The 72,089-nt window shown below is 35.0% G+C and overlaps 1 protein-coding gene and 3 long non-coding RNA genes across 20 annotated transcripts; all 4 read left to right on the top strand.

Annotated features, from left to right (window-relative positions):
* Window positions 1–23,909: 23,909 nt before the first annotated feature.
* LOC110794931 (uncharacterized) lies at window positions 23,910–31,058 on the top strand. Of its 15 annotated transcripts, none has more exons than XR_008918450.1 (10): window positions 23,910–24,187; window positions 24,672–24,847; window positions 25,058–25,202; window positions 25,729–25,851; window positions 26,944–27,016; window positions 27,135–27,218; window positions 27,816–27,951; window positions 28,046–28,142; window positions 29,467–29,592; window positions 30,851–31,058. It is a non-coding gene; the product is annotated as an uncharacterized lncRNA (long non-coding RNA). The 15 variants fall into 15 exon arrangements; XR_002535157.2 differs by lacking the exon at window positions 30,851–31,058 and adding an exon at window positions 30,240–30,453; XR_008918449.1 differs by adding an exon at window positions 30,240–30,290 and having other exon boundaries at window positions 23,912–24,187; window positions 28,046–29,592.
* A 2,706-nt stretch (window positions 31,059–33,764) lies between these two features.
* LOC110794932 (aspartic proteinase A1) lies at window positions 33,765–41,973 on the top strand. The gene is made up of 14 exons (XM_021999896.2): window positions 33,765–34,058; window positions 36,145–36,517; window positions 36,621–36,681; window positions 37,369–37,463; window positions 37,549–37,661; window positions 37,780–37,948; window positions 38,041–38,080; window positions 38,168–38,232; window positions 39,674–39,787; window positions 39,901–39,965; window positions 40,159–40,315; window positions 40,389–40,508; window positions 40,894–40,982; window positions 41,636–41,973. The coding sequence occupies exons 2-14, from the start codon at window positions 36,146–36,148 to the stop codon at window positions 41,718–41,720; spliced, it is 1,545 nt and encodes a 514-aa protein (XP_021855588.1). The 5' UTR covers window positions 33,765–34,058; window position 36,145; the 3' UTR covers window positions 41,721–41,973.
* An 11,463-nt stretch (window positions 41,974–53,436) lies between these two features.
* Window positions 53,437–55,871, top strand: LOC130459761 (uncharacterized). Of its 2 annotated transcripts, XR_008919356.1 has the most exons (4): window positions 53,437–53,581; window positions 53,709–53,932; window positions 54,588–54,651; window positions 55,648–55,871. It is a non-coding gene; the product is annotated as an uncharacterized lncRNA (long non-coding RNA). The 2 variants fall into 2 exon arrangements; XR_008919355.1 differs by having other exon boundaries at window positions 53,451–53,932.
* Window positions 55,872–60,934: 5,063 nt separating this feature from the next.
* Window positions 60,935–63,369, top strand: LOC130459762 (uncharacterized). Of its 2 annotated transcripts, XR_008919358.1 has the most exons (4): window positions 60,935–61,079; window positions 61,207–61,430; window positions 62,086–62,149; window positions 63,146–63,369. It is a non-coding gene; the product is annotated as an uncharacterized lncRNA (long non-coding RNA). The 2 variants fall into 2 exon arrangements; XR_008919357.1 differs by having other exon boundaries at window positions 60,949–61,430.
* Window positions 63,370–72,089: the final 8,720 nt, after the last annotated feature.

Raw genomic sequence — 72,089 nt, 5'->3', positions numbered from 1 at the left:
CATGTATGCTATAATTTGTACAAGGTCGGATGTCTCGTTTGCACTCAGTGCAACGAGAAGGTACCAGTCAGACCCAGACGAGGCGCATTGGACTGCTACGAAGAATATCCTAAAGTACCTGAAAAGGACTAAGGATCATTTTCTGGTCTATGGTGGTACAGATGAGTTGATTGTTAAAGGATATACGGACGCAAGCTTTTAAACCGACAGAGATGATTTCAAATCACAGTCTGGTTTTGTGTTCTGCCTCAATGGCGGAGCAGTAAGTTGGAAAAGTGCTAAGCAAAGCACTATTGTGGATTCTACAACTGAAGCCGAGTACATTTCTGCCTCAGAAGCAGCAAAGGAAGCTGTTTGGATTCGGAAGTTCATCGAAGAACTTGGGGTTGTCCCCTCCGTTAAAGGACCAATGGCTTTGTATTGCGACAATAGCGGAGCCATTTCCCAGGCAAAGGAGCCTAGGAGCCACCAAAAGTCCAAGCACATATTTCGGAGATTTCACATACTTCGAGAAATCGTTGAAAGGATAGAAATAAAGATTTTCAAGGTTGGAACTGACGACAACGTCATTGACTAAACCGTTGCCACAAGTGAAGCACACCGCACATGTAGCAACCATGGGAATCAAGCATGTTTGAGAATGGCTTTGATTTTTCTAAGTTTTGTTTTAGAACATCTGTTAGATCTGTGTGTTTAAAACAATTGGTTTAACCATTTCATATTTATGAAATTTCTTATTTCATATTCATTTAGTTTGGTTAAGTATTAAATGAAAAGTCCATGTGATTCAAAGCATTCAAATGGGATGTCAAGATGGATTCTTCGACAAAGAAACACCTATAAATGAACTTGAATATTGAAGTCACAAAGTGAAGGAAATAATGCCCTTGGTCCAAGTATGCATTCAATGTTAAGTCTAATAAATGCGGTTCAGTATTAATTAACAAGTTAATAATTCAGTGAGATCAAGTGAGCTGAATGCCTAGCCAGAGGCCGCTTCAGTTCAAGTGGAATTAATGATATTAATCCACAGCTTACTCTTGACTGAACCCGTAGGGTCACACAAATAGTACGTAAACGGATCAAGTATTTAATGGCATTAAATACTCTATCTATGGATATTCGGAATCGACGGATCTTGGTTTCAGTGGGAGCTGAGATCGTCACAAGCAAGTAAATACTCCGGAAACGATGATATTGCCGGAAACGGAAATATGGATTGTATCGGAAATATAAATATTATCCAAGTCGTAGATGTTGCCGGAAACGGAAACATGGTACGTATCGGAAAATATTATTGGAAATGGATATATTGCCGGAATCGGAAATATTGCCGGAAACGGAAATATTGTCAGAATCGGAAATATTATCAGAATCGGAAAATAGTTCCGGAAACGGAAATATTAAATATTTGTTCGAAATGGAAATTAATTCCGGAATCGGAAATATTAAATATTGTTCGTATCGGAAATGAATTCCGGAACCGGGAATTTAATCGGAAGCGTATGGTACGAATAAGCATCGGACGAGGCCTGCCGGACGAAGGCCCAGCACGAAGCCAGGCCATCGCCCAGCAAGCAAGACGCGCGCCAGCGCCCAGCCCAAGGCAGCGCCAGGCCCACCGCAAGGCAGGCCCAACGCGCCAAGGCAAGGCTGCGCAGCGTGGGCTGCGTGGGTCGAGCGAACGCGTGCGAGCGCCCTCATGGCTCCGTGCGTGTGTGTGTTTGTGTCCATGCACAATTCCTAAATCTATTAGGATTTGGTGTATGATTAAATTCCTATTCCTAAAAGGATTATTTAATTAATTAGAGTCCTTGTAGGATTCTAAGTTTAATTAAATCGTATCCTACTAGGATTCCAGTTCCCTTTCCAAACCTCTATAAATAAGGGCCTAGGGTCACAATTTATGCACATGGGATTGAAGTATTCTAAGGGTAAGTTTTGAAAGAAAAATAAGCCAAACACTTGCAAACACTTAACCGAATTTCCTAGTAACCTTAAGGGCGATTCTAGTTGGTCTAACTTGAGGCGGATCCGGACGTACTGTGGACTTTCTACGGAGGGACAACATTTGGAGTCCTAAAGACTTGTTCTTGTTCGGTTCGGGCGCAGCTAGGGAGGGCACGCTACAAAGTGTATGCTCCTAAATTATTCTAAATGATTATGTGTAAATAATACGTTTCCTGGCATTAAGGTTTTTCCGCATGATTTATGTTTTGTCATATGTATCATAACCTATCAGTGGTATCAGAGCCTCTTATTATTTTCATAATCTAAATTGCATAAACATGGTTAAATTATACAAATTTGCAAGAAATTAAAAGGGGTGATTAATTTTCGTAATTGTTAATTAATTGCAAATTGCGTTTATTTAATTATATATACGCAGTTTTTCGGCAGAATATTCGTTACTCAACCAAATTGAGTGATTTTTGAGTCAATTCCGCATGTAAAAGACATTCTAAAATTTTGACAAAGATAGTTATTTTTCGCCGAAACCCAGAATTTCCAAATTCGAAGCCTAACTATGACTTTTCGGAGGTTTTAGTTTTTCGAACGCAAAAGTTTGTAAATTTAAGATGTTAAATTAAATATTTGCGATTCTTGTTGATAAATCTTGAATTTTTGATTGACCTACTGTATATGTTTAACAAGTTTGAATGCCTAGCCTTGTTCATTATGCAATCTAATTTGTAATTATAATTAATTTGTTGAAAATTCGAATAATTTAGAATTGATTTGATTTTCATAATTAATTAATAATTTAATTAGATACCTATGATTGAAAACCACCATAAAAATTGTTAATTTGTGTTAAATTTTAAATTTTTATGACCTAGACTTGAATCCATGTTAATGGGAAATTAATTAATTAATAAAGTTTCGATTTTTCGCCCTAAAATTATGAAATTAATATGATTTATTAATTTGTCATTAATTTTGAAAATAATTTTTTTTTAATTTTTATGCGATTCGCTCATATAACTTGCACGCACAAAGCAATGGACGCTACGTGTTACCCTTAAGGGGTGTTGTATAGTGCGGGCATGCGAAGACGAGCAAGGGAGCTCGTCGCCCATTCTGTACGAATGCAGCGAGCAAGGCTATGGTGCACGAGCACAAGGCAGCAGCCCTGCCTTGTGTCGTGTGCTATGTGCGATGGGCGAGTGGGCAAGGGCGAGAGCAAGGCAGTGACAGTCGCGTGTGGGCAGCAGGCGAGCTGCGCCACGACGCAACTGCCACACACAACGTGCGAAGCCTCGCGCGCAGCGAGCGCAAGCTCGCGTGCGACGAGCGCTACGCCCAGCGACGAACGCTCGCGCGCAGCGAGCGCAAGCTCGCGTGCGTCGAGCGCTGGCGCGCGCAGCGAGCATGCTAGCGTGCTTCGATGATGCCTTGCGATGGTGTGCAGCGATGGATGCGACGCAGCACATAGGCTGCGCGCACATGGCCAGCGATGGTTGCGTGCGTGTGGCCTATGGCTATGCGTTGTATGGTAATGTTGCGTACCTTATGTTACGATTAGATCGTTTTAAAATTTTAATTTGAAATTTTCAGTTTATGTAATTTTAATTAATTTTAAAATTAATAATTTAAATTGTTTTCTTGGATTTTAATTTTGAATATTATAATCATAATAAATTTCATTTATTCTAATTATTTTACTAAAATTAAAATCATGAATTAATTTAAATACGACTGAAAATAAATTAAATATGTGGATTCAATTATAAATTTATATGAGCTTTAAATTTTAATTAAATTTGTATGTTTCCGGTTAGACTAGAAATACATTTTTTATATTTAAAATTAGTAAAGCATATGAATTTATTGGTTTAAGTGGGAGCCCTTTTTAGTCATAAACTCTTTATTAGGTCTACAAATCCTTTAAGGTTAAACAACTTGATTAGAATTAATAAGGACTGAATAATTGGTAGATTATTGGTGCCCTTGATTAATTGCTGCAAATATTTATGTGATGCATAACGTGTTTTACTAACCAGCTATGTGGGCCATTCATGATAATGAATGGGTGAATGGTATATATTGTATATGTACTGTTTTGCAGGTTATGAAGTGACTAGTATGGCCCAAATAGGATAGAAAATATGGTCTGCGTACCATTAATTTGAATGTAATTGGTCTACAGTACCAAAATTGTCTTTCAATTCAAATATGGTCTGCGTACCATCAAATAGTTGTAATTAGTTTAATTATAAGTTATCCTATTTGGAGAAAATGGCGCCTCCCACGGTGAAATTCAAGACGAAGTTTCCATCCATTTTCAAGACGGACTTTGAAGTTGAAGTTTCAAGATGAAGTCGATCCATACTAGATCACAATTATCTTATTCATGCTTTAAGTTATTTATTGCTTTTAAATATGTCTTAAATATGCATGAGATTGTGGCTTGATTATGTTGCATGATTAAGGATTTTAGTTCACTTAAAATCTAACCAACATAGTAAGAGCCTTAAGTTCCAAACTTAAAAATTGAGTTAAAAGGTGCCATGCCAAAATAACACTTACTTGGATATCCTTTACATCGATCTTAGTAATAGTTTTCCGCCATAGCGAGGTGTTACTTGTCGATACTAAAGGGGTAAGGTACACAAATAATTGTGAGTACATGTTAGTTTTTGTGAAACTCAACGATATAAGTAAGGAGTCCTTTTATGTCGTGGCAAAATCGATAGGTTTACCTAATAAGCTCTTAGACGTACCTATCAACCAAGAGTAGTTTCTAGACTATTAGCAAAAGGGTTTTTGCTTACCTAAAGTATTTTAGAATTGAGTCAAACATAATGTGCTTAATTCTTCAATGATTTTAGGGTCTTGGAATCATTTTATTCACACCTGCCGGAACAATAAATTTGAATAAAATGCTAATGACTTGTTTAAATTGCATGATTGCTTTAATTTTCAAGTTATTACTCATGATAAATGTTTAGACTTTGCATGCTTCAATGTATGTTTTAATTATTATTTATAATTAAATATCTTGCACTGCAGTAAATCCTTTTAGAAAGGTAACAGTAAATTTCCTCGATTGGTAATGAATCCAAGAACGATTCATGGAAATGAGAGAACATGAGCAATTCAAAATGTACGTTTCTTATAGCGACTTTTATGGTTGTTTTCGAGTATCAAAATCGAATGGCGAACCAATTGGTGCTTGTGGATTCAAAATACAATGTAGTTTTGAGATCATAAAGCATTGAGTTTAAACGCTCAACTTTACCAATGGTTAGCAACCTAAAATCTTTGTCCATTTAATTCTCGAATGAGTCTAGTCCCTAGACATTCGAATAAATCGATGCTTAGAGAACTTTAGAAGCTTCTGGTAAGATCATCTAGTTGAAACAAAATATTCAACATAAATTAAATGGTAAAAACCTTGTTGGAGTGACACTGGACATGTCTAACAAAGTATAAAAGTCAACACTAAAGAATTCAATTCTTAAGACTATAAGAAAGGGTACAAGAAATAGGAAAACAAGGAACAAATGAAAGGAATTTACGATTCCGTTTCTACCTATAAGTTTATGTTTAAAAAGAAGTGACCTAGCAATCAAACTTCCTTGGTATCATACACCGCTTGAGGTTTTTACTTCGGTAATAACTCAAACAATGGAAGCTAGGCTACACTATTGACCTACAAGTGGGAAATAAAGCATGGCAATGCTACATTAGTTGTAGGGTCATCTAGTTTGTTTTAAGTCCTTTCAAGGCTGGAACTTAATGGATATTTTGTTCCATAATCAGCATACCTAAATTTCTGTTTTCAAACACAGAAAGACTCACATTCAGGAGAACAAAAACAATGTTCGTTTGTTTTATTTGAATGAAATGGTCATTTACGGGTTGAGTCAATATGCTTGATTAAAACAAACAACTCTTTAACAATAAAAACTTTACTGGGTTCAAATCAATCTCTTGATTTGAGTTCCACAAATCTTTGGCATTGTTACTTAGACCATATCAACAAGTTAACATTCAAAAGCTCTATTTTAATGGACTTTTGAAAGTTGGTTGATTTCTAGATCAATTTAAGACAAGCTAGTCTTACTTGTTGAAATTAACAAAGAATATGAACTATTGTTAGAACGCCTAGACAATAGAGTTCAAAGCTAAAAGAACGATTTTATGACTTTATTATTTCACATGGATTTGAGTAATTATAGGTTTATTTACTCAAATGTGACATAAGCTTGAATCTGTTTGGCTAGTTCAAAGATTCAGAAGTATAAATCCCACTTGGAAAGAAATCATAAAGATCTAGGTTAGATCATGTTGATGATTACTTAAGTCAAGAATGATCATCAATAATTGTGTGTAGTAAAATTCACAATCTACTCCATAAGATATGGCATATCTAAGTTGGAATGATCGAAATCGATTAGTACTTGATTCGATCAATGATGGATCATAAAGACTTTTCCTATAATTTCTAAAACAAAATGCTCAACTACCACCAAACTAAACCAAATTCGTCAAAGCTATTGAAAAGTAATTTCAAGATATCTTTTCGATAATATATATCTAAAGAGTTGCCAAACTCAGTGGGAGCTTAGTGTTTGTTTTTCGACAAACTAAGGCCCAGGTATAGATATATGTTTCATTGTGATTTATTCAAATGAGACACAAGGGTATTGTTTCTACCACGAATTTTTGAGAACATAATGTTTGTTTGCTCGAAATAATGTCCTTTTGGAGATTCGTTTCCAAAATGACAAGTGGGAGAAAATGTTAGGTTATGATACATATGACATTACATAGATCATGCGGAAACAACCATTAACCCAGGACAACATATTATTTACACATAATCATATAGCATAATTTAGATGCATACTCTTTGTTGCGTGCCCTCCCTAGCTGCGCCCGAACCGAACAAGAACAAGTCTTTTTAGGACTCCAAGTGTCGTCCCTCCGTAGATAGTCCACAGCACGTCCGGATCCGCCTTAAGATTGACCAACTAGGATCGCCCTTAAGGTACTAGAAAATTTCGGCACTTTATGAGCAAGATGTGTGTTTTAATTTTCTCTCAAAAACTCACTTTTTGAATACTTTGAAACTTGTATGTAAATTATGACCCCTAGGCCTTTATTTATAGAGTTATGGAAAAGGAATCGTAATCCTAGTAGGATGCGAATTAATTGGAATTAGAATCCTACATGAATTCTATTTAATTAATTTATCCAATTAGGAATAGACATTTAATCATACACTGACTCTTGCAGATTCAGGAATCACGCATGAGCACAAACTCACACACACACGGCACCCACAAGGACTGCCCATGCGTGCGAGCTGCAGCCCACGCAGCAAGGCCCACGCATCCGTGGCCTTGGCGCGCGCTGGGCTTGTGGCGTGCGTGCTTGCTGGGCGACGGCCTGGCTTCGTGCTGGGCCTTCGTCCGGCAGGCCTCGTCCGATGCTAATTCGTACGATACGCTTCCGATTAAATTTCCATTTCCGGAATCTATTTCCGATACGAACAATATTTAATATTTCCGATTCCGGAATTAATTTCCGTTTCGAACAAATATTTAATATTTCCGTTTCCGGAATTATTTTCCGATTCCGGCAATATTTCCGATTCTGACAATATTTCCGTTTCCGGCAATATTTCCGATTCTGGTAATATTTCCATTTCCAATAATATTTTCCGATACGTACCATGTTTCCGTTTCCGGCAACATCTACGACTTGGATAATATTCATATTTCCGATACGATCCATATTTCCGTTTCCGGCAATATCATCGTTTCCGGAGTATTCATTTCTTGCCTGTGACGATCTTAGCTCCCACTGAAACCAAGATCCGTCGGTTCCGAATATTCATAGATGGAGTATTTAATGCCATTAAATACTTGATCCGTTTACGTACTATTTGTGTGACCCTACGGGTTCAGTCAAGAGTAAGCTGTGGATTAATATCATTAATTCCACTTGAACTGAAGCGGCCTCTAGCTAGGCATTCAGCTCACTTGATCTCACTGAATTATTAACTTGTTAATTAATACTGAACCGCATTTATTAGACTTAACATAGAATGCATACTTGGACCAAGGGCATTATTTCCTTCAGTCTCCCACTTGTCCTTAGGGACAAGTGTGCATTTCCTAATTCCTTTGTCGCTCGATGCTTGCTCTTGAACATAAGGTAAGAGTTGTCATCCTTATTATGTCCAGAGGTGTTCCTCGGTTTCAGAGTTCAACTGATCAAATAAACAGATAATCATAGCCTATGATTCATCCGAGCACGGCCATGCATTTCACAGTTTCTAGCTCTCCGAGTGGCCTTGTACAACTTTTAAGCATCTCATCCCGATTTATGGGAGGACAATCCCAATCTTGCGATCTTGAGATTAGACTTCGTTTGATAGGTGATTACCTGAGCGTTGCCTTTATAGCCTCCTTTTACGGTGCGACGGTTGGTCAACGTCAAAGCAACCAGTTCTCAAACAAGTAATCTCAAATCACTCAGGTATTGAGGATTTAGTGTCTAATAATTTAATGAAATTTACTTATGACAGACTTTCATCTCTTACAGTAAAGTTTCATAGGTCTTGTCCGATACTAGTCTTCCCAAAGTAAGTATCTATGCAAATGATTATGACATTGCCATGTCCACATAGTTCAAGAAACAGAACTACTAGTCATCTTGCATTCTAATCGTCTAACGTTTTCTATGCGTCCAATTTTATAGAAAACTCCGATTAGGGACCATTTTCAACCTTTGACATTCAAGTTCACTTGATAGACATTTCTTAGTCACAGGACTGGTCCTGACAGTCTATCTTGAATATATCGTCAAGTTGAAGGGACTCATCATTTAATAAACCACGAATTAAATGGAAAAATGAATTCCTTTCATTTATTGTGAATGATTAACCAATAATGTTTTACAAAGATTTAAACTCTAAAACTTTAAAACATTAAACAGAGACATCAAAGCCATTCTCCAATATGCTTGATTCCCATAGCTGCAGTGTGCGAGTTGTGCTTCGCTTGCGGCAGAGGTTTAGTTAATGGATCTGATATGTTGTCATCAGTTCCAATTTTGCTTATCTCGACTTCTTTTCTTTCAACGAACTCTCGTAGAAGGTGAAATCTACGAAGTACATGCTTGACTCTCTGGTGGTGTCTAGGCTCTTTTGCCTGTGCAATAGCTCCGTTATTATCACAATACAGGGCTATTGGTCCTTTAATGGAGGGGACTACACCAAGTTCTCCTATGAACTTCCTTAGCCATATAGCTTCCTTTGCTGCTTCATGTGCAGCAATGTACTCCGCTTCAGTTGTAGAATCCGCAATGGTGCTTTGCTTAGCACTTTTCCAGCTTACTGCTCCTCCGTTGAGGCAGAAGACAAACCCAGACTGTGATCTGAAATCATCTTTGTCGGTTTGGAAACTTGCGTCCGTATAGCCTTTAACAATTAATTCATCATCTCCACCATAGACCAGGAAGTCATCTTTGTGCCTTTTCAGGTACTTCAGAATGTTCTTGGCAGCAGTCCAATGCGCCTCTCCTGGGTCTGACTGGTATCTGCTCGTAGCACTGAGTGCGTACGCAACATCCGGGCGTGTACATATCATAGCATACATTATTGAACCAATCAATGATGCATATGGAATCCCATTCATTCGTCTACGCTCATCAAGTGTTTTTGGGCACTGAGTCTTGCTTAGAGTCATTCCATGAGACATGGGTAGGTAGCCTCGCTTGGAGTCCGCCATCTTGAACCTATCAAGCACCTTATTGATATAAGTGCTTTGACTAAGTCCAATCATCCTTTTAGATCTATCTCTGTAAATCTTGATGCCCAATATGTACTGTGCTTCTCCTAGATCCTTCATCGAAAAACATTTCCCAAGCCAAATCTTGACAGAGTTCAACATAGGAATGTCATTTCCGATAAGCAATATGTCGTCGACATATAATACTAGGAAAGCAATTTTGCTCCCACTGACCTTCTTGTATACACAAGATTCGTCTGCGTTCTTGATGAAACCAAAGTCACTGACCGCTTCATCAAAACGTATATTCCAGCTCCTGGATGCCTGCTTCAATCCGTAGATTGATTTCTTTAGCTTGCATACCTTTTTAGCATTCTTTGGATCCTCAAAACCTTCAGGCTGTGTCATAAACACAGTTTCTGTTAAAACGCCGTTTAAGAAAGCAGTTTTGACATCCATCTGCCATATTTCGTAATCGTAATATGCAGCGATTGCTAACATTATTCGAATAGACTTTAGCATTGCAACTGGTGAAAAGGTTTCATCGTAATCCACACCGTGGACTTGCCTGTAACCTTTTGCAACCAATCTAGCTTTGAAAACTTCAAGTTTCCCATCCTTGTCCTTTTTCAGTTTGAAAACCCATTTGCTTCCAATGGCTTGGTAGCCATCTGGCAAATCGACCAAATCCCATACTTGGTTTTCAGACATGGAGTCTAATTCAGATTGCATGGCTTCTTGCCATTGCTTGGAGCTAGGGCTCGTCATAGCTTGCTTGTAAGTCGCAGGTTCATCACTTTCAAGTAATAGAACGTCATAGCTCTCGTTCGTCAAAATACCTAAGTACCTTTCCGGTTGAGATCTATATCTTTGCGATCTACGCGGGGTAACATTTCTAGATTGACCATGATTCTCACCAGATTCTTCTAAAGATCTCTGAGTTTCATCCTGAATGTCATCTTGAGCATTCTCTAGAGTTTGTTGTTCGACTCGAATTTCTTCGAGGTCTACTTTTCTCCCACTTGTCATTTTGGAAATGTGATCCTTCTCCAAAAAGACACCATCTCGAGCAACAAACACTTTGTTCTCAGATGTATTGTAGAAGTAATACCCCTTTGTTTCCTTTGGATAGCCCACAAGGATACATTTGTCAGATTTTGGATGAAGTTTGTCTGAAATTAATCGTTTGACGTATACTTCACATCCCCAAATCTTAAGAAAAGACACATTTGGAGGCTTTCCAAACCATAATTCGTATGGAGTCTTTTCGACAGCTTTAGACGGAGCTCTATTTATAGTGAGTGCAGCTGTATTTAGTGCATGTCCCCAAAATTCTAATGGAAGTTCGGCCTGACCCATCATTGACCTGACCATGTCTAGCAAGGTTCTGTTCCTCCGTTCTGACACACCGTTCCATTGTGGTGTTCCAGGAGGAGTCAATTCTGATAGAATTCCACATTCTTTCAGATGGTCATCAAATTCATAGCTCAGATATTCACCGCCTCTATCAGACCGCAGTGCCTTAATCTTCTTGCCTAATTGATTCTCTACTTCACTCTGAAATTCCTTGAATTTGTCAAAGGATTCAGACTTATGCTTCATTAGGTAGACATAACCATACCTACTGAAGTCATCAGTGAAAGTGATAAAGTAGCTGAAACCACCTCTAGCATTTGTACTCATTGGTCCACATACATCTGTATGGATTAAACCCAATAGTTCATTTGCTCTTTCTCCAACTTTAGAGAAAGGTTGCTTTGTCATTTTGCCAAGTAAACATGATTCGCATTTACCATAATCCTCTAAGTCAAATGGTTCTAGAATTCCTTCCCTTTGAAGTCTTTCTAAGCGTTTCAAGTTTATATGGCCTAATCGACAATGCCACAGATAGGTGAGATCTGAATCATCCTTTTTGGCCTTTTTGGTATTTATGTTATATACTTGTTTGTCGTGATCTAATAAATAAAGTCCATTGACTAATCTAGCAGATCCATAAAACATCTCTTTAAAATAAAACGAACAACTATTGTCTTTTATTATAAAGGAAAATCCCTTAGCATCTAAGCAAGAAACTGAAATGATGTTTTTGGTAAGACTTGGAACATGGAAACATTCTTCCAGTTCCAAAACTAGCCCGGAGGGCAACGACAAATAGTAAGTTCCTACAGCTAATGCAGCAATCCGTGCTCCATTTCCCACTCGTAGGTCGACTTCTCCCTTGCTTAACTTTCTACTTCTTCTTAGTCCCTGTGGATTGGAACATAAGTGTGAGCCACAACCTGTATCTAATACCCAAGAAGTTGAATTAGCAAGTATACAGTCTATAACGAAAATACCTGAAGATGGAACGACTGTTCCGTTCTTCTGATCTTCCTTTAGCTTTGGACATTCTCTTTTGTAATGGCCTATTCCATCACAATAAAGACAGCTTGATGTGGACTTGTCCTGCTTTGATTTAGCATTGCCCTTGGACTTTCCACCTTTCTTGAATGGTCTCTTTCTAGCCTTGAGTAAATCTTTGGCTTCACAGTCCAGTACTATTTCAGCCTTTCTGACAAGGTGAATAAATTCTGCAACTGTTTCTTCTCTTGGTTCACTTAGGTATTGTTGCTTGAAGCGACCAAACCCACTGTGTAGTGAATTGAGCAAGACAGAGACTGCCATCCTTTCGCTTATTGGTGTTCCTAGTAGACTTAGGCGATCAAAATATGAACACATAAGATCCACATGGAACCTCAGTGGGACGCCTACCCTCTGTTTAGTGCCAAGGAGCTGAACATGTGTTTCTTGGACCTCCATCCTATAACACCTGTTGGGAGAACTAACCTTTAGCCCAGACATTGATTCAATCAACTCATGGACGTTCAGGTCCCTGTCCTCCGTGCTTCCACGACAGATATCCCTCAGATTTTTGATGAGCGTAAAAGGTTCATAGGCTACAAACCTTCTAGCCCAATCATCAGGGATATTGTTCAGCATGAGACTCATAACCTTTTTGAGATCCGCATCCCAGGCGTAAAATCTCTCAGGGGTCATGTCTCTGGCATAGTAGCTTGGCATGGGATGTGATAGTACATACTCAAGTCCATTGAGTTTGACTATTTCAACTAGCTTAGCTTCCCATTCAAGAAAATTTGTCAGGTTCAGCTTGACCATAAGCTCAGAACCCATGATGATGTTTTGATTGTTGTTTGCCATATTAAAACTACAATTGAAAAGAATAAACAAATAAATAACCATTCACAGTTTCTCTTAATAAACTTAAATTCTAGCATACATGCATAATTCAATGTTTATTAAGCATTTTATTCAAGTTATGTGTTCCGGCAGGTGTGAATAAAATGATTCCAAGATCCTAAAATCATTGAAGAACTAAGCACAGTTTGTCGACTTAATCCTAGAACATCTTAGGTAAGCAAAAGCCTTTTGCTAATAGTCTAGAAACTATTCTTGGTTGATAGGTACGTCTAAGAACTTATTAGGTAAACCTATCGAATTTGCCACGACATAAAAGGACTCCTTACTTATATCGTTGAGTTTCACCAAAACTAACATGTACTCACAATTATTTGTGTACCTTGCCCCTTTAGGACCAATAAGTAACACCTCGCTGAGCGAAAACTATTACTAGATTGATGTAAAGGATATCCAAGCAAGTGTATATTTTGGCATGGCACCTTTTAACTCAATTTTTAAGTTTGGAACTTAAGGCTCTTACTATGTTGGTTAGATTTTAAGTGAACTAAAATCCTTAATCATGCAACATAATCAAGCTTTTGATCTCATGCATTTTAAGGCATATTTAAAGCAATAAATAACTTAAAACATGCATAAGATATTTGTGATCTAGTATGGCCCGACTTCATCTTGAAGCTTTGACTTCAAAGTCCGTCTTGAAAATCTCCGTGGGAGGCACCATTTTCTTCAAATAGGATAAGCTATAACTAATTACAACTATTTGATGGTTCGCAGACCATATTTGAATTGAAAAATAACTTTGGTACTTTAGACCAATTACATTCAAATTAATGGTACGCAGACCATATTTTCTATCCTATTTGGGCCATACTAGTCACTTCATAACCTGCAAAACAGTACATATACAATATATACCATTCACCCATTCATTATCATGAATGGCCCACATAGCTGGTTAGTAAAACACATTATGCATCACGTAAACATTTGCAGCAATTAATCAAGGTCACCAATAATCTACCAATTATTCAGTCCTTATTAATTCTAATCGAGTTGTTTTAACCTTAAGGATTTGTAGACCTAATCAAGAGTTTATGACTAAAAACGCTCCCACTCAAACCAATAAATTCATATGCTTTACTAATTTTAAACATAAAATTGTATTTCTAGTCTAACCGGAAACATACAAATTTAATTAAAATTTAAAGCTCATATAAATTTATAATTGAATCCAAAAATTTAATTTAATTTCAGTCGCATTTAAATTAATTCATGATTTTAATTTTAGTAAAATAATTAGAATAAATTCCATTTATTATAATTATAATATTCAAAATTAAAATCCAAGAAATTAATTCAAATTATTAATTTTAAAATTAATTAAAATTACGTGAACTGAAATTTTCAAATTAAACATTCAAAACGATCTAATCGTAACGCAAACACCCTACGCGTTGCACGCCCATGGGCCGTACGCACACAGCCATTGCTGGCCATGTGCGCGCAGCCCATGCGCTCGTAGCATAGCTGCTGCTGTCCCAACGCAAGCCTCCGCATAGCGCCCATCGCACGCGAGCTATCGCTCGCAGCGCGCGCGCGCGACATCGCTCGCTGGCGCGCGAGATCGCTCGCTGGGCGCGCAAGCTCGCTCGCTGCGCGCGCGAACCATCGCTCGCTGGGGCGCGAGATCGCTCGCTGGCGCGCGAGATCGCTCGCTGCGCGCGCGAACCATCGCTCGCTGGGGCGCGAGATCGCTCGCTGGCGCGCGAGATCGCTCGCTGCGCGCGCGCGAGCCATCGCTCGCTGGTGCGCGACATCGCTCGCTGGGCGGGCGACATCGCGCGCTGTGCGCGCGAGTGATGCTGTGCGCAGCGCTCGTGGCACGCGAGCTTGCGCTCGCTGCGCGCGAGGCTGCGCGCACTTGTGCGAGGCAGCGCGCGTTGTGGCGCAGCTCGCTTGCTGCCCACACGCGACTGCCTTGGCTCGCCCCTCGCCCATGCCCATACGTTCATTGCTCGTGGCACACGACACAAGGCAGGGCTGCTGCCTTGCGCTCGTGCACTACGCCCTTGCTCATTGCATTCGTGCCGCACGGGCGACGAGCTCCCTTGCTCGTCGTCGCATGCCCGCATTATACAACACCCCTTAAGGGTAACACGAAGCGTCCATTGCTTCGTGCGTGCAAGTTATTTGAACGAATCGCAAGAAAATTTAAAATTTATATTTAAAATTAATGACAAATTAATAAATATTATTAATTTCATAATTTTAGGGCGAAAAAATCGAAAATTTATTATCCAATTGATTTCCGATTGTTATGGATTCAAGTCTAGGTCATAAAAATTTAAAATTTATCGTAAATTTACAATTTTTTATGGTGGTTTTTAATCATAGGTTTCTAATTAAATTACAATTAATTATGAAAATCAAATTAATTCTAAATTATTCTAATTTTCAACAAATTAATCATAATTACAAATTAGATTGCATAATTAACAAGACTAGGCATTCAAACTTGTTAAACATATGCAGTAGGTCAATCAAAAATTCAAGATTTATCAACAGGAATCGCAAATATTTAATTTAACATCTTAAATTTACGAAATTTTGCATCCGAAAAACTAAAACCTTCAAAAAGTCATAGTTAGGCTTCGAATTTGAGAATTCTGGGTTCGGCAGAAAAATACTATTTTTGTCAAAATTTTAGAATGCCTTTTACATGCGGAATTGACACAAAAATCACTCAATTCGGATGAGTAATGAGGAAACTGCCGAAAAACTGCGTACATATAATTAAATAAACGCAATTTGCAATTAATTAACAATTACGAAAATTAATCACCCCTTTTAATTCTTGCAAATTTGTAATATTTAACCATGTTCATGCAATTTAGATTATGAAAATAATAAGGGGCTCGTGATACCACTGTTAGGTTATGATACATATGACATTACATAGATCATGCGGAAACAACCATTAACCCAGGACAACATATTATTTACACATAATCATATAGCATAATTTAGATGCATACTCTTTGTTGCGTGCCCTCCCTAGCTGCGCCCGAACCGAACAAGAACAAGTCTTTTTAGGACTCCAAGTGTCGTCCCTCCGTAGATAGTCCACAGCACGTCCGGATCCGCCTTAAGATTGACCAACTAGGATCGCCCTTAAGGTACTAGAAAATTTCGGCACTTTATGAGCAAGATGTGTGTTTTAATTTTCTCTCAAAAACTCACTTTTTGAATACTTTGAAACTTGTATGTAAATTATGACCCCTAGGCCTTTATTTATAGAGTTATGGAAAAGGAATCGTAATCCTAGTAGGATGCGAATTAATTGGAATTAGAATCCTACATGAATTCTATTTAATTAATTTATCCAATTAGGAATAGACATTTAATCATACACTGACTCTTGCAGATTCAGGAATCACGCATGAGCACAAACTCACACACACACGGCACCCACAAGGACTGCCCATGCGTGCGAGCTGCAGCCCACGCAGCAAGGCCCACGCATCCGTGGCCTTGGCGCGCGCTGGGCTTGTGGCGTGCGTGCTTGCTGGGCGACGGCCTGGCTTCGTGCTGGGCCTTCGTCCGGCAGGCCTCGTCCGATGCTAATTCGTACGATACGCTTCCGATTAAATTTCCATTTCCGGAATCTATTTCCGATACGAACAATATTTAATATTTCCGATTCCGGAATTAATTTCCGTTTCGAACAAATATTTAATATTTCCGTTTCCGGAATTATTTTCCGATTCCGGCAATATTTCCGATTCTGACAATATTTCCGTTTCCGGCAATATTTCCGATTCTGGTAATATTTCCATTTCCAATAATATTTTCCGATACGTACCATGTTTCCGTTTCCGGCAACATCTACGACTTGGATAATATTCATATTTCCGATACGATCCATATTTCCGTTTCCGGCAATATCATCGTTTCCGGAGTATTCATTTCTTGCCTGTGACGATCTTAGCTCCCACTGAAACCAAGATCCGTCGGTTCCGAATATTCATAGATGGAGTATTTAATGCCATTAAATACTTGATCCGTTTACGTACTATTTGTGTGACCCTACGGGTTCAGTCAAGAGTAAGCTGTGGATTAATATCATTAATTCCACTTGAACTGAAGCGGCCTCTAGCTAGGCATTCAGCTCACTTGATCTCACTGAATTATTAACTTGTTAATTAATACTGAACCGCATTTATTAGACTTAACATAGAATGCATACTTGGACCAAGGGCATTATTTCCTTCAGAAAATAGACCTCGAAAGTATTCGAGGCGAACAACAAACATAAACGGACATTCCGGAGGCTTTTCGAAGTTCTTCAGAAAAACCGAACACGTATTCTTTAAGGACTTTAGAAGTGGCTTTAAAGAATAGACATCTCTTAGAAGACTTTACAAGTGCTTCAAGGAGAACAGAATATTCAAAGGACTTTCAAGTGGTTGTTGATATTCTATTGTTTGTTGATATTCTATACCCAAGTAGGCATAGAGTTCAAGTCACTGAAACTATGAGATTCTTCTATTAGATAGTGAAGAAACATGGAGTTCAGGTCACTGAAGCTATGCGATTCTTCTATTAGATAGTGAAGAAACCTACAACTTGCAGTCAAACTATTATCATATAGATTAATGAGTTTGTGACCTGTAAGAAAGCTATGACGAAACCCAGATTCCCTAAAATGGTTAGAGGCCATATATAGACTCAAATGTTTTAAATGGTTAGAGGCCATAAAACATACTCAATGTTTTGATGACAAAATTGAAATTTTGTTAATTTGCAAGAATAGTTTCACACCTATTGGTTGCAAATTGGTTTTAATCTTGGTTTAGTATTAAATGATGAGTCCCTTCAATTTGACGATATATTCAAGATAGACTGTCAGGACCAGTCCTGTGACTAAGAAATGTCTATCAAGTGAACTTGAATGTCAAAGGTTGAGAATGGTCCCTGGTCGGAGTTTTCTATAAAATTGGACGCATAGAAAACGTTAGACGACTAGAATGCAAGATGGCTAGTAGTTCTGTTTCTTGAACTATGTGGACATGGCAATGTCATAATCATTTTCATAGATACTTACTTTGAGAAGACTAGTATCAGACAGAACTATGAAACTTTACTGTAAGAGATGAAAATCTGTCATAAGTAAATTTCATTAAAATTATTAGACACTAAATCCTCAATACCTGAGTGATTTGAGATTACTTGTTTGAGAACTGATTACTTTGACGTTGACCAACCGTCGCACCGTAAAAGGAGGCTATAAAGGCAACGCTCAGGTAATCACCTATCAAACGAAGTCTAATCTCAAGATCGCAAGATTGGGATTGTCCTCCCATAAATCGGGATGAGATGCTTAAAAGTTGTACAAGGCGACTCGGAGAGCTAGAAATTGTGAAATGCATGGCCGTGCTCGGATGAATCATAGGCTATGATTATCTGTTTATTAGATCAGTTGAACTCTGAAACCGAGAAACACCTCTGGACATAATAAGGATGACAACTCTTACCTTATGTTCAAGAGCAAGCATCAAGCGACAAAGGAATTAGGAAATGCACACTTGTACCTAAGGACAAGTGGGAGACTGAAGGAAATAATGCCCTTGGTCCAAGTATGCATTCAATGTTAAGTCTAATAAATGCGGTTCAGTATTAATTAACAAGTTAATCATTCAGTGAGATCAAGTGGGCTGAATGCCTAGCTAGAGGCCGCTTCAGTTCAAGTGGAATTAATGATATTAATCCACAGCTTACTTTTGACTGAACCCGTAGGGTCACAAAAATAGTACGTAAACGGATCAAGTATTTAATGGCATTAAATACTCTATCTATGGATATTCGGAATCGACGGATCTTGATTTCAGTGGGAGCTGAAATCGTCACAAGCAAGTGAATACTCCGGAAACGATGATATTGCCGGAAACGGAAATATGGATCGTATCGGAAATATAAATATTATCCAAGTCGTAGATGTTGCCGGAAACGGAAACATTGTACGTATCGGAAAATATTATTGGAAATGGATATATTGCCGGAATCGGAAATATTGCCGGAAACGGAAATATTGTCAGAATCAGAAATATTATCGGAATCGGAAAATAGTTCCGGAAACGGAAATTAATTCCGGAATCGGAAATATTAAATATTGTTCGTATCGGAAATGAATTCCGGAACCGGGAATTTAATCGGAAGCGTATCGTACGAATAAGCATCGGAGGAGGCCTGCCGGACGAAGGCTCAGCACGAAGCCAGGCCATCGCCCAGCAAGCAAGACGCGCGCCAGCGCCCAGCCCAAGGCAGCGCCAGGCCCACCGCAAGGCAGGCCCAGCGCGCCAAGGCAAGGCTGCGCAGCGTGGGCTGCGTGGGTCGAGCGAACGCGTGCGAGCGCCCTCGTGGCTCCGTGCGTGTGTGTGTTTGTGTCCATGCACAATTCCTAAATCTATTAGGATTTGGTGTATGATTAAATTCCTATTCCTAAAAGGATTATTTAATTAATTAGAGTCCTTGTAGGATTCTAAGTTTAATTAAATCGTATCCTACTAGGATTCCAGTTCCCTTTCCAAACCTCTATAAATAAGGGCCTAGGGTCATAATTTATGCACATGGGATTGAAGTATTCTAAGGGTAAGTTTTGAAAGAAAAATAAGCCAAACACTTGCAAACACTTAACCGAATTTCCTAGTAACCTTAAGGGCGATTCTAGTTGGTCTAACTTGAGGCGGATCTGGACGTACTGTGGACTTTCTACGGAGGGACAACATTTGGAGTCCTAAAGACTTGTTCTTGTTCGGTTCGGGCGCAGCTAGGGAGGACACGCTACAAAGTGTATGCTCCTAAATTATGCTAAATGATTATGTGTAAATAATATGTTTCCTGGCATTAAGGTTTTTCCGCATGATTTATGTTTTGTCATATGTATCATAACCTATCACAAAGGATCCTTAATCTAGCTAGGTCATTGAAAGGTGGAAGACCAATGACTAATGAAGATTAGATTGCAAGTAGATTTGTAGTTCGGTTTCTTGAACTAGATTGACTGGATGTCAGAATCTTTTGCATAGATACTTATTGGATCTTGTATCGGATTGACCATGAGAACACTTTAAGAGATTAAAGTCATGTCATAAGTAGTTCTCATTAATGGTGATTAGAACCATTCCTCAGAACATGCGTAATTATGATTGCTCGTTTGAGAATTAGTTCGCTATAATGCTCGCAAAACGTCGCACCGTAAAAGGATGCTATAAAAGCAGTTATTGGGCGTACTATGAATCAAAGTGAGTGTTCATAGATTGCAATAATGGATTGTCCTCCTATCTTTGATAGGATATGGTGTTATTGTGTAACAAGGCCTCTCGGAGAGTTAGATACTGTGAAAATGCATGGCCGTGGTCAGAATGATTAAGGCTTAACCTTCTGTAAAAGTTTAACAGTTGAACTCAATAATCCGAGAAACACTTCTGGTCCTAATAAGAATGGCTTGGATCTGACCTTATGTTCAGCAAGTAACACTAAGCGACAAAGGAATGTGAATGCACACTTGAAAAATTGCTAAAAAAATACTTTGAATACATGAAGCTCATGATACCACTGATGGGATTTACAGCAATCAAATTAACATATAATCGGAATAATCCCGAATCAGGATCCATGTAAACATTATAATTTAAGCAATACATACTTTTGTAGCGTGTACTCTCGAATTAGTCTACGAACACGATCGATAACTCCAAACATAGTTCCTCTACAAACGTCCACCGACACGTGCAGATCCTCCTTGAGTATTGATAGCTTAGATCTCTATTCAAGGATTTAGGATTTTGGGATGAACACACAATGGAGACACAGAGAGAGAATTTAGAATTTCAAAGTGTACTAGGGTTTGGTGTATATCCGTTAGATGGAAAGCAACAAGTTTTGGATTAATGTTATAACCCACCAACCGGCTAAGGCTCAAAGGCCAAGACCGGTCAGCATCCCCGCAAGCCCACAAGCACAGCCACATGCTCTAGGCCTTGGGGTGCGCTGTGTGTGTTACTGCTGCTGATCCGTGCGCGCCCCCAACCACAAGGCTTGGGCCTTCTTGTGCACTCTGGCACGCTGCACTTGCCTCGCGCCCACGGGCCTTGAGTGCCTTGCGCACTCAGCTCGTGGGCTCGTGCTCGTATATGTTCTGATGACCTTTCGGCCAACACTTATTGTATAGTACGATATGATACAACGTCGTACAATACGATTGTTCGTTTTTCCTAGCTTACGAATATACATTATACGATATACGATTACGATTCAACTTATTATCGTATATATATCTTTTCCTAACTAATTTCCCGAAAAGACATTAAATGAATTTCCGATTCATTTAATTCGGCGATTTGTTTTATGTCATTGGTGTGACCTTGTAGGTTTAGTCAAGAGTAAGTTGTGAGCCTAATAAGGATTAGAACTCACTGATCGGAAACATTGCTCCAGATAGCTATTCTGATCACTTTATCTTACTGGATAATTTATTCGTAATTAATCTGAACCTTGGTATTAGACTAATGCACCTTGGGTGAAGGACACATTTCCTTCAGTCTCCTCCAAGAATAAACACCCAGCCACTTGTAGATGAAAAATCCTCTTGGTTTGTGATCCAACTATCATTTGAGTATCCTTCTAATACTGAAGGTTCTCCCGCATAAGTCAAACAATAATCTATAGTTTTCTTCAAATACTTTAGTACTCGCCTCAAAGCTTTCCAATGAAACATACTAGGATTACTAGTAAATCGACATAGCTTTCCAACAACAAAAGGTATATCCGGTCTAGTACAAGTCATATCGTACATCAAGCTTCCAATGAAGCTTGCATACTCCAATTGTGAAATTGGAGTACCACTACTAGGAACCAACTTAATGCTTGAATCCATAGGAGTAGAAACCGGTGAACAATTTGATTCACCAAACCTCTCAATCACTTTCTCGATATAATGAGATTGTGATAAAGATATTTCTCTATTTGCTTTTATTATTCTAATTCCAAGAATAACATCCGCTTCTCCCAAATCCTTCATGGAGAAACAAGTAGAGAGAAACACTTTGGTCTTTTCAACTTGTTCCAAATCAGTCCCAAAGATAAGCACGTCATCCACATATAAGAAAATTACAACTCCTTTACCATTGTCATCAAATTTCCTATATACACACTTATCGGCTTGATTTATTTTGAAACAATTAGACAAGACAACTTCATCAAATTTTTGATGCCATTGCTTAGGGGCTTGTTTTAGCCCATATAAAGATCTAATTAACTTGAAAAACTTACTCTCTTGTCCTTTAACAACAAAGCCTTCTGGTTGATTCATATACACTTACTCCTCCAATTCCCCATTAAGGAATGCCGTTTTAACATCCATTTGGTGAATTACCAAGTTATGAAACGCAGCTAATGCAATTAATAACCTTATAGTGTCAATTCTTGCCACTGGATTATAAGTATCAAAATAATCGATACCATATCTTTGCCTAAAGCCTTGGGTCACCAACCGTACCTTATGCTTTAATACGATTCCATCGATCTTCTTTTTCCTTGAGAATATCAACTTACAACCAAGTGGTTTGTAACCAGGGGTAAATCAGATAAAACCCAAGTATTATTGCCCATTAAAGAATCCATTTCATTATCAATTGCCTCCTTCCAAAAGGAACCATAAGACTTGATCTCCTGATTAAAGTCTTAGGGTCATCCTCCACAGTATAACAATATGAAGATAGAGTCAAAACTGACTTCCTCGACCCTTCAACTAAGTACAACTGGAAATCGGGTCCATAAGAATTTTCTTTCCTAATTCATTTACTTTTCCTTATTTCCGGTATAATAGTATCATGATCTTTTCCAATATCATCTACTATACCGAAACTAGTACTAGGTAACATATCCTTTGGTCTTGGATCCATTTAACATAACCTTTGGTCTTGGATCTAAGTTTCATACAAAATTGCATCCCTTTACTCTATCATGGTGTGTGTATAGATATATTCATTAGACTCAATTACATAAAACCTATAGGCTTTCCTATGTTCAGTATAGCCTATAAAGATGCTATCAATTCCCTTTTCACCCAAAGTTTTCCTTTTGGGTTTTGTCACTTTAACGATAGCCCTAATCCCCATACCCTAAGGTAATTGAGATTAGGCTTTCACTTGTGCCAAAGTTCATAAGGGGTAGTCTTATTCCTTTTGTTAGGAACTCTATTCAAGACATAACAAGCTGTCAACATAGCTTCACCCCAAAAGTCGTCACTAAGACCCGAATTAGAAAGCATGGAATTAACCATTTCTTTTAGAACCCTATTCTTTCTTTCCGCAACCCCATTACTTTGAGGAGAATATGGTGTGGTAATTTCATGGATTATACCAATCGAATGGAAAATAAATTGGATCATAGTATTCCCCTCCCCTATCCGTTCCAAGTTTCTTAACTTTTTCACTAGTTTGCCATTCAACTTCGATTTTAAAGATCTTAAACTTATCAAAAGCTTCATCTTTAGAAGATAACAAAAAAAATTATTACCATCTTGAATAATCATCAATAAAAGTTACAATATATTTCTTATTTCCTAAAGAAAGTGAACTATGAAAATCACATAAATCACTATGCACCAATTCAAGCAATTTTGATCGTCTTTGCACGCTAGAAAAAGGAGTTCTTGTAATTTTATTCAACATGCATGTTTTACACTTCTCTATATCCTATACCTTTAAAACACACAAACTTCAATTTACTATTGCGGCAATAGTGTGCTTCCCATTTTACCCCCGTCCATATCCCTTTATTACACCTTTGCCATTCTACCAGATCGTGACACGTTGTCCCTTTATTACACCTTTGCCATTCTACCAGATCGTGCCACGTTGCAAGCTCATCCACTTCTCCTTCTTCCGTCTTCAGTTCTTCGGTTCTTCCCTTCCTCTTTTCTTTTTGGGGTTGCCTTCTTCTCTTCGCCCTCTTGGCCCCTCCATTTCTGATCTTCCTTTCCCTTTCCAGTTTAGTGTTTTGTTTTGCGTTTGTTGTACATTGTCTTCAACAGAGCCGTAGTAAGGTTTTCATTAACACCTTAGAGGATTCTAATGCAAAATCCAATTGACGACAATCAATTGGGCTTTGGAATCCTCTAAGGTTTTATCGGAAGTCTTAGATTCCTAATCAGATATGCAATAATTGTTCCGGCGACTTTGGTAAGTCAGTTCGTTTGCTTTCTCTCGTGGATCTGGGCTGTTTTCTTTGGGATTTTAAATGTTTGTGAATTGATGGTTCTTTCGTTTGCTTTCTCTCGTGGATTTGGTCTGCTTTCTTTGGGATTTTTCTTTTTTACCGATTTGATGGTTCTTTGGAGTTTCTTTGTTTAAATCTGTATTGATCCGTGTTTTTATTGTTCATATTAATAAATACTCATGACCAATTATTATTAATACATTTTCATATTCATGTTAATAATCGGTTTGAAATATGATCTTGGTCCAGCAATTGCAGTTCCTGGGTTTTTGTGTTCTGGGTGCAACAGCTTCTGTAGAAATTAATGTTCAGATATTCCTGGGTTTTAGTGTTCTAGCTAGGTACAACAGGTTGTTTTTATTAATCTGTCATCATTCACCAGTTGTTATGGTCTGGTGTTCTACCTAACTTATCAGTTCTACATGGTCCTGAATTAATGCCTTGTAGACAGATTTAATAATCATTAAAGAGTAATCAGGATCATGAGCACATATAATACAAACATTGAGGAATACAAACACAAGGAAAACAGATTCAACCCTCACTTACCAATTCATTGTTGCCCAGTTTCTCACTAATCGTCCCAGGGTTTCATCTCGCGTCAAAGATAGCTTGATGAAGAGGTATAATTTCTATTTGTTTGCATTTTAGTAATTCTGATATCAAGGGTGAGGGTTTTTATCTGTTTCTCTCTTTCTTGTCTATCGCTCTTTTTATGATTTTTGCATCTCCTATTCTCTACTCCCCCGACCTCTTTAATTATACCTCCTCCATTTTCAATTTGAATTGGATTTTAACTGAATTTGTTGTCTTTTCTTGTAAAAATTTGACAGTGAGATTACAGAGTTTACACAATACAACAATTCTCGAGGGCAAGAAGTTGCTGAATTGGTCAGTCGTCGATGAAGCAGTTTTTGTTATGTACCCTGATACATGAAAACGCTTCGTCTCTTTTGCGGTGATACTTTTCTAATCAAGGTATAATTTTTATCATTGATGTGTTTTAATTTGGTAATATTGTTATAACTTTTGTTATTTCTATAATTCTATTGTTAATTGTCGACTTGAGGGTTCCAAGCTTGTAAGGGTTCTATGAATTTTATGGCTATTGAAGTTGTGTTGGTTAGATTGTTCGTGTAAAAATTTATTCTATTGTTATCAATATTTGTGATTGTGATTGTGGTTGTGGTGAACTCTGTGACTTTTTACCTTTATTGAAGGGTTTGAGGATCTTTACTCTAACTTTTAAGAACTAACGAAGTATACTCAAGCTTAGGTAATAGAATGATAATCTTACTTTCTCCAATTTATAAATGATAATCTCAATGATTGCTTATATAGTCTTCACATGTCTTATTGTAGTCAATCTTCTTGTCATATAGTTTCTGTAGAACCATTTGATGGCATGGATGTATGTTATATATAAATATGGGGATCATCTTCACTACCTTGTACTACAAATATTATGGTTTCATGACTTGTTACCTTTTGATATTGTTTGCAGTCAGATTAGAAGACATGTTGAACAAACGGGCCTTCATATTGCAGTCACCCAATAGAAGTAGGCATTTGTGGTCCTGAAGGGTTTCTTTTGCTTTGGGGAGCCATCACTGAGATCTGGTACAAGGTAAAGATCAGTAGCCTTTCCCTGACCATAGAAAACTCACGTTTAAATCTCCATTTGGTAATTAAGAATTACAAAATTAACTAATTTACGAGGAATCCACGACCTACCAGGCCAGCAAGAACAAATAGACTTAATGAACAAATAGTTGGGGAAATGCTCGACTTAAAGCTGAAAAATACTCACTTTATCCTCTTCCTTTATTTATTTATTATGTTGTTAAGCAGATCCTTTAGGATACTAATGAATGGTGTTGCTCCAATACCAAGACCAACAAGGAGAAGAACGTCATATTTATGGTAATGTTGTGCTGGAGCTCCATATGGCATGTCTATCAGCAGCTATGTCAAATTGATGGAGGAATTAAGTTTCAAACTAAATACGGAGTATAATATTTTACAGTCACTAAGAGCCAAAAAGTTACAATTGAGCAAAACACCTTTTCTTTGTAGTTTCATATGCTCTATAAAAGCCACTTCTCCTGGGTATAGGAGTTTTACAAGCTGTTTTAAAAATCCTCCGTGTTCCTCTCTCCAGTCACCAAGCTTCCGGATATGGATACTGAGGAAATCATCTCCAAGAGTAGAAGTAATTGAAAACGGGTGCCTAGATGATGGTCATAGTTAGAGAGACAAGTTTATGGTCATAGTTAGAAAGACAAGTTTATGGTAAATAAAAAATCAGTGATATGGTTTGTTACTCCTACAATTTAGCTCTGAATCTTGATAACTACAGAGTAACTAACAATTTAGAAACTGGTTTATAATTTCAATTACAGTCAGCCAACAATTCTGAAATATATGTCTGTATATTCTTATAGAATTGGAATGTTAGTAGTATTACTGGAAGAGATTGAGAGTCTAAAATGAAATTAAGATTCTCCTAGATAGAAAGAAACATGCAATAGATAATAAATGAACTTGAATAGATGTTACTATTAGTAGGGCCTTTGTAGTTAGACTTTCAGGTTCATCTCTGTCATCTGGAAGACATCACGTTTCTGCTGGTAGAAGGCGAATTATGTAATTTCATTTTAGAACTACTAATGAAAGTCTGTATCCAAGTTTGTGAGCTTCGTTTCTTTTATTATTTCAGAAGATGAAGTTTCCTTCATTTTGAATCTCTACCCTGAATCCCTGATGGATATTCAGCCGGAAAGCGCACAAAGGTTTGTTCAAATTTTTTTTTTATCACGCTTTGCTAATTATGTTTAATCATCAAATTTTCTCATGTTCAATCTGTAATAGTCTATATAGCAAATACTGAATATGATAATATGTTTTCAGAATTACATTGGGATTCATGTTGGTTTTCAAGAAGGTTCAAAGATGTTACATCCTTATGATCGAACCTCTAAGGGTTTCTTCACTGTATGTTGGCTCTCTTTATCAATTCGCTTATAAAATTTTCTCAATAAAAGAAGCTTAGACTTTTCTCATTGTACTGCATTATGTATGGCTTGCATTTTGCGTCTTTTAATGTTTGAGATGGTCCATGTTTATTATTATTTTACGCTTAGTCTATGCATGTATATGTGTATACACCTGCTCATAATTACTAAAACATATGAGTAATAAGGTTTTCTTTTATTTTATCTCTCATAGTCTCATGATAGGAAGTCTGTACTTTTGAAAAACATTTTGGGCAGCTGATAGGCCATAATGCAGCTTACACTTCAATTCGAGTTGTAGATAGGTGCTTCTGTGTAGAATTTTTTTTAGCTTGTTGTTTCTTGTGTGTAGTTTCCTGATTTTGATGAGCAAAAAGTGTCACTAGATCTTGATGCAGATGGACTCTTGGGCAGTGTTGAGGGAAAATATGGTATCTTGCGCTTAGTTCCCTAAACATTCTTTCAAATTCCCCTCACCCCGACTAAGCTGATGAGATAGACTAAAATACGTATGCTCCCCTGACTCTCAGCAGTAAATTTTTGCATTAATGCCTTAATGGTTGCGTGTTTGTTGCAGGTTATCTAACTGAAATAAAATGGTTGTCTCATCTTGTAATTTACAGTTGTTCGTTCTAAAACTCAGTTTTCCCTCCTTGTTTTATGTATAATCCAACTGAAATAAAATGGCTGCCTCATCTTGTAATTTAAAGCTGGTAATTCTGACACAGTTATCTTTTTGCATGTTTTTAGGATCCAAAGTATAGCTATTTCATCTTTCTCCTGACAATTCTTTTTTCCGAGTTGCAGTCCTTGGAAGCTTTGGTCTCGGCTCAACAGATTCATTGCTGATCGTTATTCCTCAAATCATACGGTGTTTGAATATCACGTGTACGAGTTCTTTAGGGTATGTCATGAGGTGTCAAATGTTTTCTTTGTTTCTTGCTATTTATGTGTTAAAATATGCAAATAGTATTGATGTCATGTACTAAATGTCTTGCCTTTTGTTATCTTCTTGCTTAACGTATTCTTATTTCTACTGATAATTAGGTTCAAAATCACAATGCTTTTGTGCTTTTCGGTGGTCTAAATATAGGGGTAAACTTCCTCAAAGTTAAAATCCAAAAGTTAGTTGAAAGAAAAGCCTGAATCATGATCAGTTTTTGATATGTATAATTATTAGTCCCAACATGCTGAATAGCAGTGATTAGTCTACATAAGTGACCTGTCTCGGGTCCTTGAGAATTCGGCTTATTTGATCTTTTTCTTCCAATCTGAAATTTAAGTTGTTTTAGCTTATTCCAGTCAATCCAGATTACCTTAAATCACAAAATTTAACCAACTTCTCAATATGGATGAAATATGCTAAAATTACTTGTGTAATAGCCCGAGTTATAAGTTGGTGTTATTAATGGCCAAGTATTATTAGCTAAACCTTTTTAAAAAAAGTAAGATTATGGTTACAAATTTTACTTAAGACATTTTAATGATTGGATTTAAATGACCAAAATACCCTTATTTTCTTAGCTTAATCACTCAATTTCCTCTTCCTCGTGTCATGCAAAGGATTTCCATGAAACATGTATTGTTGTCATTACTACCAATCACCAAAAGATGATTATGTACATGTGTCCAATTTGTATTTTCTCTCAATTTGATTAGAGGGTTAGTTGGCAATTATTTGATATCCTTAAATTTAGTTTTCTCATCTCCTCTAATGTGTGCATGATACATATTAGTGTCGTCCAATCTTCGCACCAAAAAAAAACTCAAAGAGGAACCCAAAAGTCCCACCTCACTCTCACTAATATTCTCTCCTCTATTATCGTCGCTTTTTTCATCCATTATCTCCAGCATTGAAACGTTTTTAGCCATTACTTCCTTCATGAAAGTTATAGCCCTTGGAAAATTAACCAATTTAGGCTCAAGAATTACTTAATTCAGAACCTTGAGCTAGGAGATATGGTCTTCCGAAACTCACAGTTGTTGCTGCCAACGTGTTGTTGCTATTGCTCTTTCTTCCTTGATTTTTCTCACTTCCACCGCTTCTTAATTGCGTTGTTAGCTTCTCATTTGAAAGGTATCATTATTGGCCTAAACTTTATTTTTTTAGTTGTGTTTAAAAAGTTTGAATTTCAGTTTTAGTAAGCAACTAAAGTAGTATTTAACGATGAGTTTCTTGTTTCGGTAATTGTGAGTCAAGTTATTGATTTTAGTATTATTTTTGTGAGGTAATATATGGAGATTGATTGAGGAGTTCAATACAAGTCAAATTGGTGATCAAATTATGGGTTATTATTGGAGATAAGAGTTAATCGATCTTGGAGGTTATTAAGGATTTTGCTTACTGAATTGAGGTAACTTTTATGTTCAGCAAAATTACTTTGTGCCCGTGTGTGTTTCAAATTTACTCTTTATTTTATATGATCATATATCCATGGCCATGAATATCATGAATTGCATTTATATTGAATTGTTGTATAATTTGATTGATATTGTGAAATTGTTTGTGAAATTATTCGGAAAGTATTCGTCTATTGAAATAGATTTTGAAATGATATCGTAAATTAAAAATGTACTTTGTATTTGTTTTGCTGGCATTGGATTATGAACGGATATGGAAAAGTGGGCAAGGTACAGGTGGAGGAAATATTCTAAAAATAAAGCTAAGGCCGAAATGGTCGAATATAAGTGATAAGTTGTGTTTGAAATTAAAGCTAAGACCTGAATGGTCGATTATAAGTATAAGATACGCTCTGTGATAATTAAGATACGTTTGTATCCAAAACCTGTCCTTACCACTGATTTGTGAAGGGAATGATCAATGCCAGCTATACGTTTTTAAAGTTACCAAAGTCTATTTCCGAACAATTGCTAAGTTATATTTTGAAAACTCTTTGAACAAATGGTTTGAAATAAAAACGTTTTAACGGGCTGAAGTAAAGGTTACGAGTTTTCCACTCATTTTGGATTTTTTTTTTCTATGTCTTCTCTTTGTAAGCAGGTTGTGTGGAAGCTCAGGTGGGAGTCAAATGAAGCTTGGTTGTATTTAAGGGTTTGTAAATTGTGTGTTACAAAACTAAGGTTCTATTCATGTGTGAAATAGTTTCTGAATTGTTTGTAAGTTTGAATGTGAATTAAAGGTTTATATTTATTTTAAAGATTATTCATTCAAGGTTATATAAAGTTATTTTGTGGGCCCATAACCCACAGGTCCAGGATCGAGTTTAAGATTTAAGGTTAATTATTCCGCTCCGTGTTAAAGGTTAATGGTGATCATTAAGGGTTAAGTGTTCTTTATTAACAGCTCGAAAGAGCGGGCTGTTACAACTTGAATTTTGGATCAAAGTGAAACTTGAATATTGTTGTTGAGAAGTATGAAATCCATTGCCACCATACGTACTTTAGTACATCCAATACCCGTGCAATCCTGACCTTGCTTTCAATTAATCTGTTTTTAACACGTATGCCTTGAACTACTTAGAATGCATGTCGAGATGACTTTGGTTGCCATCTTATCCTTTAATTTCGTGGATGAATGTCTGAAATAGTTGTGGAACATACAAGTTAATAGCTTTTTCAAGGCCTGATGTTTCTTTCAAATTTTTATTACAGATGTGGAACTGTTCCCGTGACGAAGGTACAATGAGCTTTCTATGCATGTTTTCTATGACTTCAGTAACTTTGTACCATGTAAAAAATCATACACGCCGTGTATTAGAGACTACATGCTCTTACAAAGGTTGAAGCAGCTAGATATTTTTAAGTTTTAATAAACATGTGTCTCAGGCTTTTGTTTGTTGTCAATATGATGCTTTTCCTATATTTGAACTGTTATCGTCATTGCATTGGGTGATATGTGAGTTTGAGTGGCTTCAAAGATCCACTTATGACTCTTGGTAGAAATATGATGAGAGTAATTGTCTGAAATTTTGAACTTAAACATGCTCTTAAACTAGTGAAGAAGTTGGATAAGCTTCTTTTGATGTCGATAGTTGCTGCGAGTGTGGAGGGAGGGAGTAGAATTTTATTGTAGAAAATAAGAAGAGACATGAGGATAAGCCGAATTGTTTAGTTGTCACTTGTTTGTCTCACTGTTTAGAGGATAATATAATTTATCTCTGGACCTGTTTAGTTCTAAGCAGATTACATACGTGAAACAATGTAATTCACGCCTAACATTCAAATTGTAATTTTCTATATTATACTCTCAGCTCCCCAACTATGAGTTTGCTTATTGACAATAACCGTATCTAAGTATCATTTGTATGCGTATTTATCATCAAGTCTAAGTTTGACCATTGACTATATATTTCCATTTTCCATAATGTATTTTGAACCGATCTTTTACGTAAACTTAGTTACATAACAAATTTTATATCTCGGGGGACCGTGCACGCTAGCGCACGGGCTAACGACTAGTTATAATCAAAAGAAGGAATCAATCTCACCTTAGACATGTTATACAAGCGGCGATAATTAACATGACATAAACGATTGTGCCATAGAGAAGAAACATCAAGCAAGTAAATAGAATCCACAACTTTATTATTAATGCTTAATTGGAACATCCCATTACAATAATATTTGTGTCCTACATAAATACCACCCTTACTTAATACAAACTTATCAGCCTCAAAGACCATCTTAAATCCATACTTATTTAATTCACCTCCAGACATTAAGTTTTTTCTAACTTCCGGTACATAAACTACATCCTTAAGAGTTAAAGTTTTTCCAGATGTTAGCAATTATTCTACCGCCTATTCCTTTAGCCTTGACCATAGAATCATTCCCCATTTACAAAATTGGACCATCCTCCAAATCTTCAAAAGACTTGAAATAATTCCTATCTTTGCACACGTGTCTAGAGGCTCCCGTATCAATCCACCAAGAGTCATCAACCTGTAAAACATTGATTTTGGAAATCATAGCCACAAAATTCATTTCCATACTTGTAGCATAATGTGCAACAACCATACCTTGGTTCAAGGCACGAGATAACAAGCTTTCCTAATAGTATTTTATCGACCCACAAAGGAACAACCGGGTTCACGATAACACTGTTGAGATACAATGAAGAATCCATTGATCTTGCGTGTTCTTAGAAAATCAATACAACAAGAATTTGTGTTCAACACTCAAATGTCTATCTTTGAAGAAATAATTTGCAAGAAGATTTCTCAAATGTATGCAAGTATGATTGATTTGTTAATCATATATTAAATATGTCATAAGTACTCTATATATAGAGTTTATAATGAAGAGTCACCTTTAGAAATAATATCCAATGGTTACATCCAAATCAACCGTCACAAAAACCGCTCAAAAATGGACATTTGGGACTTCGCCCGATCGGTCCCGCGTACAACATACAATTTCTAACGAAATTCACCCGATCGGGCGTCTTATTGTAATTAACGCCCAACCGTTACATTAGCCCAAAAAACCGTTGCATTAGCCCAGACCCGTTACATTAGCTAGACCTAATGTAACGGATCTGAACCTTTGCATTAGCTTGGAATAAACTCTAAGTATATACATTATATTACCTCCACAACTCCTAGTACAATACACACTTCATATTTCACATAAACCCATTTACTCTATAAATGTTCCAACACATTGTTCATCCGTCCAGTTAGCTTAAATAATCCCATTCAAGTCATACTCCTTAGCTTCTCCCTCAAGCTTAAACCCTTTATCATTTATTTTTGTAATTGCTTCATAAAATACTCATGAACCAATAGTTTTTACTAACATCATCCACATTTCTCAAAGTATTAACAGGTCAGAACTAATAATATGCAACGAATTAACAAAATATAAATTGAAATATTCAACTAATGCAAAATATATCTTAAGCAATTAGATTTGGAAGGTTGTAAAATCTAGGCATGTCATGTTCTTTTGCGAGGAGCTCAAATAGAGAATAGGAAAATAGTTTGGGATCTTCTTCTACTTTACTATTTTAACAATACAACCATTATTTGAGGTTCCTCAAAATAGACTCATTTACTAATGGATTAGGACACGTCTATCAAGACCTTGTGATTGTATTGTTACAAGATAAAATGAACAATTTGGATTTAAAGAGCAAGGAATAGATCTAGATTGTTCATCTGAATAGATGTTTTATTGTACTGACTAAGTTTTTGTATAACCTTGGTTAACTATTTAATTGATTTATCAACAGAAATTATTAAGGTCATGATTTAGAAAAACCAAGAATAAAGGGCTAATACGGATAATAAAGGGCTACTACCATCGAAAAAGAGTAATTTGTATAGGATTACCATTAAAAATTTCCCAAAATAATTTGTACGAACGTTATGGTTATAAATGACATACATTTCCCCTTATTTCGCTTTTTTATATTTTTCTTTCGTTTAATGTATTTTACGATTTATTTACAATTCTACATAGTATCACTTTGTCCATTTGATGTTTATCTAGGAGATAAATTGAACGAGCCCACGTAAGATTAACACTATTTTAAGTCGGCAACATAGCTTGTTATCCTCGTCGAAGTGTCGAACAACTAGTACATCTCACTTTCATTTTCATTAGCTTTTTCTGTTGATATTATTTCAAACCACTCGCATGCTCGCCTCGCCTCACGCCACGCAACATTATTCCAAAATTAATCTACACGCCAACTCCCCAGAAAATCCAGAGCATATTTTATTTCCTCACAAGTCTTAACTACATTAAGACCCCCAAAAGTTTGGATCATTATTACCTTTTCACAACGCACAATACTGAAGCGCGCATTCTACAATTTCTCCTGATTTCCTCTCTGCATTCGACCTACTTTTCCCTCGTAAGTTTCGCCTTCTTTCTATCAATTAATCAATCAATTTAATCGAACTTGTATGTGTCGATTTCTCGATCAAACTGATGATTTTTTGTTGCTAATTTTATAATTTCTTTAACTTTTCTGTTTTTTTCCCCCTAAATTTTTTCTTTGTTTTTGATATACGGATATGTATTTTGCTCTAGTTTTTAGTTGTACTTGAAGTTGATTTTATGAATTTAATCATTTAATGTCATTTAGTGATTTAGGGTTTCGTTTATTTTGACGCTGAAATTGTAATTGTGTTCTCATTACAAGCCTTTTGAATGTTGATTCTATTGCAAAAAACAGTTTATTCTGTGAACCGTATGATATCAGGATTTACGACGATTTATAACATGGAGTTGACTAAAATTTGGGAGAAATGTGGTTTGTGGTTTTCGAGCTTTGATCATTTCCTCTTTTAGTTTGTATTTATTGGATTTATGATTAGGGTAGACTGTACTTGGTTTGGAGTAGTGTAATATCGACATGACGTGCTTCGTGCAACTTGCTGTTGACTTATCTGATTGACTGGTTGATGTGTTATGAACTCTTTTTCAAGGTGGCTAAATTTCATTTAGGTAGTGTTTGGATGTGAGCATTTCATTTCAAATGACGAATTTCAATTCCTTAATTTCAAATTCTAGCATTGAATTCCAAATAATTTGTTTGGAAAAGTAAGTATTTTAAATCCATCATTTCAAATCCCCTATATTATTTGGGAAGATATAATTTTGATTTCAAAATTTAACATTTTTCAAATATTTCCTTGTAATAAATAAGAAAACTAATTCCAGAATCGCATATCTAAAAGTCTTGCGCTCACAAGGATAACTTTTATGCAGTTTTTTTTAACTTTAACCTACTTTTTTGTAACTTTTATATTATAAAAATAAAAGGTTGATAGATAATTTTTTTAAAGGGTTAAATGATTAATTTATACATTATTAGTGATTTTGAAGAAATAAATTTTATTCAAATGAAAAAATTTATCACTAGAAAAAAAAGAGATAACTTTTACATATATAAATGTAATTTTAAAGCATTTTGAGTCCACTTTTACCCCGGTTGTACACCACTTTTAAATAAGAATTTGTGATCGCATATACGGATTTATCAGCACACAAAAATAAAATTCAAAAAAACAAAAATTGATAGTACACTAAGTTGTTTAATTTGCAAATCGCATAATTGTTGTTATTCTTGTCTTACACAAACTGTAATAGTAAAAGAAAAAGGTAAAATCGAAAAGGGGGAATAATAAATAATACATGTGGAAGAGATAATAGTTCGACCGCAAGAAGAGGGGTGCCATTGATGTGGACGAAGATAACTTGGATCATTTATATTGATTTTGGGGATTTCTCTGAGCTTGTGGTCGCCACAATCTCAGCGTTGATGGAGGAATTTATTGGGTTTTTGGTATTTCAGATTGGAGAGATGAATATGACTGCGTCAGGGTGGTGGAGTAGGTGGAGGTGGTGGTGGAGGTTGCGGAAGAGGTGACGGTTGTGGGGTGAGGGAAGACAAAGTGATGCCATGTCTGCCATCTGAAGTTCTGAACTCAGTTGCTCTGTTTTTCCATAGATGGAATTTGAAATGATAGGGTTCTAAAAAGAATTTCCAAATTCTCATTGTCTGCTTTAGGAAGTGCATTGAATTGGGCCAAATTCAATTCGAAATTCTTTGTATTCCCAAACAGTTGAATTTGACCAAATTCATCATTTGAAATGAAATCAACATATCCAAACACACCATTAAGGTTATGAAATTTGGTAAAATTGCGTGCAGTTGTGTACTTTGTGTAAGTTAGGGCGATTAAATGTTAACATATGAATGTTTTAAATTTCGAGCTTTTAGGATAAGTATGTTAAGCTAAGAACTCATGCAAGTAATGTCAGATAAACTGGTCGAAATATGGTAGAAATTTAGCCTTCTAAAGGAAGGGAGATGTAACTCTGAGTTAAGGTGGCTAAATTTCATCATAGGTGATGTGCTTGGTGGCTGCACGCTTGACTTTGAACTTGTAGTTTTCTTATGTATTGTAGTTTGTGTGAATTATGATTTGCAGGATGGGAACCGCATTCAGGAACATGCTTTCCTCTTTTTTCCTTGTGTTTCTTTTGTCACCCTTGGTATTGTCAGCATCAAATGATGGCATGTTCAGGGTTGGGTTGAAGAAGAAAAAGCTGGACCAAGTTAACCGCTTTACCACTCAATATGGGTCTAAGGCTGAAGAGTTAGTTAGGATGCGTCTGACGAGGTATGGTCTTGCCAATGATTTGGCAAGCTACGATGATGCGGACATCGTCCCTTTGAAGAACTATTTGGATGCTCAGTACTTTGGGGAGATTGGTATTGGTACTCCTCCGCAGAAATTCACTGTGATATTTGATACAGGAAGTTCCAACCTTTGGGTCCCTTCCTCCAAGTGTTACTTTTCTGTGAGTATAAAAGTTTCCAGTTAGTTCAAAGAATTGTGAATTTAATAATTTATCATCAAATAGTGTTTGGTCATTGATACATTGTTATCCTATTACTCCACAGATTGCTTGCCTTCTCCATTCTAAGTACAATGCCAGGCGATCAAGCTCCTACACCAAGAATGGTTTGTTCTTCTCCTTATCTTTTTGTTTTCTGCGTTCCCTTCCCATCTTCCGAGTTCCCATGCGGGAAATGATATGTTAATGTGTTGAATTTTTTACCTTGATGCCTTGTGAAAATCTAAACGTTATAACAAGATACAATTAATTTCTAAGTATTTATAAGTTATAACATTTCAGATGGCTGGAAGCCTGGGATGCCGGTGGAAAATAAGTAGACATGGATGTAGACATGTAATGACGTTGATGTTGAATGTTATTGCTTGAATTGAAAATATGGGGTGTAAATATTCTCATACTTATAGTTAGTGAAGGGAGTTTAGGATGTGAAATATTGTCTTATGGGCATAGTCTACCAAGTATGTGGTGGTAGTTGTAGACCCTTCCCCCTCCCTATCTCCTGTGTGTGTGAGAGATGATGTCTGAGAACTTATTTTTTCTGAAATTTTCTTAATTGCGTGTGACATTGTCTGAAAAAAACTTAACTGAAAACTTAACTGAAAAAACTTATCTGAAAGAACTTATTATTTTTTCTGAAATAAGTCAAATAAGTTTAAAAAAAATTGAACCAAATAGCCAAATAGGTCCTTAGGGAATCATTTTCCCCCCCCTAAGATTAATAGTTACATTTGCATTCCTATAGTTTTTGCCTGCATATTTGTTCTGTTTCCTGATTTCGGTACTTGATACAGGGAAGAAGGCTGAGATCCATTACGGTACTGGAGCCATTTCAGGGTACTTCAGTAAAGATCATGTTACATTGGGAGATCTCGTGGTTGAAAATCAGGTAAGTTTAGAGAAAGGAGGATTTGATTGTATGTTTTTCTGCTGTCTTTCAATTGTTTAACTTATTTTTTCTGTTTGTTGACCAGGATTTTATTGAAGCAACAAGAGAGCCTAGTCTCACATTTGTCGCTGCTAAATTTGATGGTATACTTGGGCTTGGATTCCAAGAAATCTCTGTCGGTAAAGCTGTTCCAGTCTGGTATGCTAGTTGCTGATTATTCTTTTTTGTTTTATCCTCTAAATTATACTGTATACTTTTTTTTTTTTATCTTCCTTTACAAGTTTTTTGTTTGACAAAACGCATTGTCTTTACATAGGTACAACATGGTGAACCAGGGTCTTGTAAAGGAACCTGTATTCTCATTCTGGTTAAACCGAAACGCTGATGAGGAAGAAGGGGGTGAAATTGTTTTCGGTGGGGTTGATCCTGACCATTACATAGGGAAACACACATGGGCTCCTGTTTCGCAGAAAGGCTATTGGCAGGTTGCTTTTCTCAGACTTTAGTAGCATCACAGTAACTATTTCTTACCTCAGTATATCTTCTGAAATTTTAAGCATGTATATAAACATTGCAGTTTGATATGGACGATGTCTTGGTTGATGGCGAGACAACTGGTAATATATAAGCACCTTTCAAAGTTCTTGTTGTGCATCCATATCTTGTTGTATTCTAAGTGCCACTATAAATGGTCACCTTTTCAGGGTTTTGCGCTGATGGTTGTTCTGCAATTGCTGATTCCGGGACGTCTTTGTTGGCTGGGCCAATGGTATTATCTTTTTCGTTTACAATTATGCTTTATTCTTTCAACTATGAACACGAGCCCCACTTGATCAAGTTAGCTTGTGATGTATTCCAGTGGAAGAATCATGCCATCTTATTTATGATGATGAAATGGTTTTCCCTTGCATACGGTTGCATTTGTGAAAAAAGGAAGAAAAGTAAACATGTTTTCTGATTCCCCCCCCCCCCCCCCCTCTCCGTCTCCTAAATTTCATTCTGTTAGGGGATATTTGAAATTGAAGAGACTCAATTAGAGGGTAATATCTACAGTGGAAGTTACTATGGAAGGTAAGCTATAACGGAAAGTAGTTTGGGAGGTCATTTTTCACTCACTCCAAATGAGGCCTTACCTAGTTACCTTACCCCCGCCTAGAGTAATAATCTACTCATAAATAGGGGAAACATATTCCATCAGGACCATCACCATTTCACCAAGTCTTGAACAACCGTCGTCACCACCTCCACCTTTTTTTTTAATATATTAGTAAAATAAATACACACAAAATTAGTATTTATATAGTGCAAAATTTGAAGTGTTGCAACCAAAATAACGGAGGAATAATAATTTTATTACCCCCCTTATCCATTCCTGTAAACATAAGCATACCTGAAAGAGATTCAGTGCATGAACTAAAAACTAATTAGACTATGACCTTTTCTACAAAGCCTGTGAGCTATGAAACTATGTTGCCGTATAAATATGATGCATTTCTGTGCCTCATTTATCATTGTTTCATATACAGATATGCTTCTATAACATCTGTTTACATTTTTATTATTTTAAATATGTTTATTCAACTTTTTATTTTTTTTATTTTAATTGTTTAGTTTTTTAAAAATCGACCATTTAAATTAAATAGATAATTTTGATGCGAATAACTAGAGCAAGCCATATGAAAACTTGATGCTGGTGAATCTTTGGAGTTATCATGGAAAGATCAATAACTATAAAACGAACTATGGTTGGTCCTCACAATCCTAATAATTGTTTACCAAGAAGTATCCCTATATCCTCAACCATTTCCTTAAACAGTCCCACCCCAAACTTATATCTTTTAAACCAGTAATTATTATTGGATTGGAGAAGGGGCTAAGGGTAGCTTTTGCTATATAAGCTAATTGTCTCATTTTTCTAAATGAATTACTGGTTTTCTTCTCATATGGCAATACTAAATCTTTTGATTAATGTGACAAATGTAATCAGATGCAGTCTCTGCACTTTAGAGCGTTTGGTTGCTGCAACGACTTCGTAGTTGGTGAAATAGCTTCTGTTGTATTTTGCATGTGTTTTCGTCCTAATTTTTTTATGATTCCATTCTTGTTACCTCTAGTTAAATGTGCTTGTAAAGGTGCATACGAGTACTTGTCAGTTTTAGCAACTTAGGTTGTAACTAGATCAAGATACAATAATTCTGGTCATAAATCAGGCTGTGGTTGCTCAAATTAATCATGCAATTGGTGCTGCTGGGGTAGTTAGCGTGGAGTGCAAGACGGTGGTTACACAATATGGGAAACAGATTCTGGAATTGCTATTATCAGAGGTATGCCATTGTACTGTACCTTTTAATATTCCTATATTTGTGAACAGGATTTTGGCCGTTTCTGATCTAAGTTGTTTTCGGCAAGCTGATGCCTTCAAATCTTAATATTACAGAGTCAACCTAAAAAAGTGTGTTCGAAAATTGGTTTATGTACCTTTGATGGCAAGCGAGATGTTAGGTCAGTTCCTCCTGGCTTCACTGGTTTTGCCCCTCTTATTCTTTGGTGTAATATGAAAATCTAATTGGTCTTCTTATAATTGATTCCGTTCTCACTGCACCAAACATAAAAAAAAAGGTTTAATCCCGGTTCACTTCATTTAGCTGATCCTATTTTGTTTGGTGGTTTATTTACATTGTATTCTTCTCTTTAGTATGGGCATTGAAAGTGTGGTTGATGTCAAAGTGGACAAGTCTTCTGGTGGCATCCATGATTCCATGTGCACTGCTTGTGAAATGGCTGTGGTATGGATGCAAAATCAACTAAAACAAAATGAGACTGAAGAACGAATTCTGGATTATGCCAATCAGGTAAAGTAGTATAAACTTTTGATTGGTTAAAGCGTCTTCTCTTGTGTGCTTACGCATACATTTGACGTCGCAGCTTTGTGAACGTCTTCCTAGTCCGATGGGGGAGTCTGCTGTTGACTGTAGCCGTCTTTCAACAATGCCATCTGTTTCCTTTACTATAGCTGGAAAGACATTTGATCTCGGTCCTGAGGAGGTAATGAATAAGAATTTTATTCCAGTTTCTTGATGAATATCTATTTTATTTCTGGTTAGAGATTTGTGTTAACAAAGTGCATGTAAACATAGTGAACTATTCAGCTGGTGTGAATTTGCCCTAGTTTCCCAACAGAAGAATCTTCAGTTTTGATTAGGTTTAAAACTTCAATGAAGATATTCTTCAATTTTGGTTAGGTTATAATTTTACCATATTATAAGGCCCGGTTTTCTAACTAGATTCCGGTAAGGTTGCTGGAATGGACACAAACAGAAAGTGGACGTTTACTCAGAATCCGAAAACCCATATACTTGTGGCATCTTTTCTGTATTTAACACTTTTGGCATCTTTTCTGTATTTGACTCTGGAATGGTTGACTTCACAGTACATCCTTAAAGTGGGCGAGGGAGCTGCAGCACAATGCATCAGTGGATTCATTGCTTTAGATGTGCCCCCTCCTCGTGGACCCCTCTGGTATAGTTTTTTACTTCCCCAACCAACTGCTTCCAGTTCATGTCTTCATTATTGTCGCTTTATGGTTAGCTTGAACCACGGAAACTTCTCATGGTACTTGTATCATCAAAATAGGCATCATGCTAAGGTCCTATACTATTTTTCATCTTGGAAAATAGAAATTGTAGGTCGAGTCCATTCAGATTAGTTCAAATAGGTGAATTCAAGACTAGGTTAAGTTCAAGGTAATTTAATTGGGATAACTAGATAAGTTATTTTAGGACATTCACATTATCACATATACTAGTACGGTTCAGGATAAAAAGTTTGAGAAGTTTTGAGGTGATGGTAAGTTCCAATAAGTTCAAATACGTTCAGCTAAACACGAACCAAATATGTGTAGTTCAGGGGCTCACATAAAGTAATAAGTTCATTTCAGATAAGTATAGAAGTTTTAAGGGAAAAAGAACACGGCCTGGTATTTCCTTTCACCCCCTCCAAAGCTGTTGAATGTTGGTTGTACTCAACGTGTATACATGTGCAAACTAACACCACATCTGAACCATCATATACCGAAGAACAGTAAAAGAGTATTTTAGGAATTGTGTTTGTTTAATTATCTTTTTTATATTATCAATTTCCAAATTTCACTTGTGTCAACATTGTGTATGCAGGATTTTGGGGGATGTTTTCATGGGTCGGTACCACACTGTGTTCGACTATGGAAACCTGAGAGTTGGATTTGCGGAAGCTGCTTAAAACCTTGTAGGATATGGCTCTAACCTTTTTATAGGGTCGCATACGTTGATGTTCATGTTTGGTAAAATGACACTGTCTGTGACTCAGTGTACATATTGAAGGATAACTGTAACTTTTGAATCCAGAGAAGGATAACTGTAACTTTTGAATCCAGAGAGGGATAACTGTAACTTTTGAATCCAGAGAAGGATAATGCCACTATGACAGTATGAAAACAATCTAAAGAAAGGATGATGACAGTAAGGTACTCGTAGTACTCTTTTCATCCCCCTCCCCTTCAGCGTTATTTCCACTGATTATTTCATACCAAATGGTGTTTACCAAACTAATGCCTATTAAAAACTTCTTTCCCATTCTATATCGGTTTGAAACTTATTTACCAAATTACCGTCCACGCAGGTTCGGGTAAAGTTAATCCGAATTTTTCAATTTTTCCAGGTCGGTTATACTAGTAAAACTGGTATCTAGTAACAAAAGATAGTGATTTTGAAAATCGTTATCTCAGACAACGATGTTACTGGATAGTGGTTTTAGGACAAAAACAACTACCCGTGTTCATATCATTAAAACTTCTCTAGCTATATGAGATAGCGGTTTTACTAGTATATACGCTATGTGAGATAGCGGTTTTGGTATAGAAAAATAAAAAGAAAACGAATACTCCCTTCGTATTTATTTAAGAGATATACTTGCCTTTTTCGGCCGTATTTATTTAAGAGATACACTTGCCATTTTTGGTAATTTATCAACCCTACCATCTAAGTAAATAATATATCTAATTTACCCTATCACCCACCATCCTATTAAACAAATAATTTCATAAATCCACCCCACCTCCCACCCATCAAAATGACATGGTTCCCACTTATTTAATTATTAAAATATCTATCCAACTGCAATTGCTTTATTATTTTATTTCATTCAATTTTTCTTTTTAATACCCGTGCCCGGCCAAGTGTATCTCTTAAATAAATACGGAGGGAGTAGTAGCTTTGTTCCAACGTGGATGGTAGTATAGTAAATAAGCTTTATTCCGAAGCAGAATGAGAAATAAGTTTTAAATGGGCATTAGATTGGTAAATTACTAAATCGTTCTCTTAATTTGTCCTTAAGTTGATAGAAAAATCATTAGAAAGGACCGTAAATTTTTGGATGTATCCGGGTACAGCTAAAGCTGGTTGTACCCCATCCAAAACGATTTCGTTTTTTGTGTGTTTTAAGATGAATATTAATATAATGGTATGGAGATGAACATTTATTATTTTGGAAATGAATATTTATTTATTTATTTGGAAATGAACATTTACTATTTTGGAAATGAGCATTTATTTATTTCTTTGGAAATAAACATTTATCTACTCATTCGAATATGAACGTTTATTTAATTATTTGGCAATCCTCATTTATTCAACCAATTTAGAAATGAACATTTATCTACTGATTGTGAAACAGTGTTTAATAATTTTAAATAAACATAGTTATTGTATTATTATGTTATTACTTTGAATATAAATTATACATATTGAGCAATTAAAACATGTCAAATGACATATTTTACCAAAAAATTGAACATTTTAGGCATTGCCTATGTAAAAATTGTACTTGAATTACAAGATATTGACAGAAATTATCCACTTTTTTTTTTTTTTTTTTTTTCTATATATCTTCAATCTTGAATCTTGCTTTTGATGTAGTTCCGGGTTCTTATAATTTTGAATGTGTGTATGAAGTGTGATTTGAACGCAATATTTGACTTTCACGATTTCAATTTCCTCATTGTTATAGGCTGAAAATGAAAATAGTAAGTAATTTGATATGATGATCACAGCTAATATAAAAATGAACATTTATTGATATGAAAATAATGAGCATGCTAAGAAAACAAATATGTTAAAAAGCAAGAACAAGGGTTTAAAAGATGCTCTGTAATAGAACAAGAAAGAACAAAGAATACAAAAGTATGAACAAATAAAACAAAAAGTATGAACAATTTCATTATGAACATTAACCATATGATTATTATGAACAAACAATTTAACGAAAAAAACAAACAATATAAAAAGAACATAAAATTCTAGAAGAAAGAACAAACAGTAAAACAATTATGAACAATTTTATGATAAATTTAAGAAAGGAAAATTTGTTAATATTAATCCAACTTTCGGCCGGTTTTCTTTAATTAAGCCTACCTATGTGATATTTTTTAATAATCCCACCTTTAAACCCTAACTACTTTTATTAGGCCAAAGTGACCGACTACAGGAAACAAAGTCAAATTTTCTTTCGTTGACAACCTAAATTTGGTTTCCCTCTTAAAATAATTGCCACATCATTCATCAATTGCCAACTAATCAAATTTTCCAATTTTATTTTTTTTAAAAAACCATAAAACTTTACAACACTCTCACTCCTCTCCTCCCTGCTCTTCCGTACTTGGCTGTTTTATTTTATTTTTTGACAGCTAAAGTAAATACTTGGCTGTTATCATAAGTCATTGTTCTCTTTTCCTATTCTATAGAGAATGGTTTACTCGGTCAACCGTCCTCTATTCTTCATTTCTTTTTTTAAATATTAATTTTCTTGGTACCAATTATTTCAAAAGGATTTCAACATCCAAATTATTACTCCCTGCGTATTTATTTAAGGGATCACTTGCCTTTTCTGGCCGTATTTATTTAAGAGAAACACTTGATGTTTTTAGTAACTTATCAACCCAACATCTAATTAAATAATCTATTTACACCCCACCCCCACCTATCACCCCCTAAAATGACATGGTCCTACTTGTTTTACTTATTAAAATATCTACCCAACCCCACTTGTTTTATTACTTTATTTCATTCAATTCTTCTTCTTAATACTCGTGCCCGGCCAATACGGAGGGAGTAATATGAAAAAATGTTGAACTAAAATTATACGGAAAAAATGAAACAAATCTGATTTTTAATTTCGTATTATATTTTTCATACAGTTCAAATACAAAATAAAATCCGTGATGGATAAACATGAGATCAAATGAAAAAAAATGTACGGAGATGTAAAAACTCCTCTATTCCAGCGCCATATCATAATTATCCATAAACAAAACTCCAACTTTGATTCCCCCTTTGATTAATCTGTATAGAAAAATCCAAAATGAGAAATTTTTGGCTTGAGCAACTGAATTTAATTATCATCTGGTTATATGTATCCAAATTGCAGCAGTCAAATACATAAATTCGGAAAAGGCTAGGGATACACTTGGTGTACAAAGGTATCTTGCACACCACCAATTATAATTTGCCACCTCACAAATCCCACTAACAAAGAAGAGGGAAATTAAAACTAAATCAGTGATTTTGGGCGGTATTTTTTTTCACCAAATTGCGCTATAAGCTCATTAGGAGCGGGATAACTTTGGTTGAGCGGGAAAAATTGCGCCATGGGGAAGGGTAAATGGCATCATCTCCTTCAAGCTTTCAGGTTCTACAAGTTCCCTTTCTGCCATTGATAACTAGAGAAACCTTCAATTACATATTTAAATTTCTGCCATTACAGATTATTTTTTCATAAAAATCCTCATTTACATATATAAAATTCGTGGAAGGATTTTCGAATTGGGATGAGTTCGTGTGTTTAATGGACTCTTCTCTTTCACTCTGCATGTATCCCCTCTTCAATCCTTCTTCCACGATCTCTCTTTTCAAAACTCCTCTGTTAGGTCTTTGTTCGTTGGCTCACCTCTCCCTCTCAAAATCCAAATTCGTCTAGATTTGTCAGTGTGTTAGGGTTTTGTACAAAATTGGAATCGCGTAATTTGATTAGCCGGAGCTTTAACTGAAAAAAAATTAACCAGCGGTAGTTGTATGGTGATTGAATATTTCGTCGACAGAAGTGGCGCTTTCATCATTCACCATGTCCTCAAAGTCTCTCACTCCTCCGTTGTTGTCATTTTTGTCTCTTTCTCTCACTACAATCGCATTATCCGCTAACTGGTATGTTCAACCCCCTTTTTTTTTCTTGCTATAATCGATTTTTAATGGTCATTTCTTGTTCCAATTGCATTCAGACTTGGGAATTCGATTCAAATTATGTTATGATTTTAGAGTTTAATTGTTTTGGTGGTTTGCATTTTTGATTTGCTTGAATTTAGACAATGATGCAGTTTGAGAATTACTTAGGGTTTAGTTGACAAGTTGTTAATTTTATGCTTTTGTTTTGTTGGTTTTCCAAAAAGGGTTTTGGATTTTGTATTAAAGTGAATTGAGATTGGTTATCCAGGTTTTATATAAACTCTGTAAGTTTATGGTTCCATTTAGAATTTTTCTATGGGGATTGGGGTATTTAGCTACTTGTGTATATGACATTGTAATTATAAGGTAGATTAGTCATTTGAATGATATTCCATGGTGTCTTTGTGACTAAAATGTAGAAGAAGTTGAGACTTATATGAGATGAAAATATATTTGATATTGTATTTTTTACTATAGAAGGTAAAAATGTTGTGTTTGTGCTTTTGCTTTAAGTTCAATGTTTGATCGGATAGCTGGCCTTGTCTTGGCATTTTGTGTTGTAGTGGTGTTGTTGGATTGACGTCCCTATTCTAAGAGCACATCTTCAAGTGCGTGTGCCTTGATCCCATGTTCTCAATGACATTGAGATACTTGATATGTTTTTTCTTATTCGTCAAGGAATCCCTCACCCATCTCGGACCTGGTTAAAAGGTTGCTTCTCGAGGACAAAAATGCCCCAGCAAACAACTCCAGAGTCACAGTGCCTCCGTTTTATGAGGTGAGATTCTCAGGATTTCCCATTTGTATAGTCTTACTTTTGATGTGCGCTGATAAAAGGATGATGTAAGTTACAAGAATTGTAGCAGTGTATTATTGATAATTGATTGGTCAACTGGCCGGTGATTAGGTTTTTAGAGGATAGTAAGAAAGAGAGTGGCTTTGTGCAGTGCCACAGAATGTATAGCAATGGGCTTAGATCAGTTAGTGCTATCTCATTGAGATGTTACTTCTGGTTATAGTTGGATACCTCTTGGCTTGATATTTATTTCTATGAATCATTCTTGACACGGGAGTTTCAACATGGAACGACAACTATATTTATTCATAGCTGTGACATCAAGGTGTGGAAGGGGGATATCTTTAGAATTGTACATCTCTGCACATTAGACATGGAGTTTAGTTCGAGTATAGTGGAACTGATAGGTTTGATGATCATGTTCTAAACAAATCCACTCAACCTCCTTGAGTGGTTCAACTAGGGGATACTATGAGACTGCAGACACTTGAATTAGTTCCCAAAACATCATAATTATTACCTTCCAGCTCACATCATATTATATGTGAAAGGAAAATATGCCCATATCATGATTGAAAGATTATGAAAATAATCTAACAATAAACGTAGAATGATATCCGTGTATCTTTTACTTAAAAATCATATGAAGTATGTCACATTATTGAATCCTTGTCGGAGTCTGTTTCCTTATGCAGAGTCTGTTTAACTACAAAAAAAGATAAGCTGGAGTGAAGGAATGGATTCCAATCTCTTCCATTCTTTTTCTTTTTTAATGCTGCTTGGTTCATTTTCTCCTGCTCTGATCTTTACACCACTGTTTCAGCCCTTACCATTTTCTCTCTATCTTTTTTCCATGTCTTGTTGTGATTGTTTGGTTGCTGTTAGTTTGCAGTCAAGGAGTTAGGAGGGAAGCCCTGAGTTTTTGGTTGTTGGACTATTGTTTTCTACTGTTGGATCTCAGGCATTGGAATATGTTTGTTGATTGTGCCTGATGTGAAGATTTTTCCATGTTGTAAATGGAGCAACTCTACTAGATATGTTTAAACCTATTAGCTTAAATGGTAGAGCACTATGCACATGCATAGGGGATGTAGGTTCGATTCCTACATAGGTTGTCTGTAAAAGTAATTAAAAAAAATAACTCAAAAATAAATACAAGAAACTCTAACTACGCTCACCCGTGTTCAATTCCTAACAAGAGGCCGAAAATAAAAAATTTAAAGTGTAAAAAATCATTTTATGGGATCATATTTTAGTCATAAAAATATCAAAATATTGGATGTACATTTTTTCAACCTTAACATGGATTTTTTGGGAACTCTTTGCTCTTATGTAGTTATGGGGACTATCAGATTTTTTTTCCCTCAATATAAAAAGGGTTTTATTGGTGATATAAGATTGGTTTTTTCTTATAATAAATATTACATATTTTTATGGTTATACAAGTGCTTATAATAAAACATAACGATACCAGAAAATAGCTAACGATCTCCAAAGAAGAAAATTTTCTTACCGTATGTTTGGACCTGTATAATATTTACGATCTCCAAAAATAATGACCTCGTATGTTGTAGATAAATTGTTTAGGTTGTAACTTTGAAAAGTTAGGTTACATGTTGATTTTTTTTTTGTTAACCTTGATTATGATTATTCGGGATCATTTTACATTTAAAGAAATAAAATTTAAATAAAATCAAACTCGACTAAAATAGATGTGTAACTCCTAACATTTTTAAAATAACCTAAATTGTTCATATCCTTTATAATACACAATAGTTTTTCTACCACCAAGATTGAAAAAGTTAGCTGCAAAACATTGTGTTAACTTTGACTACCATTTTATGAGATTATTTTACCTTTAAAGGAATCATAATTAGAAAACATCTCAAACTCAACAAAATTAGATTAAGACAATTTCATTTCTAAAGATTGACGTGCTGATACCCCTTATCACAATGGTCATTGTTACGCTGCTTTAACTTCTACTTTAATTGTGCACCTGTGTTCGATTCCTAACAAGAGCCCACAATTTTTTTTATTTAAGTATTAACAACCGTTTTATGGGATCATTTTAATCATGAAAAGATCAAAATTTGGTTGTTTTTTTCACCTTTAACTATGATTTTTTGGCTACTCGTTGCCTTTATGGGAACTATCAGATAATTATTTGTCCTCATTATCAAAAAGATGTTGGTTGTTGGAAATATAAAACTGGATTTATCGTTTAATTATGTGTTACATATTTTTATGATTAAACAAGGGGTTACAATAAGTTTAATGATACCAGAAAATGTTTACCGATCTCCAAATTAAATTTTTTATTACTGTATGTCTAAACATGTAAAATAGTAACGATATAAAAAAAAAATCAACTTCGTACATTGTAAATAAATTCTTTTGATCATAACTTCGAAGAGTTAGTTTTTAATTACTAAGTTTAGCTACGATTACACATGATCATTTAGCTTTTGAAGAAATTGAATTAAAATAAAACTAAATTCAAGTAAAATAGATGCGTAATTTCTAACATTTACATAAACATCTCAGTTGTTTGCTTCTTGTTATAATACAAAATTACGACCCACCACCAAGATTGAAAAAAGTAGCTAGAACACAAAGTGTTATAACTTTATCTATGATTAAACGGATCATTTCACCTTTAAAGAAATCATAATCAGAAATCCCAACCTCGATAAAATTAGACAAAATTATTTTGTTTGCAATGACTTACGTGCTGATACCCCTTGCTACAATGGTCACTACTATGCTGCTATAACATATACTCTAATTGCGTGTACCCGTGTTCGATTCTTGTCAAAAGCAAAAAAACCAAAATTTTAATTGTGACAAACCATTTTAGTCATTAAAATATCAAAATGTTGATGCTTTCCTTCACTTTTAACTATGATTTTTGTAAGGTTAAAGACATACGAAGTATTACATGGAATCATTACCCATATATAGACGAATCATATGAGTACATGCATTTTTTTCCAAGACATAATAATTTTTTCGATGAAGCTACACATGATAATTAAACTCAAAGCCTAAACTTTATTGTTTACAACAAAATATATTGTTTGAAACAACATTATATTATTCATAATATCTGAAGATTAAACTACATCTAAGGGTTTCTGATATTCAAAAGATTGTTTGTTGCACGCATCTACCATTATATTCCACATCATATTATTTTCGAAATAGCAAATCATTACTACCATATAACTGGATGAAAGATAACAATAATTGGATAAAATTTATGGATAAACTTACAAATAATCCCATAAAAAGATTAAATACATAAAGAAAGGAAGTATGATTCTGCATTTCTATTGAGATTAAAGTAGAATCTTTCCAAGTTTATCAAATCAGAATTTTGATTGGAATTAAAGATTCTTATTCTAAAGAATACATTGTTGGTTTATTAGATTTGAATTCAATTTGAATTTCTTAATTACAAACTTATAACATCTTAAATTAATTAATTTGGGATTTACCAATTGCAAATTCATCAATTTTGGATTTCTCAATTACAAAGTAACCACCGTGAATCCGCCCAAAGAATAGTTCCATTGCGCGACGCTTTTAGTGTACTCCAAAAGGTACGGTAGTGGAAAACGTGAATTAGATCTCTGGCGGCGCTTAAAAGCGTAGTAAGTCTGTAGCGACGCTAATCATATGTTTTACCGATGCAAAAGAATAGCGTCGTAATAGGGGGTAGCGGCACAGGCAAAGAGAGCGCGTTTGAAAGCGTCGGTAAAAGCACTTGCGGCGATTTTATGCGTCGTAATAGACATTTATAAAGCGTCACTAGAAGCCTTTTCGGTACTAGTGAGCTAGATTTAAATAACTAACTAAGTTTGACTACGTTTACACGAGATCATTTAACTTTTGAAGAAATTAAATTTAAATAAAACCAAACTCAAGTAAAACAGATACGTAATTTCTAACATTTTCATAAACATGTAAGTTGTTTGTTTCTTGTTATAACGCAAAATGATGACCCACCGCCAAAATTGGAAAACACAATGTGTTATAGCTTTATCTATGATGAAAATGATCATTTCACCTTTTAAAAAAATCACATTTAGAATTCTCAACCTCGGTAAAATTAGACAAAAATATGTTTGTTTGCAATGACTTACGTGCTGATACCCCTTGCTACAATGGTCACTACTATACTGATATAACATATACTCTAACTGTGTGTGCTAGTGTTCGATTCTTGTCAAGAGCAAATAAAACAAATTTTTAATTGTGACAAACCCTTTTTATGGGATCATTTTGGTCATGAAAAGATCAAAATGTTGATGTTTTTCTTCACCTTTAACTATGATATTTTAAGTTTAAAGATATGAGTATCAGTACATGCATTTTCTTTCATTATCCATAGACGAATCATATGAGTACATGCATTTTTTTTTCAAGACATAAAAAAAAGTTTTATGATGAAGCTACACATGATAATTAAACTCAAAGTCTAAACTTCATTGTTTACAACAAATACATTTTTTGAAAAACCATTATATTATTCATAATATCTGAAGCTTAAACTACATCTAAAAGTTTCTGATATGCAAAAGATTGTTCGCTGCACGCATATGTCATTACAGTCCACATCATATATTGTCGAAATAACATATCGTTACTGCCATATAACTGGATGAAAAGATAAACAAAATTGGATAAAATTTATGAATAAACTCACAAATGATCCCATAAACAGATTCAATACATAAAGAAAGGAAGTATTGTTTATTATCATTCCGTAAATACTAAAAAGAAACCATAAAACAATAATAACATAAAACAACAATTTCCCAAAGAAAAAAAAAGATCCACATATAAAGGATCGAACGCAGGTCTAGGGGCAGTGTAAAGATGATCATATAAACTTTGTTGTAACCAGTTTGGCAAGGGGTATCAGCACATCCATTTGTGCTAGAAAATATATAATATATTTGAGATTTTGAGAATATAGATAAGGTTTTATAAGCAGCGAATGTTTATATTTCATAATACATCAAATGATCCCACGTATTAAAGTACATACTTATAAAATTTAATTTTCATTAAAAAAACATACGGAGTACTTCCTAGTAAAAATATAATAAAAAAGCTTTTTTTTTTGCCAATAATCCTTTATTGAATCAGGACCGAATATTGTATTATTATCTATGATTAAAAAGGATGATTTCACCTTTAAAGAAATCTTATTCGAAATTCTCAAACTCCGTAAAATTATATTAAAAATTTTCGTTTGAAATGACATATGTGCTGATCCCTCTTGCTAAAGGGGTCACTACTACACTGCTATAACATCTACTCGATTTAACTGTGAGAATCTGTGCTTGATTCTTGACTAGAGAAAAAATAACCAAATTTTTAAATGTGATAAACCAAATTATGGGATCATTTTATTCAATAAAACATCAAACTTGATATTGAATGTTTTTTTCACCTTTAACTATGATTTTTTGGTAAATCGTTATCTTTATGGGGACTATCTGATAAATAATTTACCTCATTATAAAAAAGAGTTGGTTGTTAAAAATATAATTTATTTTTTAAAAATTATATACTACATATTTTTATGATTACACAAAGGCTTACAATAAAACTTAATGATACCAAATTTTCTTTATCAATCTCCAAATGAAATTTTTATTACCGTATGTCTAAACCTGTAAAATAGTAACGTTATCAAAAAATAATAACTCTGTATGTTGTAAATGAATTATTTAGATAAAACTTCGAAGAGTTAGCCTTTAATTACTAAGTTTGGCTAAGATTACACAAGATTATGTAACTTTTGAAGAAACTAAATTTAAATAAAAATAAACTCAAGTAAAATAGATGTGAAACTCCTAACATTTTCATAAACATCTACTCAGTAAGTTGTTTACTTCTTGTTATAATACAAAATCATGACCCACCACCAAGATTAGAAAAGATAGCTAGAACACATGAATGTGTTATAATATTATCTACGATTATAAAGGATCATTTCACCTTTACATAAATCATATTTAGAATTCTCAAACTCGGTAAAATTAGATTAAAAGATTTATGTTTGCAATGACTTACGTGCTGATACCCCTTGCTACAATGGTCACTACTAAGCTGTTACAACATCTACTCTAACTGCGCAAACCCGTGTTCGATTCTTCTCAAGAGGATAAATAACCAAATTTTTAATTGCGGATCAAAACCATTTTACGGGATCATTTTAGTTATGAAAAGATCAAAATATTAGATAATATTTTGGTTACTCGTTTCCTTTATGGGGAATGCACTCATTGCTTTTATGGGGAATTAAAGATAATTAATTGATGATTGTTGGGAACTGAAAACAAATTTGAAATTCAAAATTAAAATTTCAAAATACATTTCAAATTTCAGTTTAAAATTTTCAAAAGAGATAGAATCTTTTAAAATTGAGGTGGCATATTATAAGTGGTGGTGTACAAGATGCTCTTGCACACCATGTGTACTTCTATCATCATCCCATAAATTCAGAAAGCTATGTACCAGATGATAAATTAAACGTAACGAGTTAAATAAAATATAAGATGAAATTCAAATCAATTGTAATCCCCCGTAATTTTATACATTTTATTAATATATTTTAACGTATAAGTAATTATATTAAAATAGAATTTACGAATTTTGAAATAAATATTTAAGTAACGAATATTTATTTTTATACGTTTTAAATATTTCAACGATTTATGAAATTAAAATTATTTTAGAACTTTTTGTTGAAAAGAAATCGAATTACAAAAACCGTTTGAATTTGGAAAACAATCCTAATGGGTTTTGGATTCAAACACTTAAACTCAATCCTAGTTCTAGCCCAAAATGATAAAGCCCAAATAACAAAAACTCAAATTCTTTACTCCCTCCTCTTTCTATTTCACGTGAAAACCCAAAACCCAAAACCCCTTCCCTTCTCCTTCACTTTCACGTGAACCAGGACCCTCAACCCTCAACCTCATTGTTGCTTCCGCCACGCCGCCAAACCAGTCGTCGGAGACCACCGTTGTCCCTCACCGCAGCTTCAAACGCCGGTAACTCCTCCATCTCTTGCTTCATTGTTCTTGCTTCTCCTTCGTTCTTATTCTTATCCTCTTGGTTGTTTTTGTTGCTCTCTGCCGCCACCACCACTGCGCAACTGGTTGCGCCGCACCATCACAGCCACCGTGCACTGTTGCTGCACCGCCCAACTCGCCAACCAACGTTTTCCATCATCCTCTTTCTTGTTTCTTCATTTTCACGACAGCAGCCAAGCACGACTAAGTGCGACCACCGTAGTCACCACCACCAGGCTCCAGCCGCGTCGCCCGTTCCCCGCGACCACCGCCCTGTGCCGCGCCGCCTGTGCTCCGCCGGCCAGCCTCCTCTCTCCTCTTTAATTCTTGGTTATTTCTTAAACCCTAAGTAACTAATTATTTTAATTAAATATAGTTGTTAATTTAAATTATGTTCTTGATATTAAATTTATAATTTTTATGGTTTGAACATGATTTTCAGATTTGGGTTGAGATTATAAACGAATTAATTTTCAGTTTTTGATTAAAATATAAGTTAGGGTTTAATCATGTTTTATTAATTCGAATTATATTTTCTTGAATTAAAGTTATAGTTTTATGATTTAAATTATAGATTTCAGATTATACGAATTATATAATAAAGTTACTAATTTTCAGATTATATTATATTGGTTAAATTAGTGCTTTTAAGTAGTAAAGTGTGACTTTTGAGGTTTTAAAGGCTTTAAATCATAATAGAAAGATTATATATTATTAAAGTTATTATTTTTATGATTTTAAAGATGTCGAATATATTTTGAGTAAGCTTTTAATTATTTTAGATTGCTGTAAATTTAAAGTATGATGCTTTGAAAGTTTTCAACGAATTTCAATAATTAATATAATAATTATGATGCTAGGAAACCAAATATTCAAGTTTCGATATTGAAAAATGTTCTAATTATGTTTAGGAAGGGTTTGAAGCTCCCTAATGTTGTTGAAAATTCAATATGAATTGATATGAGTCTATATTGGTTGTTGTTAGGTGGAGAATTCTCCGTAGGCGACTTTTGAATTATTAAAGTGGTCTTGCAGTTTGTTTACACAAGGTACGTACATACCTGCGTGCTTGGAATGTGTGCTAATTGTTGAAATCATGTTGATATTATTGTTGAACTTGGTGATGTTGATATTATAGACAAACTTGGTTATATGGAATGTGCATGTTTAATACTGTTGGACAAACTTATTGAACTTATTTTGCACTATAAGAACTGTAACATGTTAGTATGGATGTTTGATACAAACATGTTGGTTGGGAACACTAGATTATTCTATATGATTGGGTTGGATCGATTGGTTGTTGTTCCCTTTCTATCTTTTCACTACTTTATAAGGGCGGAGGACCTTGTTTAGTAAGTTGAAACTCTATGCCCATATACAGGGTTGCTCATGGTTAAAGGAAAGGTTGGTTAAGTTGGAATGAGTCTTGATTTATGCTTTTATGATCACTTACTTAATTCCAAGATAAAAACAGTTGTGAACAAAGGTGAATTGTCTGTCTTATGTAATGGTTGAGTCATAACGGAATCTCAATTTGTAAATCATGTAAAGTGAAACTGAATAGCAATAGCTTTAGACTGTGCACGTCTGAAGTGACGGACAAACAGGAGTTGGGGTTCATGGTGGTAGCCCATGGCCTTTTCTGGGACCGGATTGATCACCGTGTCCTATTTTTATTTAAACGTTCCTCGATATCGCAGGTCACTGAGGTTACGGAGTCGCGCCCGTACCTCGTCTTCCTTAGTGAAGACTTCTGGATGGTCAACTCGGTCCATTGTCTATTTCAACTAAAATAATATTATTGCTAAAAGTCTAGCCTAGTCTAGTCTGGTCAAGTATGGTCGTCAAACTATCATGTTTTATCTGCCCTTGTTTGTGTTCATTAGTATCATGTTAGGGTTGCTCGTTTAATAGAATCATGTTAGGATTATTATTGATTTAGTATGTAGTACTCAGCTTTGCTGATTACGTGCTTTTGCTTGTGCATGTTGATCATGGCTATGCCTTATTGATCCTGTGATGACCCAATCTTTGGTGAGCAGTCTCTAAGGATCAATAAGCATTGTCCATCTGCAGGTTTGAAGATGTTGCATCATTGGGATCGGGAATAGAGAGCTTGTATTTAGTTTTGATTTGCTAAGTTGACTTGGGTTTGTTTAATTGGACTTTAAACTGGTCGTACTATTTATATTTCCTTATTTTTTTGTTTATTGGTTTTTGGGATTAAACCTGTAATCGATTATTTATAAACCTAAAATTAGTTTTATGTTTTCCGCTGCAAAACTCTGAATAAGCCGTTACGTTTTCACACGGGCGATAATGCCTTGATAATTTTCTACGTTTTATATTAAAAGATTATTTTAGAAAAGAGAGAATTGTCGGGGTGTTACAAAGTGGTATCTAGAAGCTAAGGTTTTACTTTAATAAATTTTTAGGCGCCTAACTATCTAGTTATTTAAAATAAATTTCTTAAAAATCGAGATTCTACGTATTATAGTGTTCAAAATTGGTACTTTTTTTTGGGGGGGGCAGGTCTCCTTTTATCTTGTTTGAAAGTATATAATATTTCTTATTTAAGTTCGAAATCAAATTATTTATTCGAATTAAATTGACTTTCGAAATTTTTATTCTTTTTCTTATTAATTATTATTCAAAAAAAAGGAGTACAATTTTTTTTAGAAGTTCAATTTTTTTTTTAAATTGTTTCAAGAGTTAGAATTCGTTATTTAAAAAAAAATATATATATATAAATCTTCTTCGAATTAATAACTTTATTTTCGAATTTATTCGCTACGCATTTCCTTAATTTATTTTACTTTATTTATTTTATATTTTTATTCTATGTTATAATTTTATTATATTATCGTCCTTTTAATTTGTTATTTAAACTATTTCAATGCTTTAGTTTATGAGAGATGGGTAGTATAAGAAGGGCATATAAGATAGAATTATATGTGCATTAGTAGCTAGTCAATGCTAGCATAAGAAATTGATTGTTATGTACGTGCGTATGCTAATTGTTTAATGTTACATTTAAATGTGCATAAAGAATTGTTTGCTTCCACCAAACTTATTGCATTATTGAACTTTGTTTATGATTTGGCTGGAAAATCGTTAGTGAGACCTTGAATTGTTTATTTCAGGAATAAAATGTTTCTTTCCAAGTATACCAACATAGGATCCTTCGAGAAACTTGATATAGAAACCCCTGATATTTACGTGAAGAAAATTGTGTTTGGATGTGAATATTATGCTAAAATTCAAGGGCAACCTATCTTAATGAGAAAGGATATCATAGCAGCCACTATCATTAATTGTTTACCTAACCAAAAATGCCATACCTAGAACTCAAATATAGGTTTAAAGACATGCATTCTGATGATGGAACACCAAAGTTGATTAAGTATGGGACTAGGGATGGTAGGTAGAGATATGACGTAGAGATCCTGACCACCATTATTGAGGTCGTAGAAAATGGGTTCAAGGAGGGTAGAAACTCATGGAGTCATGCTTGGGATGCAGTTATAGATGAACCTATTAGAGTTGTAAATATCTAGAGGGAAATGATGTAACCGTGGAGAATGAGAATGTAGTGGTTGAGGCAAATAACCCTAACCCAGTGGCCCATGAGCCTACCATTGAGATTCCTAGTGAGTCGGATGTGGAACCTAAAGGTGATGGTGAGGTGGCAAGTGAGTCTCATCAAGATAAAGACATGAAAGAAGACTCATACTCGGAAGAAGAATTCGACGAATATTGAAGATCTAGATCTTACTCCACAAGTTTCCAAGGAAAGAATAGGTAGGCAAGATGCCTTAAACATTTGAAGTTGTAATAGTTAGTTAGTTCTTTTATGTTTTAAAGAATAAGTGGCATATCAGCAACGGTTTAAAGTTAAAGCAATAAGAGTTTGAGTTATTCTTTATTCTCTTCAAGGATATAATAAGCCTTTATAGAGTTAGCAATAGAAGTTAAAGTATTCATTTCCAGTTTGAGAGTTTCGTTATTCAACAACAATAGTTTATGTTTGTGTCGTAGAACCTTTATGTTAATTTGAGGACAAGTGCGTTATTATGGTTTAGAAATTGTTATTAATATTGTTTTGAGGAATAAAAGTTTCTTTTAGGAAATACAAGTTTCTTTTGAGGAATTAAAGTTAAATATTTAATTATCCAAGTGGTCAATGATCAAAAGTTTATTTTGGGCACGCGAATGGGAATATTATTACTTATTTGTTGTGATTGAACTTCCATTCATTGGTTTTCAAATTGTATGTCCTTGATAGGGATATTTTCTTGAATGAGTGACGATGATTGCTCTATTATTGGTGTACATTCTTGAATAAGTGTTTGTTGATGCGATCTCTATGATCAAATCTAAATTTCTTTCGTAGAGGGGACATATGAGTTATGTATCGTAGAGTAATTAATTTTAGGTCGCACACTAGAATGTCAAGCAATAGTGAGTTAGTTGCTACTATTCGCCTTTTGGCGGGAAGACTGGCTGAAGAGAGAACTGAGCGTCCTGATTCTACTGGGGACATGTTTGAGAGACTAACCAAAGTTAAGCCACCATACTTTAAGAAGCAAACTGATCTTACTTTTTAGAGAACTAGGTTAGAGAGTTCGAGAAACTGTTTGGGGATTTGAATTGTCTTGAGAACATGAGAGTGGGTCAAGTTGTACTGTACTTGGAAGATGAAGCTGATTTATGGTGGAGAGAAAATGGGGTTAGACTTAGCGCTGTTGAGAGATTCAATTGGGATTCGTTTTTTTTACTGCCTTAAGGGAAAGTTTTACCCTACCTTTTATGAGAAAGCAAAAGGCACAAGAATTCATAAACCTTAGGATGGAATTGACTAAGTTTGTACAAGTCTAAGATAGACGTACTGTGAAATTCAGAAAGTAAATGTAAGGAACCATATTGGAAGATTGACCTCGTATAGATGTTTTGGGTAGTCCAAGAACCTTTGGTTATTTCTGTAATGCGAGTGAGGAAATTGATGAATAGGGAGCGTGAACTATTTTTCTGTAGGGTGCTAGATGGGAGTAAAGAAGTTGGAGTGAAAATCGAGGATGTTACCTTTGTGAATGGATTCATTGATGTGTTTCCGAGTGAAATTGCGAGTATGTCACCTGCTAAAGCCTTTGAGTTCATTATAGAATTAAATCCTGAAACGACACCTATATCCAAGGAACCTTATAGCATGACACCTCCTGAAATGAACTAATTAGGACACAGTTGTAAGAGTTGTTTGGTCAAGGAATATATTAGGCCTAGTGCATCACCGTGGGGAGCTCCTGTGTTGTTTGTTAAGGAGAAAGATAAGAGTATGGAACTATGCATCGATTTTAGGGAGCTAAACACCATCAATAACAAGTATCCCTTGCCTAGGATAGATGACATATTGGATCAATTGAATTGGGCGAGTGTGTTCTCGAAGACTGATTTGCGTTTGAAGTACCACCAATTGGGAATAGCTGATAAGGGTCTAAGACCTCATTAGGATTCGTCATTGTCATTATGGGTTTTAGAGTAACGTCTTTTGGGTTAACCAATGCACCTGCATTAATTATAGATTTGATGAATGAGATTTTCTACGAATTCCGAATTAAGTTCGTTATGATGTTATTAATGATATCCCTATTTATGCAAGGAATGAGAAAGAGCATGACAAACACTTGAGGATTACTTGGAGACGCTTAGGAAGAATCTAGTTTTATTAAATGAAGTATACAAATCTTGAAGTCATATGTGTATAAGTGACACCGACAGAAAAGTGAAGGACTAAATTGATTGAGAACTATGTTACGTAAGGGAATAAATTTAAGAGAAGATTTGAGTGGTCCAGGATCGTTGGAAATCATTGTTGGCTGGAAAAGATGAAAAGAAATACATGAATTGGTGCAAGAGCTAAGAGTTAAGCCCAAAAGTTATACACCCATGAAAAGTGTAATGAGGTTCGGTATCAAGGAAAAGTTGAACAGAAGGAGTTTCTGTAGATCATGCTAAGATTCAAGCTGTGAGTGAGTGACCTACTCCAAAAAACGTGTCCGATACTTGAAGTTTTATAGGCCTAGATGACCATTATAGGAGGTTGTGAAAGACTTTTGGAAGAAAGCAAAACCAATGACCAACTTGTTGAAAAAGGAATCGAAATTCAAGTGAAGTGAGAAATGTGAGGAAGCTTTCTAGATTTAGCTGTTGTCGCGTCAATTTAAACCTTATAAGGCTAATTACCAAACCCATGACCTAGAGTTAGCTGTTATGGTGTTATCTACGAATATTTGGAGACATTACCTTTATAGGGCAACATATAAGATCCTTACCGAGAACAAAAGTCTGAAATTTTGGCAATAAGGTCCAGTTGAATCTTGGGGACAACATTGAAAATGAATATTTCTTTCCACCCTGCAACCGATAGACAGATTGAGATTACTAACGGAATTTATGTTGAAAACCTGTGTTATTGACTCTAAGGGTAATTGGGAAAGCCACCCAGGTTCGATTGAATTTTCGTGCATCAATAGTTACCATGCAAGCATTACGATGTCACATGTTGAGGCATTGTATGGAAAGAATTATAGAAGTCTTACTTGTTGGAATGAGTTTAGTGAGAATATTGTATTGAGGACATAATTCGTTGAGGAAGAAATACCCAAAGTTATTCCCTGAGATGAGTTACGAGGGCGTAACTCGTTTTCTTTAAGAGGGTTAGAATGCGATATAAATTCGCGCTTTTTACCTATTTTTATGGTATTTTATGCATTTTATGCTCATTTTTAGCAACTTAAACATGTTGGTGCAAAGTAAATAAATTCTCCGCATAAGAAAAAGGTGTTCTTGAGTAACACAAACATCTTTGAGTTGGCAAATGAGTGCACAAGAGTGTCACAAAGTACTTCTACAGTAAGAATAAGTTGAAAACTTTTGAAAAATGTGTGAATTTTCGTGTCAAGTTTCGGGACGAAACTTCTTTTAAGAGGGGTAGATTGTAATCCCCCGTAATTTTATACATTTTATTAATATATTTTAACGTATAAGTAATTATATTAAAATAGAATTTACGAATTTTGAAATAAATATTTAAGTAACGAATATTTATTTTTATACGTTTTAAATATTTCAACGATTTATGAAATTAAAATTATTTTAGAACTTTTTGTTGAAAAGAAATCGAATTACAAAAACCGTTTGAATTTGGAAAACAATCCTAATGGGTTTTGGATTCAAACACTTAAACTCAATCCTAGTTCTAGCCCAAAATGATAAAGCCCAAATAACAAAAACTCAAATTCTTTACTCCCTCCTCTTTCTATTTCACGTGAAAACCCAAAACCCAAAACCCCTTCCCTTCTCCTTCACTTTCACGTGAACCAGGACCCTCAACCCTCAACCTCATTGTTGCTTCCGCCACGCCGCCAAACCAGTCGTCGGAGACCACCGTTGTCCCTCACCGCAGCTTCAAACGCCGGTAACTCCTCCATCTCTTGCTTCATTGTTCTTGCTTCTCCTTCGTTCTTATTCTTATCCTCTTGGTTGTTTTTGTTGCTCTCTGCCGCCACCACCACTGCGCAACTGGTTGCGCCGCACCATCACAGCCACCGTGCACTGTTGCTGCACCGCCCAACTCGCCAACCAACGTTTTCCATCATCCTCTTTCTTGTTTCTTCATTTTCACGACAGCAGCCAAGCACGACTAAGTGCGACCACCGTAGTCACCACCACCAGGCTCCAGCCGCGTCGCCCGTTCCCCGCGACCACCGCCCTGTGCCGCGCCGCCTGTGCTCCGCCGGCCAGCCTCCTCTCTCCTCTTTAATTCTTGGTTATTTCTTAAACCCTAAGTAACTAATTATTTTAATTAAATATAGTTGTTAATTTAAATTATGTTCTTGATATTAAATTTATAATTTTTATGGTTTGAACATGATTTTCAGATTTGGGTTGAGATTATAAACGAATTAATTTTCAGTTTTTGATTAAAATATAAGTTAGGGTTTAATCATGTTTTATTAATTCGAATTATATTTTCTTGAATTAAAGTTATAGTTTTATGATTTAAATTATAGATTTCAGATTATACGAATTATATAATAAAGTTACTAATTTTCAGATTATATTATATTGGTTAAATTAGTGCTTTTAAGTAGTAAAGTGTGACTTTTGAGGTTTTAAAGGCTTTAAATCATAATAGAAAGATTATATATTATTAAAGTTATTATTTTTATGATTTTAAAGATGTCGAATATATTTTGAGTAAGCTTTTAATTATTTTAGATTGCTGTAAATTTAAAGTATGATGCTTTGAAAGTTTTCAACGAATTTCAATAATTAATATAATAATTATGATGCTAGGAAACCAAATATTCAAGTTTCGATATTGAAAAATGTTCTAATTATGTTTAGGAAGGGTTTGAAGCTCCCTAATGTTGTTGAAAATTCAATATGAATTGATATGAGTCTATATTGGTTGTTGTTAGGTGGAGAATTCTCCGTAGGCGACTTTTGAATTATTAAAGTGGTCTTGCAGTTTGTTTACACAAGGTACGTACATACCTGCGTGCTTGGAATGTGTGCTAATTGTTGAAATCATGTTGATATTATTGTTGAACTTGGTGATGTTGATATTATAGACAAACTTGGTTATATGGAATGTGCATGTTTAATACTGTTGGACAAACTTATTGAACTTATTTTGCACTATAAGAACTGTAACATGTTAGTATGGATGTTTGATACAAACATGTTGGTTGGGAACACTAGATTATTCTATATGATTGGGTTGGATCGATTGGTTGTTGTTCCCTTTCTATCTTTTCACTACTTTATAAGGGCGGAGGACCTTGTTTAGTAAGTTGAAACTCTATGCCCATATACAGGGTTGCTCATGGTTAAAGGAAAGGTTGGTTAAGTTGGAATGAGTCTTGATTTATGCTTTTATGATCACTTACTTAATTCCAAGATAAAAACAGTTGTGAACAAAGGTGAATTGTCTGTCTTATGTAATGGTTGAGTCATAACGGAATCTCAATTTGTAAATCATGTAAAGTGAAACTGAATAGCAATAGCTTTAGACTGTGCACGTCTGAAGTGACGGACAAACAGGAGTTGGGGTTCATGGTGGTAGCCCATGGCCTTTTCTGGGACCGGATTGATCACCGTGTCCTATTTTTATTTAAACGTTCCTCGATATCGCAGGTCACTGAGGTTACGGAGTCGCGCCCGTACCTCGTCTTCCTTAGTGAAGACTTCTGGATGGTCAACTCGGTCCATTGTCTATTTCAACTAAAATAATATTATTGCTAAAAGTCTAGCCTAGTCTAGTCTGGTCAAGTATGGTCGTCAAACTATCATGTTTTATCTGCCCTTGTTTGTGTTCATTAGTATCATGTTAGGGTTGCTCGTTTAATAGAATCATGTTAGGATTATTATTGATTTAGTATGTAGTACTCAGCTTTGCTGATTACGTGCTTTTGCTTGTGCATGTTGATCATGGCTATGCCTTATTGATCCTGTGATGACCCAATCTTTGGTGAGCAGTCTCTAAGGATCAATAAGCATTGTCCATCTGCAGGTTTGAAGATGTTGCATCATTGGGATCGGGAATAGAGAGCTTGTATTTAGTTTTGATTTGCTAAGTTGACTTGGGTTTGTTTAATTGGACTTTAAACTGGTCGTACTATTTATATTTCCTTATTTTTTTGTTTATTGGTTTTTGGGATTAAACCTGTAATCGATTATTTATAAACCTAAAATTAGTTTTATGTTTTCCGCTGCAAAACTCTGAATAAGCCGTTACGTTTTCACACGGGCGATAATGCCTTGATAATTTTCTACGTTTTATATTAAAAGATTATTTTAGAAAAGAGAGAATTGTCGGGGTGTTACATCAATTGACCTAGATCGGACATGTAATTAATATTTCCAAATTAAAGGTGAGAAATGGTAACATTGTATCCAACAATGGTACTTCGAGTAGTAAGATTAAAGAAGTAAGTTTCAGCCACGACATATCCACGAGCCATCCGAAAAACCCCGGTTCCGCCGACAACCGGAAACTCTCTCACCGGATTCATGATCAACTTCACACCTTCTTGAGAGGCTTCCCCTTACAAACCTTGAGCCCAACCAACAAGGTTCGAGTTCGGGTCAGGGCTAACGGTAAGTGGATCATCCGCCATAAATTAAACAGGCTTCCGAATCCCAAGGCTGAGTTGTTGTTGTCTCCTGTCGGTTGGGCAATCAACGCGACGGCCGGGGATTGCTCGTTCACGTCGTGGAAGTAGAATTGTAAGACGGTTTTACACTCGTGACTGCCATGGTGGAGAAGAAGAAAAATTGTAGAGGATGGAAACGATTGCAGAGGAGAACGAGAAATAGCAGAGAAAATACAAACTTTTCTATAAGGCGGTCTTACATAAAAGACCATATTGGTATCATATAAGTTAAGCAATCGAACCAATTAGTTAATCACTTGAATTAATTAGTTAAGCATTGAAGCCAATTAGTTAAGCAAATGAATTAATTAGTTAAGTAATTGAATCAATTAATTAAGCAATGTAACCAATTAGTTAAGAAATAGAACCAATTAGTAAAGCAACCAAAGTGGTCTTTTCGGTAAGGCGGTCTTACACAAAAGTTGCCGCAGAGAAAATGAGGAAGAAAGAGAAAGAAGGAAGATATAACGAAAAAGAGGGGAAAATAATAATTTACAACGGTTATAATGCCACGTGGGATGACTCACCGGCTAAATTAGGTTTATTACCGGTTAGGCCTAATAAAAGTATTTAGGGCTTAAAGGTGGGATTATTAAAAAATATCGCATAGGTAGGCTTAATTAAAGAAACCCGCCCAATGGTTGGATTAATATTTACAATTTTTCCTTTAAAAAAACAACATGAAAGAACAAACAATACAACGAGAAAGAACAAACAATACAAAAAGAAAGAATAAATAATTCAGGCACTTGTAAAAACTTAAAAGATCAATGAAGAATTTAATTTCATTATGAACATTATCCCAAATGATTATAATGAACAAACAAATAAATAAGAAGGAACAAACAATTCAACAGAAAATAACAAACAATATAAAAAAGAACATAAAATTCCAGAAGAAAGAACAAACAGTAAAACAACTATGAACAATTTTATGATGAATTTAAAAAAGCAACATGAAAGAACAAACAATACAAAAAGGAATAACAAACAATACAAAAAGAAATAACAAACAATACAGACGCTTGTAAAAACATAAAAGATCAATGCAGATCTTAATTTCACTATGAACATTAACCAGATGATTATAATGAACAAACAAATAAATAAGAAGAACAAACAATTCAACAAAAAAGATCATGCAATATAAAAAAGAACATAAAATTCCAGAAGAAAGAACAAACAGTAAAACAATTATGAACAATTTTATGATGAATTTAAAAAAGCAACATGAAAGAACAAACATTACAACGAGAATGAACAAACATTACAACGAGAAAGAACAAACAATACAAAAAGAAAGAACAAACAATAAGGCGCTTGTAAAAACATAAAAGATCAATGCAGATCTTAATTTCATTATGAACATTAACCAGATGATTATAATGAACAAACAAATAAATAAGAAAGAACAAAAAATTCAACGAAAAAGAACAAACAGTATAAAAAAAACATAAAATTCTAGAAGAACTTACAGCAAAACAATTATCGACAATATTATGATGAATTTAAAAAAGCACCATGAAAGAACAAACAGTACAACGACAAAGAACAAACAATACATGCGCTTGTAAAAACATAAAAGATCAATGAAGAGCTTAATTTCAGTATGAACATTAACAAGATGATTATAATGAATAAACAAATAAATAAGAAAGAACAAACAATTCAACAAAAAAAGAACATACAATATAAAAAAGAACATAAAATTCCAGAAGAAAGAACAAACAGTAAAACAATTATGAACAATTTTATGATGAATTTAAAAAAGCAACATGACAGAACAAACAATACAACAAGAACGAACAAACAATACAGACGGTTGTAAAAACATAAAAGATTAATGAAGAGCTTAATTTCATTATGAACATTAACCAGATGATTATTATGAACAAATAAATAAATAAAAAAGAACATACAATTCAACAAAAAAGAACATACAATATAAAAAAGAACATAAAATTCCAGACGAAAGAACAAACAATTATGAATAATTTTGTGATAAATTTAAAAATCAACACGAAAGAACAAACAATACAACAAGAACGAACAAACAATACAAAAAGACATTAGAAACAATACAAACGTTCTAAATCACATAAAAATTGATGTGCAAGAAAATGGAGAGAGAAAATGGAGATTCAACCAGAAAATTTCTAAATCACATAAAAATTGATGTGCGCACAAACGTAGAACATAAAAGGAAAAATCTACTGAGTTATCAAAGACATTCTTCTAATCAACATATAAATTCAATAAAAATTCACAAAAAATAAAAAAAATTAAAAGCAAAAAAAGTAGAAAAGAGAGAAGAAGTTTACAGCTAGTGGCAACGACATCATTCTCGTGAAGGATAAGGGCGGCGCAAACGCAAGTGGATTCTCCTATTGACATTGTTGATCGAGATTAGAAAAAAAAATCACATACAAATGAGGAAAGAGAAACTTTTAGGGAGAGAGAAAAAAAAATGAGGAGAGAGAAACTTTTGGGGAGAGAGAAAACAAAAATGAGAGTTTTATGATATTTGAAAAATTTATATGCAATGTTTTGTTAAAAAGAAAGCACGTGATATAGTTTTTTTTTTATAATAAATTCCAGCTGCGTGTCTTTTTTAGCGGGGGTACAACCAAGTTGGTTGTACACGCTTATAACAATTAGGGGTATAGAAAGGACATCGGTTTACTTTGTACCCATCGATTTAAATATTTGGGCTTGGGCAACAGACTAGCAGTAAATAATACGGAATATTCCTCTATTCCTCAAGAGATGTACTCCAGGAGATGAAGTCAATTTAGTAATTGCATTTTGATGTCCTCCTACAAATTAGTTTATTATACCCTCGGTCACAAAGTCACAATTGAATTAATACAAATCTTACCTTAACTTAAATCAAGAATAATTATAACATAATTGCCAATTTGGAAACAATTTAAATAAATTTAATCATCTTTATGAATATTGCAATTCAAATTTATGATTAAGCTAAATTTTGGTGATAACAACAATTAACTGATAATTTGCTCAATCACATCTCAAGAAGCAAAAAAGAGTAGCTTTTGTTTACTATATAAACTTAACCCTCTCCCCATCCTAATCATTCAAAACACAATATAAGTTTCTCTCCCTTTATGTGATCTCTAATGTATGACCATGTTAGAACATTATTATTGATTGTAGTTCAATAGCTACTAATTATACAAATACAATATCAGTTTCTTTTATAGTTACGATAGTATAATTATCACACTTGACTTGGTGGATCTCATCTATAATTTCATGAAAAAGATTTAACCTATCCCTTTTATTGCTTAATATTTTCAAATTGTTTATTACTCCGTGTTAACCTATCCCTTTTATTGCTTAATATTTTCAAATTGTTTATTACTCCGTGTTAACTAATCAAATTCTTTATTTAACATTTACAATTTTTTTGTAGAAACTAAAGAGTTAGATGAAAAAGATGTTCATATGTCATTTGCTACTCTTGTCTGTATAACATTTTTCACATTATGATCGGCCTTTCTACTATATTTTTTAATTATATGTTATTGCCAAAGCACTGATGCAATGGGAATTCTATCATTGTCATCCATCATAATGCATGAAATTGTTAAAAGATAAAAAAAAATCATGTATTCCATAGTTTTAAATTGTTTAAGATTTATTACTACAAGAAACACATTTAAAAGATAATGACAATCTGAAAAAAAATTGTTTTGATAGTGCCAATCTATCATCTATAAAATCATAAAAAGTATATGACCAAATAAATTATGCTTTTTATAAAAAAAATTAATTAATTATTTTTTAAACCAAAATCGTGATGAAAAACATGTATAACTTTTATTTGCCAACAAAATCACGTAAATTGGGTTGTATAGATATTTTTAACAATTTACTTAAGTTTTCGACCATGCATTTGTGATGAAATGTTCCAATAGGTAAACTATTGGTTAAAATACTTTTTGAAGAAAAATACAGTAAAAAGGTAGTCATTGTACAATATTAAATATGAATTTAATAAGGTTGATTTACATGCGTTATAAAATTCACGCACGCATCGCATGCATAAAATACTAGCTTTAATATAAGGAAACGACTGGGCAGCGTAAATAGTTATTGCCTATTTTACCGTTTAAATTAGAAAAATAAAAATAAATTAAACAGAATTTTTTTTATATTACAATATAAAAGGGAATCAATTTAGAAGATATTTACTAAAATAAAAATATTAAGACTAAAAGAATATATGAATAAAATATAATAACCAAAATATTATTGTGTGTGCATTTTTAAATTACAAGCACGTATCACATGCATTAAAAGTACTTAATTTTAAAACTTGCTGGTAAACAACTTCGGCTATTAATATCCTTAAATTTTTTTTTTTCCTTTTTGGCAAATATCATTAATTATTTAAATGACACAATTGACCGTTCGACACTATTTACATAAGTTCATTTGACTTCTTTTTGTGATTTATATTTAATAAAAATCATAATCGTGTGGGGTCTTATTAGATTCGTTTTAACAAATATTTTTTAAATATCAAAATTTTATAATTTTTTATGTAATACTATATGTCATATGTAAGTAATATACTCCGTATGTCATGTGTGAAATAGTATAGGCAATTGTGTCGAATCAGTAATAGTTTTAGAATGATATAGTCAGATTAGTTTTTTACCTTAGAAATAAAAAGTACTTGAGCGTTCCATGATTCTTAAGTCTTATATGTGACAAGCCACACCATCAACTTGGTGGTGTGGCGTGCTCATACTTATAAATAAACCCAACTTGGTGGTGTGGCGTGCTCATACTTATAAATAAACCCAACGTGTTGGTTAACATAACCTATACAAGGAACATCCAACATGAAAGTGCTGTTAGGTTATGATACATATGAATAAACATAAATCATGCGGAAAAACCATAAAGCCAGGAAACATATTATCTACACATAATCATTTAGCATAATTCAGATGCATACACTTTGTAGCGTGCCCTCCCTAGCTGCGCCCGAACCGAACAAGAACAAGTCTTTAGGACTCCAAGTGTCGTCCCTCCGTAGATAATCCACAGCACGTCCGGATCCGCCTTAAGCTTGACCAACTAGAATCTCCCTTAAGGTTCCTTAGATTTTCGGCTATTTGGGTGCAAGTGTTTGGCTGATTTTTGCTTAAAAATCTTACCTTGAATACTTCAATAATCGTCTTTTAAATATGTGACCCTAGGCCTATATTTATAGAGTTTATGGAAAGGAATTATAATCCTACTAGGATATGGATTCATTAATTAGAATCCTATTTGAACTCTAAATAATAAATTTAACCTACTAGGATACGAATTAATTAAATTAGAATCTTAGTAGAATTCTTATTTAATTAATTTATCTTTTAGGATTAGGAATTTTAATCATTAAACAAATCCTGTACTCTTTAGGTTTCGTATGTGAACACAAACTCTACACGAGCATGACCCGCAAGCGTGCAGGCCATGCCCGCGCACAGCCCACACGACCGCTCGGCCCACGCGAGCTACAAGCCCACGCGAGCTGCAGCAATGCTCGCAGCCCACTGCTCGCAGCTGCGCGCGCTGCCATGGCCTGCTGGGCCTGGCCTTGCGCTGGGCCTGGCGTGGCCTTGGCTGTTCGTGTGGCGCGCTTGGCTTGCTGGGCGATGGCCTGGCTTCGTGCTGGGCCCTCGTCCGGCAGGCCTCGTCCGATGCTTATTCGTACGATACGCTTCCGATTAAATCCCCGGTTCCGGAATTCATTTCCGATACGAACAATATTTAATATTTCCGATTCCGGAATTAATTTCCGTTTCGAAGAAATATTTAATATTTCCGTTTCCGGAATTATTTTCCGATTCCGATAATATTTCCGATTATGACAATATTTCCGTTTCAGGCAATATTTCCGATTCCGGCAATATTTTCATTTCCGATAATATTTTCCGATACGTACCATGTTTCCGTTTCCGGCAACATCTACGACTTGGATAATATATATATTTCCGATACGATCCATATTTCCGTTTCCGGCAATATCATCGTTTCCGGAGTATTCATTTCTTGCCTGTGACGATCTCAGCTCCCACTGAAACCAAGATCCGTCGATTCCGAATATCCATAGATGGAGTATTTAATGCCATTAAATACTTGATCCGTTTACTTACTATTTGTGTGACCCTACGGGTTCAGTCAAGAGTAAGCTGTGGATTAATATCATTAATTCCACTTGAACTGAAGCGGCCTCTAGTCAGGCATTCAGCTCACTTGATCTCACTGAATTATTAACTTGTTAATTAATACTGAACCGCACTTATTAGACTTAACATAGAATGCATACTTGGACCAAGGGCATTATTTCCTTCAGTCTCCCACTTGTCCTTAGGGACAAGTGTGCATTTCCTAATTCCTTTGTCACTCGATGCTTGCTCTTGAACATAAGGTAAGAGTTGTCATCCTTATTATGTCCAGAGGTGTTTCTCGGTTTCAGAGTTCAACTGATCAAATAAACAGATAATCATAACCTATGATTCATCCGAGCACGACCATGCATTTCACAGTTTCTAGCTCTCCGAGTGGCCTTGTACAACTTTTAAGCATCTCATCCCGATTTATGGGAGGACAATCCCAATCTTGCGATCTTGAGATTAGACTTTGTTTGATAGGTGATTACCTGAGCGTTGCTTTTATAGCCTCCTTTTACGGTGCGACGGTTGGTCAACGTCAAAGCAACCAGTTCTCAAACAAGTAATCTCAAATCGCTCAGGTATTGAGGATTTAGTGTCTAATAATTTTAATGAAATTTACTTATGACAGATTTTCATCTCTTACAGTAATTTTTCATAGGTCTTGTCCGATACTAGTCTTCCCAAAGTAAGTATCTATGCAAATGATTATGACATTGCCATGTCCACATAGTTCAAGAAACAGAACTACTAGTCATCTTGCATTCCAATCGTCTAACGTTTTCTATGCGTCCAATTTGATAGAAAACTCCGACTAGGGACCATTTTCAACCTTTGACATTCAAGTTCACTTGATAGACATTTCTTAGTCACAGGACTGGTCCTGACAGTCTATCTTGAATATTTCGTCAAATTTGAAGGGACTCATCATTTAATACTAAACCAAGATTAAATGGAATATGAAAATACATTTCATATATGATAAATGTTCAACCCCAATGTTTTACAACCATGGGCCTCAAACCCATTTTTAAAAAAGTTCATGGAATTCAAAGCTACGCTTGATTTCCAGTGCTACAATGTGAGTGTTGCTTCTCACTTGTTGCATAGGTTTAGTTATCATGCTTTGCCAATCTTAATATCTTTTTCATCGAATGTCTTTTTCGAGATAAGATGATAATATCTTTTGAGTGTGTTTAGTTTGTGATCTATTCTTTCTAGCTACAAGAGTGGTTCTACGCATTTTGCAATGAAGAACCATCAAGTCAGCAGACATGTGATCTACACAAGTTCAGTGAAGAACTCTTTAACTTAAACAACCCTGTTTCATTGCTTCTTAGGCAATAATTACTTTTACTTCAACTGTATAGGTTGCTAGTGATGCTTTGTTTGGAATTACTTATCCAAGCAGTTCACAGATATGTGGAATACTTTCCAGCTGTATCTTAGAACATAGAAATTAATATTTTAATATCCCACGCAACAACTCATGGTCTCCAATCCATGTTGCCATGTCAAAACACGATGCTCTATAGCTCGTCCTTATCAATGGTTAACTCCAAAGGGTCTTGCTTGTTCCTTTGCCAGTGTTTATGCGTGTAGCATCAATATTTAGCATATCTTTATTTCCTTGAATCAAGAACTATTCCTATGTACCTTTTCAAGTACCATAAGTATTCTTGATCTCAGTCTAGTTGATCTTTCACTTAGATCAATAGAGATTGGTATATGTTCGTCATGCCTCCTAAAGTCATACGATACGTTTTTGGCGACCCTCATATTATATCATACATGATAAATTCTTTTGCAGAGTAATTCCCAATTGAATTCTATTCATGTAACTTTAGCTCATCTAGTTTCAGTAGATACTAAATCTAGCTAAATTCTTTGACATATAATATAGGTTAAGAATCTTACTTAGATCCTTTGATGTTTAACTTAGTAAATGCTTATACATAGTTCAAACATTCTTTACTTAGATTTATTCACATGGGTCGAATATCTCCAATGGAGTCTTTCGTTTTTGATTTAGTAAATGCCATTACTTAATCCAAAACATTAATATAAGAT

The sequence above is a fragment of the Spinacia oleracea genome, chromosome 4 (genome assembly GCF_020520425.1).
Source record: "Spinacia oleracea cultivar Varoflay chromosome 4, BTI_SOV_V1, whole genome shotgun sequence".
Lineage (NCBI taxonomy): Eukaryota > Viridiplantae > Streptophyta > Magnoliopsida > Caryophyllales > Amaranthaceae > Spinacia > Spinacia oleracea.
Note: the sequence above shows the minus strand (reverse complement) of the source record. Positions and strands in the feature narration are given on the sequence as shown.

Bases quoted from the DNA above. Each gene is read 5' to 3' on its own strand.
- LOC110794932 (XM_021999896.2), top strand. From the start codon at position 36,146: ATGGGAACCGCATTCAGGAACATGCTTTCCTCTTTTTTCCTTGTGTTT. The intron at 39,788-39,900 runs GTATGCCATTGT...TTAATATTACAG, and splicing joins TGGAATTGCTATTATCAGAG to AGTCAACCTAAAAAAGTGTG. The intron at 40,509-40,893 runs GTAATGAATAAG...TTGACTTCACAG, and splicing joins TTGATCTCGGTCCTGAGGAG to TACATCCTTAAAGTGGGCGA.